This window comes from Apium graveolens, chromosome 3 (assembly GCF_009905375.1).
Source record: "Apium graveolens cultivar Ventura chromosome 3, ASM990537v1, whole genome shotgun sequence".
Classification (NCBI taxonomy): Eukaryota; Viridiplantae; Streptophyta; class Magnoliopsida; order Apiales; family Apiaceae; genus Apium; species Apium graveolens.
Genome location: NC_133649.1, coordinates 184901180 through 184973268, shown reverse-complemented (window position 1 = coordinate 184973268; position 72089 = coordinate 184901180). Strand labels below are relative to the sequence as shown.

The following is a 72089-nucleotide window of genomic DNA, read 5'->3' as shown; positions in this document are numbered from 1 at the left end:
CCAATAGAAAGAGGACAAGGAAGGGAGGATGACATCATGAGGATGACATAAGCATGACATGGGAAGGAAGGAGGTGTGGTGGCTTTGTAACCACACAAATCCAAGGGCAAGAAGGTAATTGACTAAAGCAAGCACAAAAACCAATCAACCAAGCCAAGTAAAATCATTTTCATCAAAAATCAAAAGCAACCAAGGCTTGTTCTTCATTGCCCACGGCTTTTCACTATTCAAAAGGCAAGAGAAATTCAAAATCCAAGATCCAAGCTTCCTAAATTGGTAAGATAATTCCCTAATCATCTTCATGCTTAGTTAGGACTATATCATGAGTTTAAGCCATTAATTCCTTCTCAATCTTCTTCATTTAATCAAAGAAGAAGACAATGAATAGTGTTTTCAAGTTTTTAACTTGAACTTTTCTTGGTTTTCTTGAAGATCCAAGCATTCTTAAAACTTCTCCAAGCTTCTTAAGGCTTCCTAGCTCCACCCACCACTTCAAGGAAGGTATACCATTTCCAAACCCTAGGTTCATATATATTATAAAGTGATTTTGATGAGTAGGATGTTATTGTAGCTTGTTGTTATGATTTAGAGTTTGAGATTTGGTATGGTAGTGAAATGGAATGGTAATTATTGTGGTTTTGATTTAAAAGAACTTAAGAATGATTAAAGTAAAGTTTAAGCATAAGTATGAATGGTTAAATTGAATTGGTTGGGGTTGTTATGATGTGATAAGGATGGAGGATGGTTGTATGTTGGATTTGAGGTTGATTTGGGTTGTTTGTGAATGGGTTAAAATTTGGAAATCACGTAAACATAGCCGTCGTAACGTCCGATTTTCTTTGGACTGTTTTTGTGCATAGCATTAGGACCCGAGAACCCCCTGCTAGATTGTGACCACTGCCATGTTTAGATAGCTCATGTTACGAGCTTCGTTTTGATATGTAGTTCGTTCGATTCCGATGCACGGTTTAGGAGAAACGACCGTTTCAAGTAACGGCGTTTCGCGAACGAAACTTTTCCCTCGCCTTACTTTGAAATGTAGGTTAAAGACCAAAAAGGGTTAATTAATGTATGAAACATTTATGGTAAGTGTGTTAGGCAGTTGGTAAGACATTCGCGAAGGAATCGCTTTAAAACTCGTAAAGGTTAAATTATTAAAAATGGTGGAGCCGAGGGTACCCGAGTGACTTAAGCGAATCAGTGAGCGCAAAACGAGCGTTAGAGTCTAAGTTAGTTAAAGTATAGATTTACAAGTGACTTTGGTTTAATTCCAACTTACTTGTTGCTTATAGGTTACCAGACTCGTCCCGAGCCATTCGTAACCCCCAGTCGCTCAGGCAAGTATTCTATCCGTTATACTGTTGTTGTGATGTATACACTTGTATATGCATTATCTTGCGATAGATGCATGTTGGTTATTTAGCAAATTCTTGCGATATATTGTAGCATGTGATATGGTATATATGCATGCCTGTTTCATATTCTTGAAATATATATCTGTTAGTTCAGTTGATAATACCTATGCTAGAGGATAGCGGTATCTTGCATATACCCTTAGTATAGGGACCCAAAGGTGAAAATATTTTCTAAAACCGGGAGTCGAGGATCCCGAGTAATCTTGTATATATGGATATGGATATATATATATATATATATATATATATATATATATATTTATATATATATATATGGTTATAGTTTTCCAAACTATTAATCGAATAAGGTTTATTCGATAACTTTAAACTTTATTTTATTATTGAATATTATTTGAATATTATTCGAGGACTTATGACTCCTTTTATATTATTTATTGAATATTATTTGAATATTCATTCGAGGGCTTATGACTCTTTTATATTATTTATTGAATATTATTTGAATAATCATTTAAGGATGTATGACTCCTTTATTTTATTTAATGAATATTATTTATAATATTCATTCGAGGGCTTATGACTCAGCTTTATTTATTTATTTGAATATTGTTTGAATATTCATTCGAGGACTTATGACTCCTTTTATATTATTTATTGAATATTATTTGAATATTCATTCGAGGACTTATGACTCCTTTTATATTATTTAATGAATATTATTTATAATATTCATTCGAGGTATTATGACTCAGCGTATTTTATTTATTGAATATTATTTGAATATTCATTTGAGGATCTATGACTCCGATTATTTGCTGAGGTATATTCTTTATTTTATTAAAGAATAAGGTGTAAATAATCAAACTTATTTTCGATTATTCAATTAAAGATAATACTTTCATATAAGTATATCTTTGGTTATTTAATACTCGTTTCAAGTATAAGTTTTAATACTTCTACTTCTATTATTTTTATAAAGATTATTCTTTATGGGAATATTATTTAATTAATAATATTCAGATATTTTCTAATATTCTGGGGACTGATTTACTTCATTAAATCAGCCTTACTCCAAACACTCTTTAAAGTGTTTTCGAGTCTTCAAAATGATTTTTAAAAGTCAGAGTGGATCCCAAAACTCATTTTTATATTTAAGATCTTCCTTTTTAAGGGGATTTAAATACTCGCTCAAAACCTGGGGAATCCGGCTCTGTGGTGTATTTTATATTCGCAACAAGGTTGCAGATTTGGTAAATGAATTGATTACTTGCCCAACGTTCGGGAAGTAAGCCCCTCTCATTGAGTCGGCATAAGCGACAGGCCGAGGTACGGTCTATTATTGTGTAAGTGGCTCAGTGGGAGTCCATCAAATGCATAAGTGGCTGAGTGGCAGTCCAGCATAGGTCTTAATTATGACCAGGGTGATGACCAGTGGGGAATTCGTCCATCTACTAGTAGAAAAGGTTACTTATTGGTATCTTTGCCTGATCAGCGAGATATCGGGTTTATGCCAAAATTCTTTTCCTTTCCAAAATTCATTGGATGTTTCAAACTCTGTTCATACTTTACATAACAGAGGTTCCAGGAAATGTTTAAGAGATATATATATGTGGATATATATATATCGGGACTAAATAAAGTATCTCGTAACTTTATTTCATTCAATAATATTTCAAAGATTGAATCTATTCAAATCTTGTCTTGTAGTCTCATCTATGTGATGAACTTTTGAAACTGATTATAACTTGAACGGTGGTAGTTCAAGTAGTATTGGGAAAGATATAAGTATATTGGGGTATTTGGTAACCTCATCTTTTAAACTTATATCTAATTAATAATTGTCTTATGAATGACAAAGATTTTCAGAAAAACGTTGAGACAAGGTTAGATATATGAGATCACCTTGCAACGATATTTTTTTTATATATACAGTTATACACTGGGACTTTGTGTATATTATGCATGGAAGAGGACTTCCAATATTTTGAAAAGTATATATGTATATATACTGAATATTTTGCGACTTCATCGCATTAAGATATCAAACTTGGTTCATTTCTTTTGACCAAGACTTTCATGAGTATTATGAGTAGGCTCATATATTGTAAATCATTATACATATTATTTTGGTGGGCTTGCTGCTCACCCTTGCTTTATTTCTTCATCACACAACAACAGTTAGGAAATATGGCCAGACTCCAGCAGACCCAGCGCAAGCGCGTGGGAAGCGTCCCGCGTCTTCCCGTTGATGTTGTAGCTGCTATAGCTGCAGAGGTAGATCTATTGTAGATCAGACCATCTACTTTTGAGAATCAATTATGTATAATTATAACTTGTGGCAGATAATGGCAATTAACTGTAAATTTATCAAGTAATCATTTTGGGTTGTAATAACTTTTAAATTGTGGATTCAAAGACTTGTACTTATTTAAATTTCATCTCTGAGACTATAACGGGTTGTGGTGTGTGTTAGTGTGGGGTCACAGCATAAGGTTATTATTATTAATTAAGTGAAGTGATATTGTGGAAAGAAAGACCGTGACAACCCGGATCCCCGACCCCGGATCTGGGGGTGTTACAGTATTTCACCAATTGAAGATTAGACCTATAGGATATATCAAAGATAATTTTCAAAACTAAGTATTGTTCTCGTATTGTCATTTGGATTAACCAATATACCAGTAATCTTTGAATTTGATAGACAGAATCTGTAAGGAATATCTGGATAAGCTGTGGTTGTATTACTTAAAATCAATGGAGAACCATGCAAAGCATTTAACGATAGCCGGGAAGTCGAAGAAGAAAGATGTTGCATGAAAAGTTTACAAGGTGAAAGTTTTGACGGTAGGAAGCATGAATAGTCAGGGAGGAGGAGACAAAAGGGGATCCAGCAGAAATTAAAGTTACTATAAATAAAGAAAGATCAAAAGCACCAGCAAAGGTAAGAAGTTTTACCATGGACCAGTTATTATTGAAAATTTGTGCAAGATTTCTTGAAAGTTACAATACCTTTAACGAAGCTAACCCGAAAAGAAAAAAAACAAGAGGTTTAGATGAAATGGAGAAGGGTGAAGAAAGTTTTGCGAAGTAAAATGAAAGAATGGTTATGTCACCTGCTTTATCACTTTCAAAGTATCAAGGAGATTTTGTAGTTTATAGTGATGCTTCTCATAAGGGAATAGGATGTGTGTTGACGCAGCACAATAAAGTTAATGTATATGGATCCAGACAACCGAAACCTTATGAGCAGAAGTATCTTACTCATAATTGGGACTAACAGTAACAATATTTATTTTAAAAGATTGGGAAATATGATATGTATGGAGAAAGGTGTAAGATCTATACGGACTATAAAAGTTTGAAGTATGAATTCACGAGGAAAAGCAAATGTAGTGGCAAGAGATAAGTAAAAAGGAGAGAGGACGAACATAGAGACTGCACCAGAAGAATTATCTATGGAATTTTAGAAATTGGAATTGGAAGTTAAAGTTCATAATCCAAAAGGAGCAAGAATGGATAGTATGACCTTTCAGTCGAAGTTGTGAAGGGAAAGATAAGATGTCAATAGAAGATAATGGATTACGATGTTAGTAGTTAGTAAAAGGAAATTTATGTGCCCAGGAAAACTATCACGATATTCCTAGGTTTTCTTCCAGCACCTGGATGTTATAAGTAAAAGGATTAAGAATGAGATCCCACAGGGAATTCACAATATAAAGTATTTAATTTATTGAAGAAATGCCAAGATATACGGAAATTTAAAGAAAAATAGTGATAACCAGGTATAAGAAGGAAATTTCAAGATGGATTAGGAAGTGTGGACATGTCGAAGGATTAAGGCGAAATATTGAAGGCCTAGTAGATAAGACAGACCCAGAAAGTGGTTTAGAAGCGAATCGTGAAGTGTACCAGTGATGTTAAGGGAGAAAAAGGAATGAAAGTATAAAAGTATGTATTGATTGTCGGGAGTTTAACAAAACAACGAATAAGAAGAAGCGAGACCCTCTAAAGAATTGACTATTTACTAGACCTAATTCAAAAAGTATGTTATATCTTGAGGATTAACTTAAGATCTGACCTGAGAACATATCAGAGATTATGATTAAAGTGAGTTAAGAGCATTGCAAGCTCGGATGATATTATGTGAAATAACAAGTGTATTAGGTGATTATAAGGAATTAAAGATCATGGTGTATAAGGAGTACTTAGATAAGCAAACTGTGTTTATTGATAACATCCTCAACTACTCAAAGAATAAGAAAGCCTGCATGGAATGCCCAAAGATTTTTCTCCAAAGATCAGAAGGAAAGCAACTATACGTTGAGTCTTCAAGAATGAAATTTTGACCAAGGTTAATAAAAGATTCTGAATTAATCCATTTACAACTACCTAAGCAAAGCCGTATGGTAACAGATGCCTTATGCCGACAGAAAGGTTTAGATGTAATTAAGACCACCGAGGAGTTGATAAATGAATTGGACAGAGTGGAATCTGAAGTTTAAATACTTAAAGGTAATAATACGTGAATATATGAGATTACTTTTCAGCCTTAACTGATGAAAAAAGATTAAGAGATGTTTAAATGTTTGGAAACCAAGTTGAAAACGAGCACCGCCTATCATCCTTAAACAAAGGGTCAGAATGATAAAGCGATTCAGGAACTATAAAGTATGTTGAGAGGTTGAATTTTAAGACAACACTGGAATGATCATTTATCAACGATGTCAGCTTTGGAATGCCACTTTACCAAGCTTCATGTGAACGCAAGTGTAGGTCCTCATTTCTATTAAAATAAAGTGGGAGAAAGAAAGTTGTCAAATTCTAAGTTAAATTGGCACATCAAGAGCATAGTAATATTGATTGAAGCAGCTCGGAGTAGACAAAGAAAGAAGGCGAAATTGTATTGAGAGAAAGTATGAGTATAGAAATAGGACCAGTAGTGTTAGTACAAGTTTCATCTTGAAAGAGACGGGATAAGTCTAAGTAGAAGGGACAGGTTAAGTCCTAAAATTAGTAAACCATTCGAGGTATTGATAAATAGAGATAAAGTTGTTTATGAGTTGATGTTACCGTCACAACAGTGTGTACATATAATGTGTTTGGCCTGTTAATGTTAAAGTGATAAGTATCTGATTTGAATTAAGTGATTGATTGGGAGCCAATGGGATCTTGTCCAAGTTTGTTCTGCACATAGTGATCAATCCAAATTCTTGATCGTTAAAGGATAATTCTTGAAAATGAGAATATATCCATAGTAAGTATGTTTGAAATCCTCGAATAGAAGAGTCTACCTGGGAACTAAAGTCGGATATGCTTGACAAATATCTTCACCTATTTAGTTAGATCAGATTTTGAGGACATAATCTTTTTAAGGGGGAAGGATATAACGACTCGTGTATGTTTGAATTATTTAAATATTTGATTATGGAAATTATTAAGTAAAATATGTGTATTGGTTTTGACCTCTATGTGTTGTTTGATTATTATCTAGGTGTAATTTATGGAGTACCGGGTTGTCCGCGGGATTAATGATGGAGTCATATTGAATGATTTCTAATTTCAAAAGTGGATTTAGTGCAAATTTATTTGCATAAATATTTGGAATGTCTTTAAAATTGTTTTTATGGTTTTATAATTATAATAATTATTTTTGGGATTTTACAAATATTAGAAATCAATATTTCATCAATTATTTAGCCCAATATAATTTTCTGATTACATTTAATTGTAAAATCTATATTTAATTCCAAAATTCTTCAAAAATTATGAAACTCGTATTTATTTAAGTTTGGAATATTCCGAGAATTTTAAAATTATTTTGGAAATTTTTTTAGGATTAATTTCATCGCGCGAAGATTCGTTTAATTGTTAAAAGCGATTATAAATTATGTTTTAAAAATTATTTTAAAATTACGAAAGTCATGTTTTTTATAAACTTCGGGATATTTGTAACATTTTACAACTATTTTCATGATTTCTGAAATTATTTTAAGTACGGCTTGGTTTGTCAACTGTAAATTGCGGGATGAAAATAGGTTGCCCTAGGCAAGAAGAGGGACACGTGTCTAACCCTTAACATTTTATTATGTGCGTGTCTACTGCTGATTGGAAGGAAATAAACAGATAAGTAAAACACAAACACAATCACAGCCTCTCGGGTCTCAATCTTTGGGTTCTCTCTCTCAAAATCTCTGTGATCTCTCTTGCTCCACCCTCCCTCCTCCCCGTTCTCTTCTGGTTATAGGTGGACTTCGGCTACCTTATTTCCGGCCATCTCTGTTTTGACCTTGTTGTCGCCGCCTTTCTTTTTTCCGGTTGGTCGGGTAGCTCGGTTCTAATTGTCCTGATTGTGTACGTATATATACATACATATGTATGTATGTGTATTTCAGTTGGGTTAGTTGTGTTATGTTCCTGAAATCCAGCTGGTGGTCGTTTTCCACCCTTCCTCCCTGGGCGTGTTCATACGCGTATGTTGTGTAATTTTGTTACGGTTATTCCCTGTTGCCTTGAGTCTGTGTTGCTGTTGTTCTATTCTTTCCGAATTGGGTGCCTTGACTGGATTATTTTTTTGCTTTCTGCAGAAATTAAATTAAATAGTTTCATGAAATAAAAAGTTATTGTGCAGGAATTATTAAATTAATCGGTGAAATTCACGCTGGAAACCCGAAGTAAATGGGTACCCGTGAATTTTCGCCGCCGTCGGCGATGAGCCTCGGCGAGCCGACGGTGGACTGTGATGACACGATTCTGAGTCCTAATATTTTTTTAATAAATAAAAGTCGTATTGTGTTTTTATTCTGGATCGAAATAGTTAATTTAAGCAAATATTGAATCGTAATGGTTAAGTTGATTGTGATTACTAAATTGTATCGGTAAGTGAAATTTGCGAGTTGTGATTGGTTGTCGTGTTTTAAATTGGATTGTTGTTGTTGAATTGACGTCGATTAATGTTTCGACGGCTAGTCCGATAAACAAAGGAGACGCTGCCCGATTTTCGGAAACTGAATTACGTAAATACGGGAGCGTATCCGAGGATTATCGGAACGTCGAGCGAGTATAAGTAAATACATATATGTATGTTTTATACAGAACCTGATTGTATGTTGTGTTGTATGTTTTGACCAAAACACAATAACCCTAATTACGTAAAATGACGAGTATACGTATTTTCTGAAAACGAACACTGGATCGATTTCGAGAATGTGAACCCTAATTGTTGTCTGTGTTATTCTAATATGAATAATTACGAGTCGGGTTTGAATATCGTTGGGTAAGAATTAGTATCGAGGATATATCAAGCATACCTAGACGTCTAACGTAGGGTATTTCGACCCTGTAGGTTATAATCGGGAACCTGAAAGTGGACGATGGACTAAAGATAACCTAGTGGTCAGTCGACGAGCTCAGTAGAGTTTTAACAGAAAGACCTGAGTGTCGAAGTCGAATCCAATGGGATCTAGTGGTTGGACGTTAGAGCCTCAGCAGCAGAGTCGGCTCAGAGTTGATCAGTAATAGTTGTAAAGCCTTGTAAGGCAAGTATTTCTAAACCTTTCTCGAGATATAATGAAAATATTTCTAAATTCTCTTCTGACATACTGTTAATACCCAAAATAGCTCTGTTTTATACTGTAAATACTTTGAATCCTTCATCCTTGAACCTGAGCCACATCATTTGATCTTTGAGCCGTAAGCCTTATTCTTTGTAAACCATTTCTTGTTAATTTACCAAATACTAAACCACACAAATACGATACTACTCCACAAATATATATCCATCATATACCAAACACTGGAACAGAATTGTTTACACATACAGAAACTTTTATACTCAACCATACCTTGTGATATCAAAGTACTAAAACCTTGTAAAAACACGATTTATCTAATACCCGATTATCCTACCGGCTGGAGGCCACTTCTTTTATATACTTTGACATACCCTTTCGGTAACCATGAATTTTTACCAAGCTCTTATACAAATGTTTTATTGTTATTGATTATGATCTGGTTTTATTGAATTCTATTGTTTATCATATTGAACTGCTTTAGAATTGGATAGTTTGCTTTGTGTGGACCAGATTCGTGGTAGAACCATATCAATGGTCAAGTTAGGCCAATGTGTGCCTTGGATCCAGTAGTTAGAGCAGTGTTGTGTGCTTTGCTCGGGGTTAGTGCGTGACTGATCAGCAGCCTAACCTTGGTTTTAAAAACTTAAAAATGAATATCCAATTCTATTAGTTGTTTAACAAGAAATTTGATTCCTTTGAATCATCTCGTTTGATCATTGTTTAACCTCAGTTATTGCTATTATGACTTGCTGAGCTAGTTAGCTCACTCTTGCGAATCTTTTTATATATTTTATAGTTAAGAAGGATATGAACGATAGTGAAGTTCTTCAGTTCAAAATGCGAGCTAGGATTCCAGTTCGAGTTGGATCGAGCTAGCAGAAGCTTCATATGGTAGTTAGATAATAAGATTGTAAGAATAATTTCATTATCAGTTGTAAGTTAAATTAGTTGGGATTTGGTACGTTGTAATAAAAGTTAAGGTTGTGGCTTGTTTTCATACTTTAACCTGTTGCGATCCGTGGTTATGTAAAGCAGGGTCATTGCAAATAATATTTCATATACAGGTTTATATTTTGCGTATGAGTTGTGGACCCCAAACTTCTGACCCGAGTTTGGAGGGCGCCGCATGTACTAGGTGATAAGGCTCAAGAATTGATGATTCAGTCTTGCTCTTGAATGAGGATTTTCTTTGTTTAGCCTTCTAACATGAATCACAAATACTGATTTTGGCAGTCCTCTCACAAGATCTTTCTTGACTAGTTCATTTATATTGTTGAAATTTAAATGAGAGAGTTTCTTGTGCCAATTCCAGCTTTCTTCAATTGATGCTCTACTTATCAGACAGATTGTGGAACCATCAGTACTTGTTGAAAGCTTGGCTTTATAAATGTTACCATGCTTGTATCCTTTCAGAACAACTTTGCCTGTAGATTTGCTTACAACTTCACAGTGTTCTTCAAAGAAATCCACATGATAACCTCTGTCACAGATTTGACTAACACTCAGCAGATTGTGTTTAAGTCCTGAGACCAGAGCTAGTTTTTCAATGATAACATTCCCCAGATTAATATTGCCATATCCCAAGGTTTTTCCAATGTTGCCATCTCCATAAGAAACACTTGGGCCAGCTTTCTCCACAAAGTCTGATAGCAGGGCTTTATTTCCAGTCATATGTCCTGAACATCCACTGTCCAGAACTAGGATGTTTTTCCTGTTGCCCTGCAATCACAAAGACCATTAATAATTAGTTTTAAGGACCCAGACTTGCTTGGATCCTTTGGCCTTATTAAGTTTGTTGACATTTGCAGCGGATTTAGCATCAGAGTTTATGTTAACATTTTTCTTATCAGCATTTACACTATCAGACTTTGTATCAGAACTTACACTAGAAGGAACAATGCTAACTTTCTTTAAAGAAGGTTTTATTTGATAATAATCATAGTACAAACTATGAAATTCCTTACAAGTATAAATGGAATTCCATAAACTACCACAATGAAAACAAGGATTTTGTGGCCTATATCTAACAGACTGACTCTTAACTCCTGACTTTGAAGGTAAGGAGTTTATGTTCTTATTCTTCGTGCAAAAAGAAGCCAGATGGTTAGAACTTCCACAATTATGACATGTTTTTCTAGAAGCATTAGGAACAGGCTTAAAATCATTGCTTTTATTCACACCTTCCTTTCCATTCCTATTTTTCCTAGGTGACTTTACCTTGTTTACATTCTTAACATCTTTCAGCTTATGCTTAAGCTGCTTCTTTGTCATTAAGCCTACGTTAACTTCAGTTGGCTTTTCCTGTTTTAGTTTGTCAGAAGTTAATTCCTCTTTAACTTCTGATTTATTAGTATCAGACTTTACAGCTACAAACTTAACAGGTTTCAACTTTGGCTTTTTTTAACAACTATAGGCTCAATTTCTACAGTTCCTTTATCATTCTTATCATCTCCATAACCTAAGCCCTCTTTCCAGTTTCCACTACTTAACAAATTATGAGTTGTTCTGCCACGGTTAGTCCAAGTTCTAATAATCTCTCTTTCCTTTTCTAACTCAGTTTTTAGAGATTCATTCATTTTAAGTACTTCATCCCTAATATAAAAAGCATCATCTCTATCTTTCTGAGTTTGATGGAACATGACTAACTCTTTTTCTAAATAATCTTTCCTCTTTTTACAAGCAAGATTTTCAGAAGTTAATCTTTCACATGTTAAAGTTTGATCTCTATAACTAATGAACATGGTTTTAAGATATCTTCTCAACTCATTAATATCATCAGTATGAAAGGCATAAGTACTTTGAGGTACCTTTAACTCAGCAACATCAGAACTGCTATCAGCATTTGCCATCAAGGCATAGTTCTCCTCACTTTCAGAATCTAAAGTGTCTGTCCAACTTTTCTTCTTTGTGACAAGAGCCTTTCCTTTGTCACTCTTCACTTTCTTGCAATCAGGATATATGTGGCATTTCTCACCATAGTTATAGCATTTGACATTTGTGTAATCTCCTCTGTCAGACTTCCCTCCTTTGCCTTCAGATTTTCTGAAACTCTTCTTATCAGAACTTGCACCTTTCCTGGAAAATTTCTTTCCCTTCCTGAATTTTCTGTATGCAATTCTTGTGATTCCTTTCACCATAAGAGCACACAGCTTCATCATCTCTTCATCAGCATCCATCTCAGGCAAGCTTTCAGTTTCTGAGTCATCATCACTATCAGAACTTGATGACTCAGTATCAGACTTTGTGATTAGAGCTTTTCCCTTTCCTTTCCTTGAGGTAGCTGCTTTGGGAGATTCCTCATCAGCCTTAAGAGCAATTGTCCTTGACTTTCCTCCTTTCCTCTTCCTTCTTTGTTCCATCTCAAGTTCATGAGTCTTGAGCATCCCATATATTTCATCAAGAGTTGTTTCTTCAAGATTATAGTTGTCTCTTATAGTGGTGGCCTTCAAATCCCATCTTTCAGGAAGTGCTAACAGCAATTTAATATTTGAATCCTCAAGTTCATATTCCTTGTCAACTAGTGACAAATTATTCAAGAGTTTGACAAATCTGTCATATAAACCAGTTAATGACTCATCAGGCTTTGAGTCAAAATGTTCATACTCTTGAGTAAGTATAGTCTTCCTGTTCTTTTTAATTGATTCATTTCCCTGGCATCTTATTTCCAAAGCATCTCATATCTCCTTTGCAGTCTTGCAGTTGATTACCCTGTTTAACATTACATTATCAATAGCAATATGCAGCAAGTGTCATACCTTAGCATCCTTAGCAATTGAAGAGATATCTTCAGCAGTGTAATCACTCTTCTCCTTTGGTACAGACTTTGATGGTTGACCTGCAACTATAACAGCGAGTTTGGTTGGCTTGTGTGGTCCTTCATTGATTCTGTCAAGGTATTCTGGATTAGTAGCTTCCAGAAATATAGACATCCTCACCTTCCATATGGAATATTCAGATGGTTCCAGAATGGGAACTCTAACAGTCTCATATCGACTATGGATTTGAGTCTTTAGAGGTTCTTCAGTTTTGGTGGGCTTGGTTGGAGTTTCTACTTCAGACATGATTGTTTTTTGATCTTAAACTGTTTGTGTGTTAACAGATCTGCTCTGATACCACTTGTTAAGTCACACACACTGTAGAAGGGGGTTGAATACAGTGTTTATCACAATCAAATCGAATTAAAGAACTCAAATAACAGAAAATAGACTTTATTCAATATAATAAACTTTGTTACAATATGGAACTGTCCTCTCTCAGTGATGAACAAATATCACGAGATCTGCTAGGGTTACAATGAATATTATTCTCGATAGTGATAACACTTATAGTGTAAACCCTATGTCTGTGTTTATATACTACACAGTTACAAGATAATCTCTAATTGATATGGAATATAATTCTGCTTCCTAAAATATATCAATCAGATATCTTTTCTTCCAAGTATTCTATTCTTCATAGAATTCCTTCTTCATGCATATCTCTTCTTGTGTTTGTCTTGATCTTCTTTCCTTTCAATCAGCCATCTTCCTTATCTGAAAGTCTCCTTAAGTCCTGATATTATCTCCTGATAACTTAAGTTCTGACCACTTAAGTTCTGACTTCAGTATAAGTGCTGATTTCTAGTTAAGTACTGAATTGTCCTGTTCAAGTAAGATCTGAAAACTAAATATAAATCATATTAGACATGACATTATCAAATATATCTAACAGTTGTAAACACAAGGTGATTTCCTAGTGATCAAAAGAAGTGGTTTGGTTCATCACTATTCTTCATAAGGGGGAGAAGCTGTTTTTCAAAAGGGGAGTACCATTGGTTTTTATTTGCGGATCCTGTTGTACGGGAGAGGTGGTAGATGAAGGTGATCTCCTTTAAGCAGTTGATTCTCATAGGGGGAGAAGCAAAAGAGATATATGCTTCTCAACAGGAAATATGGTTGTACAAAAGAAGTTGTTGATGATTACTTCAAGACTGAGAAGTATTATCTAGCAGAGATTTGAACAACCAAGGAAATGAAGATGAAACTACTTGAAGATCAGTTCAGTGCTAGAGGAACAAGCATCTTTCATTTCAGTTACTGAAGAAATCTGGAAATGCAGTATTTGATCCAGAAAACCAGTAGAATTATTTAAAAGTCCTGGTACATTACTTATTTTTAGTTGTTAGTTGAGTTATCCTCTCTATTTAATTTATTTGTTAGGTTTAACAATCAAATAGAGGGAGATTGTTGGTGAGACTGCGTAGATGTATGAACAGTTACGAGATAACTCAACACTAGAACAGGACAGGTTTATAATACTACGTCTACACAAGAAATCAGAAGAAATGAAGACAAGGCAAATACAAAGAATCAAAAGATTTGAAGAAAGCTTGAAGTCTGTTTACAGGTCACTGAAAGTAGCTCATTAATATGTTCATGCCTCAGTAAAGAATAAAGGTTAAAGACTTTCAGGGTTTCAGAAATGATGAAGATTCAGTGTATAAGTGCTGCCAGAAGATTTCAGTGTATTGGCATTGATTGAAGATAAACAGTTTATGAAGCATGAGAATCTAAAGAATTGAAGATAAGGTAAGACAAAGGTTGAAGAAGACAGCTGTAATCTTGAAGTTATACTCAATGACAAGAGTTCATCTATATGTTTAATCATCGGTGAAGAACAGTGAATGAAGTATTCAAGATTGTAGTAGCAATGAAGACGTTGTCTAAAGTACCAAAAAGGATTCCAGTAAAAGCACAATTGGTTATTGACATACAGTGCTCGAATCAATAAAGTTGAGGCAAGCTTAACAATGTAATCAAGGCTATAATACGAAGACCTGAATCGGGGTTAGTCGTCTTTGAACCAGACCAGTTGCACTAGGCGTCAACAGCTTGTAAAAGGAATCTGGGCATTATTTTTAGAAGGATTGTTAAGTTGAGGAACGTACTTGGATTGAACGTTTATCTGTTAAAGTACGAGAAGTGGTGCGCAGGGTATACAGCTAAACAGCTTAGGGGATTGGCGTTGCTCAAAGTTTAATTGTTAACTTAAATAAATTTATTTAAAGGACTTTAATATAATTTATTTAATAAACTTAAAATGATTTATCTTATAAACTTAAAATAAGTTTATTTTATAAATCTAAATTAGTTTATTTATATAAGTTATATTTAAGTTAATTTTATAAATTAATTTAGTTACAATTTAAACTAAAAGAAAAAGAAAGAACAAAAAAATGAAAAGAGAAACAAATGAAAAAGAAAACAAAAAAAAGAAAACAAAAACAAAAGATAGAAAAAAAAGGAAAAAGAAAAATATAAAAGAAATGGAACAAACAAAAGAAAGCACAAGTTTGTTTAGTTTTGGTTTTGTTTTGTTTAAGTACATTTGTTGTACTAGAAAACTAGTTGTCGCCACAGGCAAATTACTCCCTCCCTCCCGTGGTCGCCACAGGGAAGTTAGCCAATTTTGGCTAAGGCAATATTACTACTATAGTCGCCATAGGGAGTTTGAGTAAAATAAAAACCAAGGAAAATAAATTCTATGTATTACCTTGGTCTCCACAGAGCACGGAAGCTGGTCGCCATAGAGTACTCATCAATTCTCAGCCACATATTTTATTTTACGTTCAGTTTATTTATGTGGTTAGAATTGAGCCACATATTTGAATTGAATAAAAAGACTACACTCAGCAGCAGATCAGATTCAAGCTATTAGAATTATTTTATGTTCATCTTTTCTCCCAAGAGTGGTGAAAAATAGCAGCAAAGATTTTCAGAGAAGTTCAAACTTTTTCAATATTCGTTTAACTTCTCACCAGAGTAACGTTATAATGCCCGATTTAATTCTTGTATATTCATAGGGGCATTATAATCGTTACCCGATAATTAAATCCTTAGACAAACAAATCTAGATCATTGTATAGGATTTGATTTGTAAATCTTTGTAGAAGCTAAGAACTTTATTGTTCTTAGATTATAGCCGGTTAATTCATTTACCGGAGTGTAGCAACATCCCTCGCGGATTTATATACGAATATATATTTCCCAAAATATCTTGTGTTCCTCATTTAATTCCCAAACACTATTTACCTCAAGAACATGGAACCACTAACCGAGCACTAAATCTATATCCGCTAAAGATTCGAAAAAAAATTTAATTTAGTGATTATCGTATTCAACCCCACCTTCTATGATAATTCGGGACCTAACACATATTACTCTACTTATCAAACACATGCCAATTATTCACATCACCATAATAATATTCACTTAAAATCAATCATAAGATTTATAGACTCACACTAATTTAAAAACCCGTGAAATTATAGTTAACCAACCTAGAAAGGGATGTATTTATACAGTACATAAACAGGCTTTTTAGCCCATAATCTGATTGGGCCTTTTATTTTTTTAAACTCTGAATTCTAATTTAAATAACTAATTAAGTCATACTTAATTAATATTTAAATATAATTTGAATTCTAATGAAATCAGATTTCTTGTTTTATTAATTAATTAAGTCCAACTTAATTTATATCATAAACAAATTTGAATTCATATTTTATTTAAATAAATTCTCCTTCAAGTGTTCTTTGTGTGTGACCCTATAGGTTATTATTACGTTGAAAATAATTTTATGATCCAATAATAAAATTATAAATAATGAGCGGCATCTAGTAATACATCATTGTTACCCAAGTAATAATAATAAATCGGTGATTCGATTAAACCTTTTGCGATAAATGTTCCATGTAATATAATCCTTTTAAACTTGATATTTCGGATTAAACTGAAGGCATGGTTCGTGTCATCCTCTTTATAATTTAATCTTTATTTTCTTGATCGATGAGTAGACTATATTAAACAAATCAATATTTGAGCACGACCATGCATTTCATAGTCTCACTCAAACAAGAGGCCAATAATATCACTCCTAAAATAGGAGGGTTAAATCTCATCTAGATCATTCATATTTCTCATACGATTCATAATATACTCAATGTCTACTTTTATTATTATCCGGTCAAGGATAACTTGTAATAGAATCAAAGTGTATTAATTCTCGTATAGAAATATAATGACTTCAGGTCTAAGGACCAATACATCATTATCACTGTGAGATTAACTTATGACACTATAAACATGCAGTATCTCACAACGGGTCAATCCAGCACCATGTATCTAATACATGTTCATGTGTTTTGATATTAGTATTACCATACCTATGATCAATGAGATATGATCATCAATCAACAAACACACTAGTCTCAATATATTATTATCATCCTTTAACAATAATACTTGACTAGGGACCTTTAGGAATATCAGTACTATTTTTATAATCTCATTTCTAGGTCACGTACTTAGAGATAGAGATTTACATATCATATTCTAAGGACATTTATTAATCTAACCTTTATCGCGGAAAATAAAGATTTTAAATTTTAAAAGAATAATCCATAAAATCATAATTAATAATCCAAATGTCTCATAGAATAAACATAATAGTGTTGTCTCTAGGGCACACACACTAACAATATTTATGGCCTTCTTATCCTTGTTTACTTCTTCTTGTTCTTTGAAAAAATAGTTTGCTGGATCTTTAGGAATGACTCTATCTGGACCAATATCCCCATCAGCAACAACTACTCATGTGGTGGTTTTCATAGGAACATGAGGACCATTGTCAATACAGTCCACATAGCTTTCATCTTGAGAAAGTAGATGAAATCTCATCTTCACGTTTCAGTGAGAGTAGAAATCATTGTCTAGAACTAAAATGTTCACAAATCCATCCTTCTAGTACATAATTGATTGTTTAGTTCATGATCTTTACACATTCTGCATGTTGAAGACATGCTTTGATACCAATTGTTATTTACTAACAATTCAACTAAGAGATTGTAGAGCGGGGGTTGAAAACAATCACCTAAATTTGAAAATCTTTTTTTTTTCCTTTTAAATTTAGGAATAACATATAAATAAACTGCTGAAATATAAAAAAACTGATATTTGAAATTTTAGGTGGTTTGTTTGTGTTCAACACTTGAGATATATATTGAAAAAATAATCTGTATAAATCATAATATAATTTAACACCTCCTTTTACAGTGTTTACTCTTAAGAACTCTCTCAAATATGCTCTCACAATACACTTATGTAAATTCTATTTCTTGAGTTCTAACACAGCTACGCTTGGTTTATATTTTACCAAGATATATTTTACTAGAAAACGAAATAATGCACTAATCTAGGTTCGGTAAAATAATTATTGAGTCTTTCACATATAACTTATTTAAACTGGATGGATTTTTCTTTGACATATTGCATTTTTAAATTCTCCAACTTGTTTGCACAGAAAAAGATGTTTCTTCTTCGACTTTCCCAAGCAAATAGAATTTTTGTTTCTTTCTGAGATTCCTTTCAACCCATGTGCCTTGACAGTTTGGAGTCAATGGTTAATGACAAGTCACTATCAATGGCTAATTCAAGTTTCTAGCCGTTGATAGTGTTTCAATCCTTATTCATTGAGTAAGTTTGGTTAGTCATTGAACATCTCTAGGCGTTGATAGAGTACTCTATTAGTTGTTGAGACTCACTTTATTTACAAAGAATTAAATGACATTTTGTATTTATAATTAACCATCTTATTCTATATATTCATTGAGTCAACATAAATTCTAATGAACGATACTATCAATGGCTATCATGAAATCTCATAAAAAGTGTTACAAATAACTTACTCGTTGAATGTTGATAAGGTACTATATCAACGACTACCCTTTAGGTTGACTAGCCATTGATGCTAAAAATGACTTAAACAAAATATAAGTTATGTGTTTTGAATATCATCAAAATTATACATAATTCCTAACAACAATATCCAAGATTTATTAATCCAAAAAACTGAAATCATGTCTAAAGTTTGGATAAAGCATTATATGAATTAGAATAAACTCTGAGGGCATGGTATGTAACTTTATCTCATTTTTTATTGGAAAGTGGATTCAGTAGGAATATCATTGATAAAACCTTATTTTACTTGAATTATGATAAATACTTGTTGTTAGTTCAAATCTACGTTGATGATATCATTTTTGGGTCTACTAGTGATAAATTCAGTCAGAAGTTTGCTAAGCTTATGCAGTCTATATATCAAATGACTATGATGTGAGAAATGATCAATTTCTCGGGATTACAAGTCAAACAAACCGATGAAGGTATTTTCATCCATCAAGCCAAATATATCATAAATTTACTAAAGAGATTCGGTATGCTTGATAGCTCAACCGTTACAACTATAATGACCATTGCAACCAAGATAAACTAAAATAGTGGTGCATTAGTATATATTACTAGCTATAGAGGTTTAACTAGCACACTCCTATATATAACTTCAAGTAGACCTGATATCATGTATACTAAATATATGTGTGCATAGTTCCAAGCGGATCCAAGCAAATAACTTCTAGTGGCTGTGAAGAGAATATCTAAGTATCTCAAATGATTAATGAACTTAGGTCTATAGTATCCTAAATGATCAGACTTTAAGCTAATTGGCTACTCGGGTCTTGATTTTACATAATGCAAAATAGACAGGAAAAGTACAAGTGGTAACTTCCAATTTCTTGGTGGCAAATTGGTTTTTTGGATGAAAAATTAATTATTGGATTATTGGTTAAAATATTCTAAAATTCTATCTATTGTGATAATCAAAATGTCATTGAAATAACTAGAAATTCAATATAACATTTCATGACAAAGCACATCACAGTATAAGGTATCATTTCATTATAGAACATGTGACCTAAGGTATAGTGATATTGTATTTTGTGCTTATAATTCAATAGTTGGCTGATATATTCACCAAATTACTCTGTGAAATAACATTTACTGGATGGGTTAATAAATTGGGACTGGTATCAAGATATTTTCCTAATACTGACGGTTAGGTAAGATGTGACAGGACAAATGTGAATCAGAATTTAGCATGCGATAATAAGTTGTTAAAATAACGATGCCAGGTATATATTGACACAAATCCCATAGAATATTTAATTCTGAGAATTTGATCTCTAGTATGAACAATAATTATAAATTTTGATAGTCATTTGATAAGTCAAAGTCTAGTCAATTGTCAAGTTCTGATGACTGATAATTTGTTAATTGACTTAATTCAGTAAATGAATTAAACAGATAGTTGTGAAACTAATCAGAAATATTTTTGTTACTAATTGATTGCTAGTGATTGTACCAATTTTTGGGGGAACCAATTTCTGGATCGTTTATATATCACAGAACCCTAAAGAGGGAAGGCGCATTAAAATACATATTCATATCGATTAATATTTGCATGTAGTAAGCAGTAGACAAAAACGAATTCATTATTTTAAATGAAATCATCCCTATAACCTCATACTAATTAAACATCATAATCTTAGAGAACATTATTTTATAATACTATCATACACAATCAGAATTTTTACCTCTTACAATAGCTTTCTGGTCACCGGAAGTCTCAACTCACCCTTGCCCTATTATCCTCAACGCTCTCCAAACTCCTTTGGATATTCTTGGCTGGATGCAGGAGTCCTCACACGGTCTCTTCCATATTGCTATTTCCCAAGGTATTATTTTCCTGAATTAATCCTGACTGTATATGATACATATAAAATAATCTTTTCTATTATTATGATGTATTCTTAGTAGAGTTTATAGAGAGTGAAGAAGTTTAGCCAGACATATTCAAAGAGAGAATTGAACTTCAGAAAAAAAAAATTTGATATCCTTTACATTTTATGTATGGACTTATTTATAGTAGTCCTTCTATATGGTTACAGATTACCGGGATAACCGGTTTCTTTTACATAATTACTAATAATTCTCTTTTGCAGGTTTTTTCCACGAATCTTTTATTTTCTTTGTCTGCCATTTCTTTGTCTGCCATTTCTTCTTTTGTCGTCTCTTCATATTTTCTTCATCTTTATCTTCTGTGTCTGCCATGATATCTTGCAGGATCTGTCATCTTTTCCAGGGAATCTGCTTTTCCTTTTCTTCTTTTTCCATTTTTGTCATTTTGCCTTGATATTTTGTTCACTCCGTCACAATTTATCTATCTTGTTTGACTTTTTGTGATCAAATTGACTCAATTTTGACCGTAAATTAAATATCAATCTTTCATTATTTTAAAAAACTGAAATATACATATTAAAGAAGATTGCATGTACTTTCTAGTGATATAATTTTTATAATTTTTTTCGATTATATACCATATGAAATATTTGGTCAAGATTGAGTCAATTTGATCATAAAAAGTCAAATATAAGAGATAAATTGGGACGCAGAGAGTATTCGTATAACCGTGAACATTTGAAACTCCACTGCTACTTTTATAGAAATTTTACAATTTCACAAACACTTCAATAGAAGTCAAATTCACATATATGAAATTCCATTACACTTCACCGAAGACGTTAAACTCAAACAACTTCATAAGAATTCTGTTTAAACAACCACCATCTACTGTACAACATTAATAGAGTTGATTGGAGTTTCGTTAAAATTTTAGTGAAATAATGATAAAAATAATATTTTTTTGGGATTAAGTGACAATAATACATATTTTCAATATCGTGGCCATTTTTACCAATCAAATACTCATTCTTAGATTGGGTATCTCAAAAGAAAAAAAATTATTTTTATTTTTGTAAAAAAACATTTTTCAAAAAAAAAATTAGTTGAAATACCCAATCTAAGAATGGGTATTCGGGCATATACCCAATCTGAAAAAGCGTATTTCATATACCCAATCTCAGAAAGCGTATTTCAACTTTAAAAAAAATGGTTTGAAATACCCAGTCTGAGAATGGGTAATCGGGCATATACCCAATCTGAAAATGGGTAATCGGGCATATACCCAATCTGAGAAAGCGTATTCCAAATACCCAATCTGAGAAAGGGTATTCCGTCGATATTTTTGGCCACATTTCTCAAATTTAGTATTTTGGTCACAAATTTCAAAAAAAATGTTATTTTTAGCCATTATCCAATTTTAGTAGAGTCTATTTTATATTTTCCAATATGCCACTTAAAGAAGATAACGGTGATCTAGAAATTAAATGGGGAAGCTCGAAGTCATTTGGCTTACACGGTAATTACTGAAATTTATTAGCCTATTAAGTTGATTGAAAACCTTGTAATAAGAACGATCCAGAACAATATCAAAATAGGATTGAGCTATGGCTAAAATTTACTGCCACATTCCCCATTAAAGCTGGACGCATTGCCCATTGAGAAGCCTAGCTAAATTTATCAGTCACTAGGCATCAAGCTAGTAAACAATGTCGTGATATCTAGGCATGCGTAAAAAATGTTAAGCAACCACAAGTACTAGGAACTTATATCTGGTATAAAAGCAAACCAATTATCATTAGCATTCTGCTAACTGATATGTGACAGGTAGATCATATGTACAAAAGGCACTGTAAAACAATACTTATGCACAACCTTTTCCCTATTTATGTACATCCCTAGTACTAGATTGTACAAGTAACACTATGAACAAAGCATCATGACTAAAGCCTATCTCCCGTTTTCTCTATCAGATATAAAAAACTGAAGAACAGCAAACCTGGAGATATATTCACACCAATATCTAGTTCCTTTAGTTTCTATTTCGCAGACTACCCACTTCAAGATTTATGAGTAGGACCTAATCATTTTGAGATTTTGGAAAGTACTTGCTTTAAAGAGGTTCCCAAAAAGAAAGCTTATCGTTTTCTCTTGGGGCGGAGTTGGTGAATTACTTGTGTTCTGTCTAACATGTAGTGCGGTTTGTCCAATCTGTCGCCGAATGGAATCAACTATTTTGGGCTCAACTGGATTTCCAGTGACATCAGTGACATAAAATGTATCTTTAGCTTTCCCATTTTTTGTAGAAATTTCTGCTCGTTTGATGCACAAACTATTCTCCCTGAATATCCTGGTAATATCTGACAAAAGACCGACTCGATCTTCTGTAAAAAGTTGTAGCTCCAGTGCCTGCAAAAGCTAGCAAATATTTAGAGCAGGATCAACCAGTAACATTAATGTATCCTTATTGAACAGGCACATATTCTATTTTATCATTTAGTAATAGTTGTCTATATACTTCAAATGTTCGTCTCTCAATAGCAGCTTCAAGGCATTGCATGACACGAACTCGTTCTGCCTCTGAGCTTATGGGTATACCATCGACATGTCGGATATAGTATTCCTACACCAAAAAATGAGATCTATTACATTCAGAAGATACTAGCGAGTAATCACATCCCATATAAGCTGTTTCATCTCTCAAAAGCAGGGGATCATACATTAGAACATGAAGCTATGAAGATTTCTTAAAGGTACCATTTAATATGTAAGAAAAAAAATGAGGAAAACAACCAAACTACTTTAGTCTTCAAAATCCTTTTGTATTCAATATCAGTTTACCTGGTAAGCTTCCAAACTCCCAGTGTGAACTACACCGTGGAAGACTACATACTGCATGTCAGTTAGAGTGCAGAGAGTGTCAAACAGAAGCTTAGGTCGGTCCTTAGACCTCATAGTTATCACACTGTAGTCCTTTTCAATGCAATTTGCAATATTTATGTGTGGTCTTGAACTCCTGTCGTCACTTTTGCCATCTCTAGAGCTTTCAGTTATTTCATAATCCCGGTCAGCAAACATAATTTGATGTAGTCTTCTCTCCCTGTGGGTAACACCAGCTGATGAAAGGGTCATCTTGGCAGTCTTCAAGTCACTACTTCCTTTGAGAACATTTCGAAGAAGCTCCTTAATTGTTGATAGACGTTTTGGGTCTTCAACGGCACATCCCGTGCTGTCATCAGTGACATAAACCACAGCTGCGGCTCTAGCATTGTGCGTCCATATCTCGGCATTCACCACATTACAGTGAAGGTCTGTAAGCACTGCACACACTTCAGAGAGTAGACCAGGTCTGTCCATTCCGGCTAATTCAATCGAAGTGTGATTTTCAGATGGCATCAGTCCAACAGACCCTCTCAAAGGAGACACGAAAAATGTGTCACTTTCAAGTGTCTGCACATATTAGACCGGAAAACTATTCAATAATTTGTAAGAGTACTCGTAAAGTACAGGATAAGCTCATAAGAAAAGGCAACAGATAGTTTTCAGCCCAAGTTACTAATGAACAGTCCCACTTTCCATGTTTGGCAATGTACGGTTATGTTTACTATCTTTCTAAAAGCCCAAGATGCTAAAAAAATTCAATATTCAGTTCCAGTAATGTGAATTCAGTTACCTTAACTCCCAAATTATTACTATTAGGTGTTCCCCTGATACTAGAAAGTGGTAAATACGAAATCCAATACACCCAACTATTTATTTAGCAATCAAGCCAAAAATTTCCTAATGCTTTATGTTCAAACAATAATAAAATAGCAATCAGTTGTCTTGAGAAATAGTACGAAGAGAAAGGAATACACAATTGACAAAAAGGCTGCTTACCTCTTGAATATATGTTAAAACTTCTTGGTCTCGAATCTTATATCCATCCCGATCAATCACATGAAACACTGCAAAATACATTAAAATTCGTGAGATTCAAAAGAATAACTCATTTCAATTTTATAAATTACAATTAATAAACAAATTTAAAAGTTAAAAAAATCGATACCATCCATAAACCATCCACCATCGGATGAGATGTATGCCTTGGTAATAACAAGGTCCAAGTCGGTAAGAACTTGGACCACTTCAAGCAAGATTCCATGCTTGTTAACACTGTCAACCTATGTACAAGTGACAAACCACTTAATAAAATCATGCTTACAATTTAAGCAATACAATAAAGCATACATAAACATGTTCTTAAAAGCTAAAAGGACACACAAATTATACCTGAATAATAGTTGCATCAACACAAGAATTGTTCTCAATTGTGACCCTGTTTCAAAAAAGTGACAAGTTGAAAAATCAACGCTCAAAATCGTATTTTAAATGGGGGTTTACTTTTCTTCAATAATAATTAAACCCCAAAAATTATTTTAGATCAAAACTAACTAGACAATAAAAAATATACAAATTAATAAAAATAAGCAAATTAAACATGATGATCTGAAGAAAAGGGAAAATTAACCCAAAAGTGCAGATATAGATACATGTATAACAGGGGGGATGAGATTAACCTGGGTGGGTTCATTCTCCTGATAAACTTGGCATACTCATCATCCATTTCCTCTGAAACCAATATGTAAGTGTGTGTGTGTGTTTTTTTATATAGCTACAAAGAAAAATCGGCACGAAACAAAAAGGTGGAACAAGAAATGTTTATACGTGTGTGCAGGTAGGTAGGTTTATATACAGAGAGAGAGAGAGGAGTGTATATAATTGTTTGCCTGCCTCCAATATGTGCGGAGGAGCTATTACAGAGAGAAAGAGAGAGACGAAAGACTAAAAATAAAAGTTAGGGAGATTGCTGAGCAGTCGGTAAAACGTAAGATAAATAAATTTACATAAAGTAAAATTTTATTGTTGTGCACTAATATGAAATTACAACAACAATCCTGTCTCGTTTTCTGTGCATCACATTAAAATCAATGTACTTAATATTATCATTACTATATTTTTACATGTATCTTCTTAAATCAAACTAGGTGGAGAAACCACGTTTCGCGGTTCGAATAATTTTTTATTTAAAAATGATGAGAAGAGATATATAGAATATATTTTTTATATAAAATACGGTATTATAAGTAATATTTTTTGAATTTTATTTTATATTTTCAAAATTAATAAAGTTTGATGTTAGATTAAAAATTCATGTATAAAATATATGATTTTGGTCGATGTGCCTGTCAGGAGTTTATAAACTTTTATTTTTAATTTCTAAATTTTTTGGATTAGTAAATGTTCATGTGTATTTGTAAAGAGAGATGCAAACAGAATAACATTTTGAAAGTTCAAAGACACATGTTGCCAAACTCAATTATTTTAGGCTCTTTTAAAAAGTATTTCTTTATTTTTATTGTTCATTTTTAAAAGACGTCGTTTTTTATCCATTGTATATTAAAAGATTTCTAGTAGGTATTGTATGAAATTTTTATTATAAATATTAAACCTGCACGGGTTAGCAATATTAAAAAAATGACAAGCCCACTTGGGCATTTCTTTTGTTGTAGCAATTTTAACTATCTCTGCTATATTAGATAATTGACAATAGATATATTTGCCATCCGACAATTAAATTATATTTTAAGATATTTAGCCTGGTAAACTTACTTTAAATAAAAATTTAGCAATTTACTTTCAACTTCAAGCGAGGTGAACGAATCAAAAATTTGATCGAGTTCGTCTTCCTTCAAAAAAATACAAATTATTTAGGTAAAAAGACAAAACAAAATTCTTATTCTTTATTTTTGTTCTCGCTCAAGTTTAAATAACAAAGTAAAAGCTATTCAAATGTTTAGGTTTGAACATTGCATGGAGCTCTTCGTATCATCATCACATGGATTCAAAAAATATCTTAAAACTCCAATAAAATCTTCAGCCCCCATTTTTCTACCACTGCATCTATAACTATCATCCCCTAATTTAATCTTGCAAGTAGAGATGCTTTCTGCCCTTTCATTTCTCGCGGACTACACAGGTTAATCAAAACTGACTCGTTTAAATAAATCAAGACACTTGAAAACAGGTGCAAAGAATGTCTTATATTAAATTTACAATGGCTTGTTCTATACAAGTTTTTAAATATAACATGAAAATGCCAGAAAAATTTCAAGAGGAAAAAAGCAACAATATTCATTAGGGCTGAGCAAAAAACCGGAAAAAACCGAACCGCTTAAATCCGAACCGAAACCGAAACCGGAAAATTAAAAACCGAAACCGATTTGCGGTTTCGGTTATACGTTGCAACCGAACCGAAAAAATCCGAAACCGATCCGAATTATTAAAATTGATAAATAAATAATATATTTATATAATATAAATTTCTAAAATTAATACATATATCTATATATATGATGTTGGTCTATACCTGAGCTGTGGTTTTTTATGTTCCAGAATCATTGCTGCATTCATGGTGTATAGGTGTATAGGTAGGATGTTTTTTACGTGCTTTCAACATGTGTATTAGTTAAATATATTATTTATTGACTTAAATTAGTAAGTACTGAGTAGTTTGCTTGTTGTTCTTACTTATAATAAGAGCACTTGGAAAGAAACATGAAATATACGAGAAACTCTATGTTGAAATCTATTTGCTATTTTATTCAAAACTTTGTAATTTATTACTTCATAACAGATGTACCTTGTAATTTTTTTACTTAAAAAATTTAGTTGTCATATTTGTATTGTTAATTTTGAGTAATGCGGTTTTAAAATCGAAGCCGATCCAATTAAAACCGAACCGATAGTTTCGGTTTTCAATTTTCAAAACCGAGGGCATGCGGTTTCGGTTTCGATTTTGGCCAAAAACCGCCCTGTAATAACCCCAATTTTTGAAATTTTTGAAACATGGATGAATAGTAACATTTGCTGATGATGCTGATTAAGGAAAATTATCAGACAACGCTATATAGGAGTACTGTTATGGAAATTCTAAGATCGTATTAGTATTCCATAAAATAAATAAGTGTATGTAAAGATCGTCAGAATCCAAATCCGAACACTTTGATTTTTCCCGAAAATCCACCAGATACCGAAAGAATTGAGTATAAGGTAACATGATTAAAAGGAATTAAATTCAGGGATTATAAGAGATGATCATAAAAGGAATATAATGTATTGAGAAAGGTTAAGGGAACCCAAGTAATAAGATCCCGGGTATGATCCCTCAAACGATAAACGAGAACGAAAGTTAAGCGAACCGTATAACTGATCAGCGGTCATTAGCCAAGTAATTAGGGGTTAATCAAAGAGGTTAGTGGGTTATGATGTCATCATACCAATAAGAAGAAAACAAGTGTAAAAGGATGACATAATCAAGATGACCTAAGCATGACCTAGTAGATATTTTGAATTGGTGGAATATTAGCCAAGTGTTTTTAACCATGGTAAATTCTAAATATGGTTAATTAAAATAAAAGAGAAGAAACCAAGTAATTCACCACACAAATACCTAGGCAACCAAGCAAGAAGCATTTTTCTGCCCATTTTCATCTTTGCTCTCGGCTTTCAAGGAAAACGCAAGGAAGAAAAATCCAAAGTCCAAGCTCCACTCAAGCATAAATTCCATGGTTTGTTTTTATGGATTCTACATTTCATAACTTAGCTTGGGTATGATTTTAAGCTCTTGATTCAAATGGATTCATAGCTAATTAATTCACCAAAGATTAGGGTGAATAGTGTTTTCAAATTTTAACTTTGTGTTTCTTGATTTTATTTGCAAGATCAAGGTTATATAAGGATAGATCAAGGTTCTTTGAGGCTCCCTAGTAACTTTCCACCCTCCAAGAAAGGTATAAATCTTCACACCCTTTAGTAATAAGTTTGAATGTTGAAGTTTGGAGATGGTTTGGATGGATGAGTAGTAATTTGAATGATAAGCATGATTCGAGCTTGATTGTTAAGTAGTTTAGTTGAATTTGGAGGTGTTATAATATATGATTGGATTGAGATCCTTGAGCTTATTATGACTGAAATCAGTAGCATTGATGTGTATCTTGAGTTTTTATTGATTGGTAGTTGGATTGATATTATTTCGAATGGTAAAAATTTGGGAAATCGCGTAAATATAGCCATCGTAATGTCCGATTTACTTTAGACTATTTTTGCTCTTAACATCAGGACCCGAGAACTCACTGTTAGGTTTTGACCATTGCCATGATTAGATAGTTCATGTTACGAGCTTCGTTTTGATATGTGGTACGTTTGAATCCGATGTACGGTTTAGGAGAAACGACCGTTTTAAGTAACGGCGTTTCGCGACCGAACCATTACCCCTCGCCTTACTTTGAAACCTTGGTTAAAGACCTTAAATGACTAATTGGGGTATGAAACATTTATGTAAAGTGGATTAGGCAATTGGTAAGGTACTCGCGAAAGAATCGCCTTAAAACCCTTAATGGCTAATTTATTAAAAATGGTGGAGCCAAAGGTACTCGAGCGACTTAAGTGAATCGTTAAGCGCGAAAGCGAACGTTAGGACTCTAAATGGTTAAAGTCTAGTTTCTTAAGCGACCGGGGTTTAATTCCGACTTATGTTATTGTTCATAGGTTATCGGACCCACTCTAAGCTTAAGTCTATCCGGGAGCACTCAGGCAAGTTTTCTACCCATTATACTGTTGTTGTGATGTATATATGTATATGCATTATCTTGTGATAAGTGCATGATTCTTATTAGCAAATCTTGCGATATATTGGAGCATGTTGATATGGTATATATGCATGCCTGTTTCATAATCTTGATATCTAATTGTTGATGCAATTGCTTATAAACTGCATAATACCTATGCTAGAGATAAGCAGTAGTTGCGTATACCCTTAGTATAGGGGACCCAAAGGTAAACATTTTCGAAACCGGGAGTCGATGTTCCCGAGTATAATATATATATATATATATATATATATTTATATATATATATGAATAGTTTTCAAAACTATTATTCGAATAAGGTTTATTCGATAACTTTATTTTACTTAATGAATATTATTTTGAATATTCATTCAAGGGCTTATGACTTTGTTTATTTTATTAATGAATATTATTTTGAATATTCAATGGAGGACTTATGACTCCGATTATTTACTAAATAATATTCTTTATTTTATTAAAGAATAATGTGTCGATAATCAAACTTACTTTTGATTATTCAAATAAAGATATTACTTTCGTATAAGTATATCTTTGGTTATTTAATATTCATTTCAAGTATAAGTTTTACAACTTCTACTTCAATTATTTTTATAAAGATTATTCTTATGGGAATTTTATTTAAATAATAATATTCAGATATTTTCTAATATATTGGGACTGATTTATTTTATTAAATCAGCATCACTCCAAACATTCTTAAAAATGTTTTCGAGTCTTCAAAATGATTTTAAAGGTTAGGGCGGATCTCAAAACTCATTTTTATATTTAAGATCCTCCTTTCGAAGGGGATTTAAATACTCGCTCAAAACCTGAGGGATCCGGCTCTGTGGTGTATTTTATATTTGCAACAAGGTTGCTACTCTGATAAAAGAATGTTTGATTACTTACCCAACACTCGGGAAGTAAAATTCTTGGAACAAGTTAATCCATTAACAGGCATCGCCTGGGAAATATCGGTGAGTTTTCCTTTCCAACTAGATACGACTTCTTGGTGGAGCCGTATCAACAAGTTTCTACTTGGGGAAAGTGGGGACGAGCTTTACGTTTCAGAGTCATGGATTTCATCTGAACTAGGAGTGGCGTAAGTGGTCGAGTGGCGCCGGCCCAGCCTAATTATATTGGCCCAAATGGCCTGGAAGTTCCGCTAAGACGGTCCATTCCTTAGGAGTCCAGTGTTCGGTTGACAAGTAAATCCGACAGGTTCTCCTCTACATGTAGAAAATGGTGGGGTTGTACTACTACGACTGATCATCGTAAGTGGTCTTCCTGGCGCGGCAAACTCCCGTAATGAGTTCATCATCCAATTGGATATTTCTGCAACACTACCCAGAGCACTTCGATAGAAAGGCTACGGTTGGGCGATTGTTGAGTGTTGGCAGGGTCGAGTTTTCAAAATGATGTTTGCATCAAATGTAGTATCTCGTAGCTTCATTTTATTTTGATGATATTTTAAAGATTGATTCTATACAAGTTTTGTCTTGTAGCTTAATCTATGGGATGAACTATTTATACATTGAACGGTGGTAGTTCAAGTAGTATTCGGAAAAGATATAAGTATATTGGAGTATCTTGTAACTTCATCTTTTAAACTTATATCTAGTAAATGATTATCTTGTGCATGTCAAAGATTTTCAGAAAAACGTTGAGACAAGGTTAGATATATGGGATCACCTTGCAACGATATTTTTATACAGTTATAAACTGGAACTCTGTGGATGTTATACATGTCAGAGGATTTCAAAGATTGTGAAAAGTATATATATATATACTAAATATTTTGCGACTTGGTCGCGTTAAGATATCAGCTTGGTTCATTTCTTTTGACCAAGACTTTCATGAGTACTATGAGAATGCTCATATATTGTTAATCAGTATACATATTATTTTGGTGGGCTTATTGCTCACCCTTGCTTTCTTCTTTCATCACACAACAACAGATTGAAAAGATGAACAGGACCAAGCTCCCGATTCGCAAGCGTTTAGGAAACGTTCCGCAGTTTCCTGTAGGCGTTGATGCCGTTATAGCCGAGGTAGGATCTACCAATAGGCTAGGCTTTCAACTTTTGATGTACCAAACTTATGTATATTTATGAATTGTAATAATGGCAAGGAATACGTAATTTATTCAGAAACCCTTTTTATGGTGAAATGGTTTATAATTGTGGAATAAGATGACTTGTGTTATTTTTGGATATTCATCTCTGAGACTATAACTTGTGGTGTGTGTGTGTATATTGTGGGGTCACAGTACGCAGTAGTTGGTTGACTGTTAAGATTAAGTATTGATAAGGGAAATGGAACTCGTGACAACCCGAATCCCCGACCCCGGATTTGGGGGTGTTACAGAAATGGTATCAGAGTCAAGCGTTATAAACCTCAGAGATGATATGACGTTAAAATAATAAGTTAACTAAGATAATAAGAACTCTTGCCAAGTTCATAGTCGGGCTACCTAACGTAGTACTGACAGTTAAAACCCTTATGGGAACCCTTATAAATATCGTGATAGAAGCGTAGTTCGTTATCGTAGATGGTAGCGGGACTCCGAACCCTGAGGTTGAGGAGCAACAACGCGATGATGTTTTATTAGTTATTGGAGATCAGATTGTGGATCCAATAGATCGTCCTAATGCAGGACCGGATGATGTTCATATTGAGGATGTAGTGGTTGAGGATGTTGTCCTAGATGGGATTGTTGTTGAGGAGGATCTCGTAGAGGATCCTAACAAGAATGAATAAAGGACCATTGAGGAATTGATGACCATGGTTAGGGAAATTACCAGAGGTAGGGTTGGCCGGTCACTACCGGAGGTTCGTTCAAGTTTGTAAAGATAGTAGCCCCTTTAACGTGGCTTACTCGTAAGACTGAGAAGTTTGAATAGACAGAGAAATACGAGAAAAGCTTTTAACAACTGAAGCAAAGGTTGGTGACGGCCCCTATGTTGGCATTGCCGGATGGAAAAAGGAGATTTTGTGATTTGTATTTACGCTTTGCATAAGGAGTTAGGGTGCTCTTATACAGCACAACAAGGTACTCGCGTACGCGTCAAGAAAATTAAGGGAATATAAATTCGATATCCCCACCCATGAGCTTGGGCTCGTGGCAATAGTTTTGCCCTAAAGATTGGAGGCACTACTTGTATAGAGAGAAGTGCGAGATTTACCTAAGCCATAAGTGCTCTAGTACATTTTCACGCAGAAAGAGCTCAACATGCGCCAAATGAGGTGGTTAGAGGTAATCAAGGATTACGATTATGAGATTCTTTATCATTCGGGGAAAGCCAATGTGGTGGCTGATGCCCTTAGTAAAAAGGAGAGACTCAAGATGATAATGTCTTTAAGAGAGTTTATAAGAGGTTTTGAGAAAATGGAAATAGAAGTGAAGGTAACCGGAGCCGGTACCGAAAAGCTGTTTGAGATTGCAATACAGCCCGAATTATTGGAAAAGAACAGATTGTGCCAGAAAAAGTGATGAATGAAGGCAGAGAGCCAAAAAATAGATAAGATATTAATATCGAGAAAGATGATAAGGGAATAATGAGGTATTCCTACAGAATTTGGGTTCCAAATGTTCAAGAACTTAAAGATGAGATCTTAGATGAAAGCTAGTTTGAGGAATAAGATTTAGAGCAAACCCTGAACGTGATAGTCAGGGAGGTCACCATCAAGATAGAAGGAACCCATAACATGATGAAGTGGAAAATGAGGATTTAAAATATGTAGGATGACCCCGATTATGGGGAGGAGGAGGGAATGTTCAGACTAAGGAAACAGAAGTCGAGTAAGGAAAGGAGACCCGAGACGGTACTCCTATACGAAAATTTATGGACCTTTCTAGACAGAACTTAGACTATTATCCCCAACCACGACCTTAAGGAAACAATGCGGTGAGAAATTCTTTCAGGACCTTTAAGTTGCTAAGCTCTCAGAGTTCCAAGGAACAAGCTGACCCAGTCGAGGCAAGAGCCTGGCTAAAGGAAATATAGGAATCATTTGAGATTCTAAATGATTGACGAATCACAAAAGACTATTTTTGTCACTTACCCTCCTAAGAGAGGCCACCCGCGGGTGAAAGTCCAAGGAAGGCACGGAGCCAGAGGTTACATAAACTGATTAAAGTTCAGTCAATTGTTTTCAGGAAAGTACTTCCCAAGGTTATGGAGATAGTGTAAAAGCTTTAGAGCCAGAAAAAAGGTGGACGAGTATGATGAATTATGAATCTAAGTTGTAAAAGTTGTCAAGATTCGTTCTGAGGACACAAATCCAGAATGACGGGATGTTTGAAATCAATGCTTATGTTGTGTTGGTTCATGAAATAATGATAAGAGAAAGGAAAATAAAAAGAAACTGAAGTGGAAAGGAATATAAAGGCAATAGAGTTTGAGGAATGATAAGGAAGTTGGGTATGAGGAAACCCTAAAGACTCGTAGCAATAGAAATAGAAAAGTATGTAATCGTTAGGATGAGGGTGATTCACCATGAGTTAAATTGATGGTTGAAGGCATAAGAGATACATATATTTTATCCCCTGTAAGTTGGGAGGATTTGAGGAAACCTTGAGATAGTTCGAAGGATAAATATTGAGACGCGGATAGACTGAGGAGACAAGGAAGTAAGAAATTAGGAAAATTGGATGAAGGAAGTGACCTTCAAGAATGTGAAGTGTAAGACCGGTGGCTTGATACCCAGGATGGGAGACGCCAGGTATGAGAGATATCCAACATTGAGATGACTGTTGAGATAAACAACAAAAGTAAATACGGAATTATTAAGAAGAAGTTCACGTTGAACACGACCAATATCTTCCAGAACATCCTTGTTATCGTTACCAAATCAAGCAAGAAAAGTAGATAACCGTAGTTATCTTTTGGAGGCCATATTGATTGACCTCATTTTGAATACAGATGTTATTGTGAAATTAGGCATATACTATCGAGGTGGGAATGATTGAATAAGACACCCTTATCAGGGATATATGACTTGATTTATCCATGGAAGGATGCATGTACCTTTTTAAAGGTGGCATTAAAGATAGAACATCGGTAACTTAAAATGAATCCTAGGGGAATGCATAAAGGTTGGCATTTCACCCTTAATAGGGATAGTATGAGTTTTGACAGTATGAATTGGAAAGGATTAAGGTAATAACAACCTTTAAGTATCAGTGGGGAAATTTTTCAGAAACATATAGACAATGGTTCTAGTATTAGTAAAGGGTATTTCGATATGCCCTGTATCTAGGGAATACAGGATGAACGATTCAAGGATAACCTTAGAGGTTTTACAAGGAGAAAGGTAATATTCAAAATTCTCAAGAGTAAAAATGTTGATAAAGGAAATATGACGTAATTATAATGATGCCAAGTGGGGCACGTGTTAAACCACGAGAAGTATGGATCGAACCAGTAAAGGTCAAAATTGTTCAGGGCAATTAGGGCCTAAGATAAAAGATGTTCTAAGTATGATTGAGAGTCAGTCGTGACAGTGATTAACCTCTAAAGACTGAGGCAATAACTTATGGAAAAAAGGTGATATTTTTTTTTACTCATCTGATTTTAAGGAAAACATCTTCACTCAAGCAGTGATTGGAAATGAGGTAGAAAATTTAGTGAAGGTGGTTAAAATGACATTGATTGTAAGGAAATATTACTATCAGGAAGGGCCAAAGAGGTGGCCGACACTTTAAGTGTAAGAAGATAATTATAGGCGCTTGTGCCAAAAGAATACAGTGATGATGGTTAAAGCTGTGAAGGTTGTATTATGGTTTGGAAGATTGACATTCCTTCTGATGAATGTGCAATACCCAACTGTAATAGTAGTTTGGTAAAGGTTTAATTCGTGTAATCGCCATGAGCGGGCTATCTATCCTAGAAGGTCCTATATTGAGAATAAGCCAGGACCATGTTTCAAAAAGGACTAAACAAACCTTTGAGTTAAGTCTTCTATTGAAGGCATATGATTAAGAATGGTATTAACCTGCTATCGTTGCTTTGATTGAAATTCTTCTGCAATTTTATCTGCTTAATGTCATGTATGTACGTCAGGATCTGGAATGTTCTTCATGAATCATGAATGGTGATTATGTTACCTTCTTAGAAGAATTCTATACGACATGTATGGACTCCGTATGGTTAGCTATTAAGATTTCATGGAAAACGAATGGCGACAGTAGGTCAGCGGTGGACCATAGTAATGCAGCAATGATTCTGCGAGTAAAGAGTCGATTACAACTGTGAGAGTTGTATTGGAATGGATGTTGAGATTAAGTACCACTAATCGGGTTGTGGTGATGTATAAGTTATCATTGATAAACTAATTAAGTAGATTATTTACCTATTAAATACTTATTCCTTCTTATCAATAGAGAGTCGTATTACTATACGAGGAAGGTTGCGGTACAAGCATAGAATTCTAGTAACGATGATGTATAAAATGAGATTCCGGATTCGATTTTCGATGTCGAGGGAGTTTCAAAGGTGATTGAGTATAAGCTCGAGGAAGAGCATGGGTCCATAGAATGATGGACGGAATAGCAAAAATATTTAAGCATGCAAAATGCGATGCGATAATACTTGATGTTGATATATATACACATATGTTTTGTTCTCCTATGACAAACCTCTATAGTTCAGAGGTAGGTTCCAAGCCAGATATTTTGTGGCAGTATATTTTTTTTTCATATATACAATTCTCTTCAATTCGTTCTTTTCTCTTCTTTTTATTTCATATAAACTGAGAAGAACAACCCTTCCAGAAGGGGAGGTATTGCCGAATGACTATCTATCTGTGTGATAGAAGCCTAGTAGGATACCATCTATTGTTTAATTGCTTGTCAAGTACTAAAGGCTGGCCACCTTCTATACTAACTATGCAATGTAACAAGTGTTCATGATCATAGTGATCTCTCAATAAATTCTTTTACTTCTATATGAAGGACCAAGCTTTCGAAGATGGAGGCAGCTAGAGAGGAAGTGGTACCAAGTATGGTGGTATTCCGATTCTAACGCATTCATGATACTAAGGTTGACGTGGTTATTAAGAGGTTATAGAACGCTAACGAGCAAAAGTATAACCAGTATAATATTAGGAACGGAAGGTAGTAGCGATTACGAACTGGAAAAGAATGGGTATTGAGAAGCAAAAGCTCTAATGCTAAAAACTATAATGAGAGTCTGTGCAATAGACTTGAAAGAAGTTGGAATGATCACTTAACGTGGATTGAGTTTTCTCACGATAATAGATCGTATGTCAGGTATCGAGATGTCGTCTTATGAGATCTTTGAGGGAAGAGAATGTCGATCTTCCTTATGTTAGGATGAAGTTGTAGAGCGCAAGATGCTCGGACCAGCAGTGGTCCAAAGGACCAAGAATATAATAGATCTAATCAGAGGACGGTTGGGAGTAGCCCAAGATGGACATAAGAAGTATGCTGATTTGACAATGAAAGGACAAAGAGTATGAAGGAGGGAACCTTGTATTGTTAAAAGTATTCCCTTAAAAAGAATGGATGAGGGTTGGAAAGAAAGGAAAGTTTAAGTCCACGAATTGTTGGACCCTTGGATATATTAAGACGTATTGGGAAGTTAGCATATGAGCTAGCCCTACCCCGAACATGTAGCAAGTCATAACGTGTTTCACGTATCAATGTTAAGGAAGTGTAATTCGGATGCTAGATAAATAGGGGCATATGAGCGCATAGACATGCAACCAGACGTAACCTGTATGGAGCAACCAGGAAGGATTATAGATTGAAAAGGAACAAGTGCTTAGGAAAAAGGTTATCGTGCTAGTCAGGGTGTTGTGGCAGAACCACAATGTGGGAAAAATTACGTAAGAGTTAGAAAGTGCAATGCTAAGAAAGTATCCCTACTCAATTTCTATCTGATTCCGGGACGGAATCCTTTTAAGGAGGGGAGACTGTAATAACCCCAATTTTTGGAATTTTTGAAACATGGATGAATAGTAACATTTGCTGATGATGCTGATTAAGGAAAATTATCAGACCACGTTATATAGGAGTACTGTTATGGAAATTCTAAGATCGTATTAGTATTCCAAAAAATAAATAAGTGTATGTAAAGATCGTCATAATCCAAATCCGAACACTTTGATTTTTCCCGAAAATCCACCAGATACCGAAAGAATTGAGTATAAGGTAACATGATTAAAAGGATTTAAATTCAAGGATTATAAGAGAGGATTATAAAAGGAATATAATGTATTGAGAAAGGTTAAGGGAACCCAAGTAATAAGATCCCGGGTATGATCCCTCAAACGATAAACGAGAACGAAAGTTAAGCGAACCGTATAACAGATCAGCGGTCAGTAGCCAAATAATTAGGGGTTAATCAAAGAGGTTAGTGGGTTATGATGTCATCATACCAATAAGAAGAAAACAAGTGTAAAAGGATGACATAATCAAGATGACCTAAGCATGACCTAGTAGATATTTTGAATTGGTGGAATATTAGCCAAGTGTTTTTAACCATGGTAAATTCTAAATATGGTTAATTAAAATAAAAGAGAAGAAACCAAGTAATTCACCACACAAATACCTAGGCAACCAAGCAAGAAGCATTTTTCTCCCCATTTTCATCTTTGCTCTCGGCTTTCAAGGAAAAAGCAAGGAAGAAAAATCCAAAGTCCAAGCTCCAGCATAAATTCCATGGTTTGTTTTTATGGATTCTACATTTCATAACTTAGCTTGGGTATGATTTTAAGCTCTTGATTCAAATGTATTCATAGCTAATTAATTCACCAAAGATTAGGGTGAATAGTGTTTTCAAATTTTAACTTTGTGTTTCTTGATTTCATTTGCAAAATCAAGGTTATATAAGGATAGATCAAGGTTCTTTGAGGCTCCCTAGTAACTTTCCACCCTCCAAAAAAGGTATAAATCTTCACACCCTTTAGTAATAAGTTTGAATGTTGAAGTTTGGAGATGGTTTGGATGGATGAGTAGTAATTTGAATGATAAGCATGATTCGAGCTTAATTGTTAAGTAGTTTAGTTGAATTTGGAGGTGTTATAATATATGATTGGATTGAGATCTTCGAGCTTATTATGACTGAAATAAGTAGCATTGATGTGTATCTTGAGTTTTTATTGATTGGTAGTTGGATTGATATTATTTGGAATGGTAAAAATTTGGGAAATCGCGTAAACATAGCCGTCGTAATGTCCGATTTACTTTAGACTGTTTTTGCTCTTAACATCAGGACCCGAGAACTCACTGTTAGGTTTTGACCATTGCCATTATTAGATAGTTCATGTTACGAGCTTCGTTTTGATATGTGGTACGTTTGAATCCGATGTACGGGTTAGGAGAAACGATCGTTTTAAGTAACGGCATTTCGCGACCGAACCATTACCCCTCGCCTTACTTTTAAACCTTGGTTAAGGACCTTAAATGACTAATTGGGGTATGAAACATTTATGTAAAGTGGATTAGGCAGTTGGTAAGGTACTCGCGAAAGAATCGCCTTAAAACCCTTAATGGCTAATTTATTAAAAATGGTGGAGCCGAGGGTACTCGAGCGACTTAAGTGAATCGTTAAGCGCGAAAGCGAACGTTAGGACTCTAAATGGTTAAAGTCTAGTTTCTTAAGCGACCGGGGTTTAATTCTGACTTATGTTGTTGTTCATAGGTTATCGGACCCACTCTAAGCTTAAGTCTATCCGGGAGCACTCAGGCAAGTTTTCTACCCGTTATACTGTTGTTGTGATGTATATATGTATATGCATTATCTTGTGATAAGTGCATGATTGTTATTAGCAAATCTTGCGATATATTGGAGCATGTTGATATGGTATATATGCATGCCTGTTTCATAATCTTGATATCTAATTGTTGATGCAATTGCTTATAAATTGCATAATACCTATGCTAGAGATAAGCAGTAGTTGCGTATACCATTAGTATAGGGGACTCAAAGGTAACCATTTCCGAAACCGGGAGTCGATGTTCCCGAGTATAATATATATATTTATATATATATATATGAATAGTTTTCAAAACTATTATTCGAATAAGGTTTATTCGATAACTTTATTTTACTTAATGAATATTATTTTGAATATTCATTCAAGGGCTTATGACTTTGTTTATTTTATTAATGAATATTATTTTGAATATTCAATGGAGGACTTATGATTCTGATTATTTACTAAATAATATTCTTTATTTTATTAAAGAATAATGTGTCGATAATCAAACTTACTTTTGATTATTTAAATAAAGATATTACTTTCGTATAAGTATATCTTTGGTTATTTAATATTCATTTCAAGTATAAGTTTTACAACTTCTACTTCAATTATTTTTATAAAGATTATTCTTTATGGGAATTTTATTTAAATAATAATATTCAGATATTTTCTAATATATTGGGACTGATTTATTTTATTAAATCAGCATCACTCCAAACATTCTTAAAAATGTTTTCGAGTCTTCAAAATGATTTTAAAGGTTAGGGCGGATCCCAAAACTCATTTTTATATTTAAGATCCTCCTTTCGAAGGGGATTTAAATACTCGCTCAAAACCTGAGGGATCCGGCTCTGTGGTGTATTTTATATTTGCAACAAGGTTGCTACTCTGATAAAAGAATGTTTGATTACTTACCCAACACTCGGGAAGTAAAATTCTTGGAACAAGTTAATCCATTAACAGGCATCGCCTGGGAAATATCGGTGAGTTTTCCTTTCCAACTAGATACGACTTCTTGGTGGAGCCGTATCAACAAGTTTCTACTTGGGGAAAGTGGGGACGAGCTTTACATTTCAGAGTCATGAATTTCATCTGAACTAGGAGTGGCGTAAGTGGTCGAGTGGCGCCGGCCCAGCCTAATTATATTGGCCCAAATGGCCTGGAAGTTCCGCTAAGACGGTCCATTCCTTAGGAGTCCAGTGTTCGGTTGACAAGTAAATCCGACAGGTTCTCCTCTATATGTAGAAAATGGTGGGGTTGTACTACTACGACTGATCATCATAAGTGGTCTTCCTAGCGCGGCAAACTCCCGTAATGAGTTCATCATCCAATTGGATATTTCTGCAACACTACCCAGAGCACTTCGATAGAAAGGCTACGGTTGGGCGATTGTTGAGTGTTGGCAGGGTCGAGTTTTCAAAATGATATTTGCATCAAATGTAGTATCTCGTAGCTTCATTTTATTTTGATGATATTTTAAAGATTGATTCTATACAAGTTTTGTCTTGTAGTTTAATCTATGGGATGAACTATTTATACATTGAACGGTGGTAGTTCAAGTAGTATTCGGAAAAGATATAAGTATATTGGAGTATCTTGTAACTTCATCTTTTAAACTTATATCTAGTAAATGATTATCTTGTGCATGTCAAAGATTTTCAGAAAAACGTTGAGACAAGGTTAGATATATGAGATCACCTTGCAACGATATTTTTATACAGTTATAAACTGGAACTCTGTGGATGTTATACATGTCAGAGGATTTCAAAGATTGTGAAAAGTATATATATATACTAAATATTTTGCGACTTGGTCGCGTTAAGATATCAACTTGGTTCATTTCTTTTGACCAAGACTTTCATGAGTACTATGAGAATGCTCATATATTGTTAATCAGTATACATATTATTTTGGTGGGCTTATTGCTCACCCTTGCTTTCTTCTTTCATCACACAACAACAGATTGAAAAGATGAACAAGACCAAGCTCCCGATTCGCAAGCGTTTAGGAAACGTTCCGCAGTTTCCTGTAGGCGTTGATGCCGTTATAGCCGAGGTAGGATCTACCAATAGGCTAGGCTTTCAACTTTTGATGTACCAAACTTATGTATATTTATGAATTGTAATAATGGCAAGGAATACGTAATTTATTCAGAAACCCTTTTTATGGTGAAATGGTTTATAATTGTGGAATAAGATGACTTGTGTTATTTTTGGATATTCATCTCTGAGACTACAACTTGTGGTGTGTGTGTGTATATTGTGGGGTCACAGTACGCAGTAGTTGGTTGACTGTTAAGATTAAGTATTGATAAGGGAAATGGAACTCGTGACAACCCGAATCCCCGACCCCGGATTTGGGGGTGTTACACGCCCCAAACCGAACCGCGCTCCACCCTATTATTTATACATACTTAACAGACCCAAAACATGCAGCTTAGTTATTGTAGCAACAATCAAGTATTTCAAATCAAAAGGTTAAAATTTTAATGAGGCCCACACAAATTATCAGTATCTAACTTCTCAATGTACTTCACTTAAAATCAAAATGCTAACAATGGTTCATGTTCCATAAGTCTGCGGTTCACTTATCTAGTGATTGAAATACCAGTAAAAGTAATCAATCCTGAAGCAGGCTATTACTATTAACACTAACAATGTAGGTTGGTATTCCAAATAAAAATTCCTTTAAATGTAAAAACAGCTCCTGTTATGTTTTATTGGATAGGTATCTTGCATATTGAGCTATTTATAAATCAAATTATGTAACAATTAAAAAAGCGCAACATCGATTTCACTTCTATATTATTACGTACATAATTACTTCATAAAAAGATAATACAAATTAATAAAGTCTTACTGGGGCCAAACATAATTCATACCGATAGTCTGGTAGGCCAGGTCTTTTTTGGAGATGGAGTTGCCGCAGTGATAGTTGGCTCGGACACAGTTGCTGCAGTCGAGAAACCTTTGTTCGAGATTATCTCTGCAACTCAAATCATCATTCTGGGTAGTAGGGGTGCTATGATCGCTCAGCTTCAAAAGATATGGCTTACTTTTCACATTCATGAAGAAGTCCCAGCACTGATTGCAAAAAATATCAGAAAAAATTTAGTTGAGGCATTCCAACCCTGGTGTAACTGACTGGAACTCGATGTTTGGATTGCACATTCTGGTGGTCGAGCTATACCTGATCAAATTGAAAAGAGGTAGCTTGAAACCTGAGAAACTGAGCTATGCACAAAAGGTTGTAAGGGACTACGAAAACTTATCAAAGGCTATTGTGTTGCTCACATTTGATTAAATGAGAATTACTTTAACTAAGGATGGTAAGACAACTACTGTAGAAGGAGTTAATTGGGGTGTTCAAGATCGGTTTCACTATCGATTTTATTGTGCTTCACAGTGTGCCAATCTAATAATTAACAACTCCTGACATAAATGATTATGAGACATTTGAAAGAGTCATTCAAATTTAATTTTAATATTAGTTATATCATTAAATCAACTATAATTTGTATTAGTAAATCATATAAATGAATGTAGTAATACATAAGACCTTGGGAAATAGATGAGCCAGCCTTGGTAAGAACCGAGAATGAAGAACACATAATCTGTAATTTTGGTTAAAATCTACACTTTTGAGTTTTACAGTAAGCAAAGGTCTTCAAGATTTCTCTACAAAGAAAACTCTTGATTCCACTCCCACCTTCGAAAATGGAAAAAGCAGAAGTCGCATGTTGTTCAACTTTGTGGCCGTTTTATAACTGAACTACTGATTCAACAAAAATCTCTAAAAGACACTAACTTTACTTAGTAGGCGCAAACCCAAAAGATCCATCCCCTGCCACATAAATTCATGTCAACAACTAAAATTGAATTCCACTAATAAGTAAATATAGTATGAACCTAATTATTGGATAAATATGAGATCTAGGTGACAACCTTGATAAATCTAACACATCCTAATTAGAAAAAGATGGAAGTACATGACAACCATTATAAAATTTAAAATTGATAAATCCTACATCTTTGCAAAAATTAATAATCTGATCAACCAAGTTAAATGCTAGTGATGTATTATAAACATGTAACCAAATCATTAAGGTTTATCATGCTTTCAAACAACCCAAAATGTGACTCATATTCTACACAGAAACACCTTGTAGAAGGGACTTAATTAACAAATCGTGATATTGTATTTTTCTAAACAAAATATACTGGGAAAAATCCATGGATTGTGCAAGCTAACAGATTTTTAATTAATCTAAGTAGTGAGCAGAGTAAGAATACTTTAAGGACAATGTGGAACCTTTACTAATAAGGTGATATTTACATTAAATACACCGAACAGAACACAGAATTGATATTGCAAGCACTAATAATTAGAATTTTTTCCTTCAATTGATCTACAATCAAGATGGTTTTGATAAGAGTATGGTTGGTCCTTCACCTCTTTGTCAATATTGACCATGAGCAGATCTTCTATTCCGGTATCTCTTGACAGGGTCACATACACCTATCCATGTGCTAAAACCAGATTCAAGCCAACACGTATGACATGTGAATACATATGACATGCATACAATAGTTGAAGTGAAGATATCTATCTTACATGCCAAATAGCAAAAAACGTAATCTAATTATAAAGATGAAGAATCGCACGATATACATAAGCTAAAAAGCTTAGACGATGATAAGATATTCATCCATTTCTATGTTCATATATTGTTAGGGCCATATTCCTTATTTCATACATTATATGCTGATCAAGATCATACCATATAAAAATTACATTACAATGAGATGACAACATTATATGCTGAGATGGAAATTATGGATAGTATAACTAACAAACAAAAATAACAACATAGAGGACAGGAGAGTATTAGCCTCACATAATGAGAATCACCGAAGAGCGAGATTTTGCGATGAGAACATTAGTCCTACTTATGTGTGTAACCTGTAAAAAAATAGAGAGCGATAAAACATGAGTCAGAATATAGAAACCTAATTTTCCCGTTATTTAAGATAAAACATGAGTCAGAATATAGAAGTCTAATTTTGTAGTTATACAAGTAAGATCATAAACGGGGATACTGAGCAAAATGACTTCCAGTTAAGTTGTTTATTTTTGCCTCTTGAGAATTAAGAAAAGGCATGTTCTAGAAATAAGCTACCATCAATGAGAAGTTTAACGATAAACAGGGATGTTAAGGAAACAAAAATCACATATCAAAACTAAAAATAGAAAATAACCAGATGCATACATGTTTCTATGCTGTCAGAGTGAAATTTATGGTTTCCTAATTATGATAACCACATACAACTCAAATATAGTGTAAAAGAGGCACTCATAATTGTGACACTTTCAGATGCCAGAATCACTGCAAGGCAATATAGAAGAAAGATTTGAATCTGAATATAATATAGAGAAGAAGCTAAATCTAGTAAAAGTACCTTTTCCTGCAACATAAGTTTAATTTGTTAACTGTTAAAGCACCTAAATACCAACAACAATATAATTTCTCGGGGAATTTACAATAGGGAAGCTTCCTTAGAATGGTAGAACTATGATAATCAGGCCTATTTTGGTAGCCTCGAGATAATCATACAATATACATCATACAATATATGCACACAATTTTATAAACAGCGAGCAAATTTAGGTAAACACAAACCTAATTCAATGGAAATCTTCTTAATAAGTGCGAGTCATCGTGAATTCTTTACCCTTTCGGTCCAGCTTGTACCTTGTAACAGCATAACTATACATAAATGAAATATAGATTTATGTATGCTCTGAGAAAATGGAAGGGCTTCCGTTGAGGAATCGGGATAGTTGATACAAGGAATACAGACGGTTGATTAATTAAAATTATTATGAAAAAGCTCAAGAAATTAAAATGAGGAGAAGTCAGGAATATGGAATTGAAGATCATGAGTATTGCCACATAAGTCGTTCGTGATCTTCCTTTATATAGATATATACCTTTCGGTCCAGCTTGTACCTTGTAACAGCATAACTATACATAAATGAAATATAGATTTATGTATGCTCTGAGAAAATGGAAGGGCTTCCGTTAAGGAATCGGGATAGTTGATACAAGGAATACAGACGGTTGATTAATTAAAATTATTATGAAAAAGCTCAAGAAATTAAAATGAGGAGAAGTCAGGAATATGGAATTGAAGATCATGAGTATTGCCACGTAAGTCGTTCGTGATCTTCCTTTATATAGATATATAGATTTATGTATGCTCTGAGAAAATGGAAGGGCTTCCGTTGAGGAATCGGGATAGTTGATACAAGGAATACAGACGGTTGATTAATTAAAATTATAATGAAAAAGCTCAAGAAATTAAAATGAGGAGAAGTCAGGAATATGGAATTGAAGATCATGAGTATTGCCACGTAAGTCGTTCGTGATCTTCCTTTATATAGATATATATAGATATATAGATAGATTGGAATGTTTAATAATTTATTATATTTTTTTCAGTTTATAGACAAATATGTCTGACTATTTTAAATATTTTCTAGAATTGTAGCAATGAAGTTACTATGTTAAGTAATGACGAGCATAACTATATTTGTAAAATATAGTTCACAGTTCTATTTTAACATCATTTAAAACTAAATTGAAGCAGAAGATTTTTAAATTATAGCATTTAACTTGTACTTTTCCGAGATATATTTTTTTACAGTTATTTTTATGTTTGACATGTATATTAATGTCTATTAAATGTATAATTTAATAATTTATTTCTAATTTTTCATTTTTTGAATGAAATATTAATATCAAATTTTTATTCAGAACTTTTTTTTTGAAATAATTAATGGAAGTCAAACGTTCTATCACAGATAATTCATATACAAATATAACTATATCCATATATTTATCTGAAATTTTTGGATTCAGATACGGATGACATTTACTTTATTTTGAAAACGACTAATATCCGTATTTATCGTATACGAATATTGATATTTCGGACGGATATCAAATATTTTATATTTTTTAGTAGTCGTACTCAAGTGTAAAAAACTGGGGCGACAAAGGAAGTAATAGTTTTTTAATATTGTATGAAATAAAAAGTTCCATCATAACATTAATTTGAGAACAAAATCATATTTATTGCATAATTTTAAATATGATTTACTTCAAAATTTCAATGTGACTATTCGTGTTATTTTAGTTCACACTAATTATTTAGCAAGACAATGATAACTGATTTTGTAAAAAGTTTTAATTTTTGTTTCAATTGTTTCTTATTTTTTAATTTTAATGATTTGTGTGACCAAGTATGAAGCTTTTTATTGTAGTATTTACGATTTTTGACTTCACATAATTGTTCATCACATTTTTAAGTCAATTTTAAACTAGTTTTAAATATATTATAAAATAAAATAAATGATTTCAAATTATAAACTTGTCTTCAAGGTTCTCTTCGAATATTATGAAAGTAAATTTGAATGTAAGGGAGGGAAACTACTAACTTCACTTACACTGCGTCATTATTTTTTATTCAAAGTCAGGATCAGATCATTTAATACTTAGTCTACGGTCATTTAATAAGTTATCAAGATATTTAATGAGCATGAGGGTATGCTAGTAATAACTCATTACTGCATGAAATAAATTTTACTGCATTTACCATCACCCTAAATTTATTATCTTATTACCAAATTCTATTTTCATAAATTCATGTGCGGATTAAATCTCTTATATATATAACACAACATAGGGTTTAATGAACAAATTTAATCATAAATACTTTAATTAGTATTCATAAAATATTCATTTCAACCATTAATATTTGATTATTATTACATACTTCATACCTATATTTATATATAACTCTTTATCATATAACAAAATTTAATCATTAATACTTTCATTAAAATATATTAGTTTTTTTTAACCATTAATATATATTCATTTACACCTTATATTAATACTTATATAATACATATTTTATACTTACCCAAAAATTATATTCTATTTATACGTTACATTAATATATATCTACTATTTTATCTTATCATTCATTTATTAAAATATATTCATTGTTTCATAATTATTATACATATTTATTTAAAACTCGTAATTTTGTACTAATTATAAATATACGTACATGCATTAATACATACATACATACATACATACATACATACATGCGTGCATATATAATAATATTTTGGTTAATGATTAACTTATTTTAATTTGGTATAAAAGAGAATTGTCTTGCCTTTAACCTAAATTTAAATTTTTAAAAAGAGAATTCATCATTAATATTGTAATATTCTGGATATATCGTGTAATTATTTTTGCTAATAAATAATTAATATATGTGTTCAGTATCTATTCTGTGAATTAATTGTTAAGTGTTAAATATATTTGGATGTTTAAAAATATTATTAATTGAGTGTTTTAATTTTTATATGTCCAAAATAAAATATAGATAATTGTCATATCTTCCTAATTATTTTTATGTAGATTTATGGATCTATAAGGATCATATGAAATTTATAAAATCTTTTTCCGAGTATTTAAAATCTATTTTATAAAAACGGGAACCAACTGACGTTATCCGTTGTTACGTTTTTGGAACCCGAAACTCTTCCGAGAACTCCTTCCTAAACTAATTGTAATATTCCGAGCATATTCCATGTTTCGACTTTTTCGATCCGGCGTACGGCTTGTCCTGCGCGGGTCCCGCCGCAACATTTTCGATACAATATTCGTTTCAGTAAATCAATAAAACTCGTATTTTCGATAAACGGGAGTTTTTTTATTAAACTATCCCAATTATCACCTCGTAGTACGTGTAACCAGGCGCTGAGACCAAGACCGCAGTACAAATTGTACTGATTTGGATAATTGTCCCGAAAACCGATACCGGTTGGATCAGTTTTTATAAATAAACGTACCATTTTATATCCGAAATGATCCAACGGGATACTAATTTTCCGTAATTATAAATAGCCTTTACCGTATTTTATTTCGTATCAAAATCAGTTACAGACAGTTAATTATATAATTTTCCAGAGAAAAACCTTATATTCATATAATCTTCCAAGAATCAAACAGCAAAACGAAGGTGTTATTGATATCTGTTTTCAAAGCTCGAGTACTCAATCCAAAGGTCTTGAGGTGTTCTATCAGATTCTGTGTTCCAAATCACTGCAGAAATCAAGGTTTATTTTCTGAAAATTTATTTATTTTCGAATTATTTTTATTAAAAATATGAATTTTTGTTCAGATGATTGTTTGTATGATTTGATGATTTCATGTTGTAGACCTTGTTTTCCTGATGATTTTCATATGTCATACGTCTGATTTGGAGTTCAATAACATGCTCAAAAGTGGGTTTAAATCTCGAATTTTAAATTAGGGTTTATAACCCGTATGAATGTTTTCAATTGAAATTTGGGGCTTTTTGATTTATGGGTTATTAGCTGTTGATTTATAGTAGATTATGTTCCTTATGAAATTTGCAATCGATTGGTACATACCTCATTAACAGAGCATGTCTGAATCGAAGGGAGTTGTGTTTTGAAGATTTGCAATGTTCGCCGGAAACCGGCGATGTTCTTGGCCAATTTCCGGTCAAGTCTGGGGTTATTTGAATGATTTGATTGTATGAATAAGTTCTTGCTTGTCTGTAGATGTGATCTGGAGCTTGTGGTGAGGTGAGGGTGCTGGAATCGTGTCCTCCGGCCACCCCTGTATTTTCCGGCGACGGGGGTTGTAAAATTGCAGTTTGGTACCTTATCTTTTGGGGAAGAAACAGTTAGGTCCCTGAGGTTTCCAGAACTTGCAAATTTTGGATTCCTGTTTTAAAAATATTTAAAAATCATATTTCCTATTTATTTTAATTATAAAAATTTGATTTTAATTTCTGAAAATTCCAAAAAAATTATTATTTTAATTCCAAAAAATATTTTTAATTCGTAAATAATCTGAATTAATTAGTTAATTAATTTCAGTTAATTTTTAATTGATTAATTTGTCAATTAATTCGGAAATTAATTGATTAATTGATTTAATTAATTATTAATTGATTTTAATTAATTATTTAATTAGATTTAATTATTTAAAAATGATTTAAAAATTCCGAAAAATAGTTTCGAGCTTTAAAATATTATTTTAAATTGTTTTTAAGGCTCGATAATTATTATGAAATTGTTTTAAAGCCAGAATTGGCCAACCGAACCCTATTTACTGCTTCAAAATTGATCCAACGACCCGTTTTAATTCCGAAAAATATTTTAAAAATCATTTTAAATACCAGAAAGCTTGTTTACGACCCGAGATTTATTTATAAATGATATATTATTGAATATGTGACGTGCTATGTGTTATATGTGATTTGTTGGTTGACTGCCGGTCTGTATATTCGATATTTACTTGTTTATTGCTTAACTTTCAATCCGTTAATCGGATCTGGGTGAAACGAAGGGTATATAGAAGTATGTCTCGAATAGAATCATAAGAGTTAAATATTGATAGATGCTTATGATATGTGAGCAGAAGAGGCAAGGCATTGGAAAGGGAAACAGATAGTCCAGGAGTAAGACAGTGGTGATTGAGAGCAAGTGCAGTGTAATAAGCTAGTACCAGGCAAGTGTTCTGAACTTTCTCGAGATATTGTATTGATTAATATTGTTGTTTTACATTGCAAGTGCTTTGAAGCACTGAACCCTAAACCTTGATTCCAGTTATTGATCTTGAGCCGTAAACCTGATTCTTTCTAGACCATTGATTGTTGTATACCCAAATACGAACCTCAAATATACGATACTACTCCACAAATACATACAAGCTAAATATTAAACACTGAACCAAATTGCTTACACATTCAAACCATTGTTTCTTATGCTTTGAAAGACCAAATTCTTGGAACCCTGAAATGTTAATTCCTTTGTTATCCAACTCTTTCGTTACCTAACAGCCAAGCTTTGAAAATGCCATATGGATCTTTATACAGATTGAAACCATTTTCATTATTGAACGTCCAATGTTGTTAATGATCTTGTTTATTGTTTATTACTGTTTATTCTGTTATTATGGTAGAATTGGATTGTTTTTATAAAATTGTGGACCAGATTCGTGGTCAGACCATATAATGGTCAAGTTAGGCCAATGTATGCCTTGGATCCAGTAGTTAGAGCAGTGATGTGTGCTTTGCTCGGGGTTAGTGCGTGACTGATCAGCAGCCTAACCTTGGTTTTTAAAATGAAAATATAATATCCAATTCTAAATCATAATCCATTGTTCACTTGATATCATAACCATATTTCCCTGATGATCATTATTCTCAGTTTTGTCATTGTGACTTGCTGAGCTAGTTAGCTCATTTGTGCGATGTTGTTTATGTTCTTTCCAGTTAAAAAGGAACCGGTTGGTACCGATGATCCCCAGTCCAGCGCGAGAGCTAGGGGTTCAGGTTGATCGAACTAAGCTAGTAGGCTTCTTTTGGGATAATTTGAGTTTGTAAAAGTTTGTAATAATGTTTAATACTCAGTTCTGAGTTAGATAGTTGGGATTTGAACGGTTTATAATATAAGTAAGTGTGGTTGGCTTGTGTGCATACTTTAACCTGTTGCGATCCGTGGTAATTGATAAGTAGGGTCACTGCATATTATTATTATCTTTATCATTGTTATAAGCAGGTTATTAATAAGGTGTATGCGTGTGGGCCCCAAACTTCTGACCCGGGTTTGGAGGGCGCCACAGGTTTGGTATCAGAGCTACAGGTTATAAGTCACTGACACAAGCCTAGGTTGACGGGAATGGGTAGAGGGTTAGGATTAGAAGTAAAGAAATAGAAAGATAGAACGTTGAGAGGTTGAGTGCTTCGGTATAACCGGTATTAGTATGATTCGCATCGTAGTTCGAGATTCTAATATTACGATATGATTTCAGATAGCAACGATGGCCGACTCTTTTATCCCCGTATCAGCTGATCACTCAGAGCCTTCAGTCGGAGTACCGTCTTCGGATCCACGTCTTGTTGTTCCATCAGTATTGGCTATACTACCTCCACCTGTGTTGCAACCCGTACCATTGCAGGCCATTCCACCCCTAGGCATGAGGCCACCTATCAGAGGACCCCCGCCAGCTGATTCAGATTCCACTGGGCATTCAGTTGCGAGTGCCCCATTCCAATCTACATTGCCCCCAGTTCCTTACTACCGGTATGAGGCTCTTCTACTGGAGCGTGATTCCTTGTTGGCCCAGATTCGAGAGCTACAGCATATCATTAGGACTACAGATGTTGATCGTGGTGTGAGGGAGCTTCGAGAGGAGATTCATATGACACAGAGGGTTCTTGAGGCTAGGCTACATGGAGCTACATTACCTGGCAGAGGCCCTGATGCACTGATGGGCTGGGCTACTGAGGTGATGGAGGACTTTGAGAGGCTGGCAGGACCAGAGTTTCCTTGGAGTTGAGTCAGAGATCCAGAGACAGAGATACTGAGCCGTATTATGATGGTTATGTAGTATGTACAGTAGTGTGTAGTGTGTATCGGTAGACTTTTGAGTTGTATTTATAGACTAGCTATGCTGACTAGTGAGTAGGTTATTGTACCCTTTTGCTTTTACTTTCGAAGTATCTTTATGCTTGTACTACCCAAAACTTTTGATCTATATATATCGGCACATTTCCTTTCCAGTATTGTCATTCATTTTACTGCACCTGTTTTACTTTACCTTATTTATTGCATCAGTTATACCCCTGTGATACCATGTACCCTATTTTCCATAACTGTTTATATTCTGTAAAGAAGCATGCAATTTACTTAGTTATAACTGTTTTCAAAAAGGAGATATTTCTGTATTACAAAACTTTTCTTTTCTACAAAGAATTTGATTTAAAAGCTAAATAAGTTGTTTGATTCTTTACAGAAAATGCCTCCCAGAATAAATACCCGCACCAACACCCAGAATGAAGAAACCAACAACAACAATAATAATAACAACCAAGACGATACAAACCAGAATGCAAACCCAGGACCCATAGACCCAGCAATAGCCCAGATTCTTCAAATCTTGGCCCAACAAACAGTTCACCTGGCATAACAACAACAAAGACAGACCAATCCCCAGGTAACTTTTAAAACTTTTCAGGCAGTAAACCCACCAGAATTCAAGGGTTCCTTAGAGCCGATTGAAGCAAATGTTTGGTTAAAGGAGATAGAGAAGGCATTTGCCTTAGTAAAAGTAAAGGACGAACAGAAGGTTGAATTTGCAAGTTACTATTTGAAGAATGAGGCCACCTATTGGTGGGAGATGGTGAACACGTTGGAAGGTACATATATTATTACTTGAGAAAGGTTTAAGGAATTGTTTTTAGAAAAATATTTTCCTCAGTTTGCCAGGATCATATGGAGTTGAAGTTTTTAGAACTAAAGCAAGGAAACATGTCGGTGACAGATTATGAGAGTAAGTTTGAGGAATTGTCAAGGTATGTGCCGTCGTATGTGGATACTGACAAGAAGAAGGCTAAAAGATTCCAGCAAGGTTTGAAACCATGGATCAGAGGGAAGGTAGCCATTTTTGAATTAGATACTTACGCAGGAGTTGTACAGAAGGCTATGATCGTAGAGACAGAGAGTGAGGTGTCACAGAAGGAGAAAGAAAGCAAGAAAAGGAAATTTGAAGGGAATGAAGGTCAGTCACAACCAGGGAAGTTTCCAAATTTTAAGAAGGGCAAGTTTCAGCCAGGGAGGAATTTCAATTTCAGGAGACAAAATGCAAGCGACGGAAGCCAGGGCAACCATCCAGTTAATGCGAATCAGCCAAATCAGTTGAGATTAACTTTTCCAGATTGTCAAGTATGTGGGAAGAAGCATGAAGGAGTTTGTAATAAGTTGAATGTAGTTTGTTTCAAGTGCAATCAGAAAGGGCACTATTCAAGGGAGTGCCGAAATCAGCCAGCAAGAGAGCCAGCAAATAAGGATCAGCCTATCCGGAATCCAGCAGTGAAGGTTCTAGCCATTGGATTTACGTGTTTTAAATGTGGGAAACCAGGACATATAGCCAGGGATTGCAAGACACCAGCCCCAGTCAGTAATGCATTGAGGATTATGGGATCTACCCCAACAGTAAATGAGACTCCAAGAGCTAGAGTTTTTGACATGTCTGTGAAGGATGCTATCCAGGATACGGATGTCGTGGAAGGTACGCTTAATGTGAATTCTTATGTGCCAAAGGGTTAATAGATTCGGGAGCAACTCGATCGTTTGTTTCACAAGATTTTGTTAGTAAGTTAAATTGTCCAGTTGAGTATTTAAATGAAATAATGACTGTGGAATTGGCAAATGAAGAACGAATATCTGTTAATCAAGTTTATGGGAAATGTGAGATTGAGATTTCTGGTAGTAAGTTTTGTGTAGATTTGATACCATTTAAGTTAGGAGAATTTGACGTTATCTTAGGAATGGATTGGTTATCTAAGCACGATGCCCAGATAGATTGTCGAAATAAGAAGGTAATAGTGAAAATGCCAGACGAAAGAATAGTAACGTTCAAGGGTCAGAAATAAGTAAAGAAGTTCTTAACGATGATTCAATCCAAGAAGTTACTATGACAAGGATGCGAGCATTTCATGGCATATGTGATTGATAGGAGTCAGGAGCCAGCGAAACTTGAAGATATTCCAGTAGTGAATGAATTTCCAGACGTGTTTCCCGACGAGTTACCAGGACTTCCTCCAGATAGAGAAATTGAGTTTGCAATCGACTTAGCACCTAGAACAGAACCGGTATCCAAGGCCCCGTATAGAATGGCGCCCGTTGAGATGAAAGAGCTAGCGAAGCAGTTGTAGGAGTTGTTAGAGAAAGGAGTAATCAGACCCAGTGTGTCCCCGTGGGGTACACCAGTATTATTTGTCAAAAAGAAAGATGGAAGCATGAGACTGTGTATCGACTATAGGGAACTCAACAAGCTTACAATCATGAACAAGTATTTGTTACCCAGAATTGATGATTTATTTGATCAACTGAAGGGAGCCAAGTACTTCTCCAAGATTGATTTAAGTTCGGGATATCATCAACTGAAGATTAAGCCCGAAGATATACTGAAGACAGCTTTCAGAACAAGGTATGGACATTACGAATTTTTAGTGATGTCTTTTGGATTGACCAACGCCCCGGCAGCGTTTATGGACCTGATGAATAGAATTTTCAAGGAATACTTGGACAAGTTCGTTATTGTGTTTATAGATGATATTTTGATTTATTCAAAGGCGGAAGGGGATCATGCGGAACATCTGAGAATAGCTTTAGAGATTTTAAGGAAAAAGAAGTTATATGCTAAATTCTCGAAGTGTGAGTTTTAGCTACAGAAAGTTCAGTTATTAGGACACATAGTCAGTAATGAAGGGATCAAAGTGGACCCAGCAAAGATCGAGGCAATTACAAACTGGGAAAGACCGAGAACACCGACCGAGGTAAGAAGTTTCTTGGGATTAGCGGGATATTATCGTCGATTCGTTCAAAAAATTTCAAGGATTGCAATACCATTGACAAAGCTTACACGGAAGAATGAAAAGTTTATATGGAATGACAAGTGCGAAGAAAGTTTTCAGAAATTGAAGTAACGATTAATCACCGCACCTGTTTTGTCACTTCCAGACGATCAAGGGAATTTCGTAATTTATAGCGATGCTTCTTATAAAGGACTAGGATGCGTTCTTATGCAGCACGATAAGGTGATTGCGTATGCGTCAAGGCAATTGAAACCATACGAACAGAAATATCCTACTCATGATTTGGAGCTAGCAGCCATAGTTTGCGCTTTGAAAAATTGGAGACATTATTTGTATGGGGAAAAGTGCGAGATTTTCACGGATCACAAAAGTTTAAAGTACATATTCACACAAAAGGAACTTAATATGAGGCAAAGTAGATGGTTAGAACTGATCAAGGATTACGAATGCTCAATTAATTATCATCCCGGTAAAGCGAACGTTGTAGCAGACGCGTTAAGTCAGAAGGAAAAGTTAAATGTGTTATCAGTACCTGAAGAGATATATAAGGAATTTTAGAAACTGGAATTGGAGATTAAAGTTTGCAGGCCTAATGAAGCAAAAGTGTACAGTATGACTTTTCAGCCGGAGTTGCTAGAGAAAATAAAGAAGTGCCAGGAAGATGTAATGGATTAAGATATAAATCGTTTGGTAGGAGAGGAATTGTGCACGCAGAAGGACGATCAAGGTATTCTTAGGTTTTCTTCTAGAATTTGGATTCCACTGGTGACGGAGCTGAAGAATGAAATTTTACAGGAAGCACATAATTCAAGGTATTCAATCCATCCAGGAAGTACCAAGATATACAGAGATTTAAAAGAAAATTATTGGTGGCCAGACATGAAGAGGGAAATTATGGAATGGGTTAGCAAATGGTATACATGTCAAAGGGTTAAATTAGAGCATCAGAGACCAAGTGGATTACTACAGCCATTGGAGATTCCAGAGTGGAAGTGGGAACATATTGCCATGGATTTCATAGTTGAATTACCAAGGACAAGGGCTAATCATGATGCCATTTGGGTTATAGTGGATAGACTTACCAAGTCAGCTCATTTTCTACCTATAAATGAAAGATTTTCACTCGACAAGTTGGTCCATATGTACCTAAAGGAAATTGTAGTTCGTCATGAAGTTCCTGTGCCTATCGTATCTGATCGAGATCCAAGATTTAATTCAAGATTTTGGAAAAGTTTTCAAGAATGTTTGGGAACGAGATTGAATATGAGTACGGCTTATCACCCCCAGACGGACGGCCAAAGTGAAAGAACGATCCAGACGATTGAGGACATGTTACGTGTTTGTGCTATTGATTTTAAAGGAAGTTGGGACGAGCATTTACCTCTGGTAGAGTTTGCTTATAACAACAGTTATCATGCCAGTATTGGGATGCCACCCTATGAAGCCCTTTATGGATGCAAATGCAGATCTCCGGTGCATTGGGACGAAGTAGGAGAACGCAAAATACTTGGACCTGAACTAGTACAGCAGACAAAAGAAGTAATTGTAATTATCCAAAAGAAATTGATAGCCGCACAGGACCGTCAAAGGAAATATGCAGACCAGTCAAGGAAAGACATGGAATTTGAAGAAGGAAACTTGGTGTTACTGAAAGTATCACCGTGGAAAGGACTAACGAGGTTTGGAAAGAAAGGAAAGCTGAGTCCAAGATATGTCGGACCTTTTGAGATTCTAAAGCATGTTGGCAAAGTAGCTTATGAATTGGCGTTACCTCCGCACATGGAGCACATACACAATGTTTTTCACGTACCAATGCTTAAGAAATATAATCCAGACTCCATGCATGTAATAGAATATGAGCCAATAGAGCTTCAGGCAGATTTGTCATATGTAGAGAGTCCGATAGAAATTTTAGAGAAAAGAAAAAAGGTATTGAGAAATAAAGTGGTGAAGCTAGTAAGAGTGTTATGGAGAAACCCAAAGGTTGAAGAGTCAACCTGGGAGTTGGAAAGTGATATGAGAGAAAAGTACCCTCATTTGTTTTCTTAGGAGATTCTGAGGACAGAATCCTTTTAAGGGGGGAAGGATATAATATTCGGGATATATCGTGTAATTATTTTTGTTAATAAATAATTAATATATGTGTTCAGTATCTATTCTGTGAATTAATTGTTAAGTGTTAAATGTGTTTGGATGTTTAAAAATATTATTAATTGAGTGTTTTAATTTTTATATGTCCAAAATAAAATATAGATAATTGTCATATCTTCCTAATTATTTTTATGTAGATTTATGGATCTATAAGGATCATATGAAATTTATAAAATCTTTTTCCGAGTATTTAAAATCTATTTTATAAAAACGGGAACCAACCGACGTTATCCGTTGTTACATTTTTGGAACCCGAAACTCTTCCGAGAACTCCTTCCTAACCTAATTGTAATATTTCGAGCATATTCCATGTTTCGACTTTTTCGATCCGGCGTACGGTTTGTCCTGCGCGGGTCCCGGCGCAACATTTTCGATACAATATTCATTTTGGTAAATCAATAAAACTCGTATTTTCGATAAACGGGAGATTTTTTATTAAAATATCCCAATTATCACCTCGTAGTACGTGTAACCAGGCGCTGAGACCAAGTCCGCAGTACAAATTGTACTGATTTGGATAACTGTCCCGAAAACCGATACCGGTTGGATCAGTTTTTATAAATAAACGTATCGTTTTATATCCGGAATGATCCAACGGGATACTAATTTTCCGTAATTATAAATAGCCTTTACCGTATTTTATTTCGTATCAAAATCAGTTGCAGACAGTTAATTATATAATTTTCCTGAGAAAAACCTTATATTCATATAATCTTTCAAGAATCAAACAGCAAAACGAAGGTGTTATTGATCTCTGTTTTCAAAGCTCGAGTACTCAATCCAAAGGTCTTGAGGTGTTCTATCAGATTCTGTGTTCCAAATCACTGCAGAAATCAAGGTTTATTTTCTGAAAATTTATTTATTTTCAAATTATTTTTATTAAAAATATGAATTTTTGTTCGGATGATTGTTTGTATGATTTGATGATTTCATGTTGTAGAACTTGTTTTTCTGATGATTTTCATATGTCATACGTCTGATTTGGAGTTCAATAACATGCTCAAAAGTGGGTTTAAATCTCGAATTTTAAATTAGGGTTTATAACCCGTATGAATATTTTCAATTGAAATTTGGGGCTTTTTGATTTAGGGGTTATTAGCTGTTGATTTATAGTGGATTATGTTTCTTATGAAATTTGCAATCAATTGGTACATAGCTCGTTAACAGAGGATGTCTAAATCGAAGGGAGTTGTGTTTTGAAGATTTGCGATGTTCGCCGGAAACCGGCGATGTTCCTGGCCAATTTCCGGCCAAGTCTGGGGTTATTTGAATGATTTGATTGCATGAATAAGTTCCTGGTTGTCTGTAGATGTGATCTGGAGCTTGTGGTGAGGTGAGGGTGCCAGAATCGTGTTCTCCGGCCACCCCTGTATTTTCCGGCGAGGGGGGTTGTAAAATTGCAGTTTGGTACCTTATCTTTTGGGGAAAAAACAGTTAGGTCCCTGAGGTTTCCAGAACTTGCAAATTTTGGATTCCTGTTTTAAAAATATTTAAAAATCATATTTCCTATTTATTTTAATTATAAAAATTTGATTTTAATTTCTGAAAATTCCAAAAAAATATTATTTTAATTCCAAAAATTATTTTTAATTCGAAAATAAATCTGAATTAATTAGTTAATTAATTTCAGTTAATTTTTAATTGATTAATTAGTCAATTAATTTGAAAAATCATTGATTAATTGATTTAATTAATTATTAATTGATTTTAATTAATTATTTAATTAGATTTAATTATTTAAAAATGATTTAAAAATTCCGAAAAATAGTTTCGAGCTTTAAAATATTATTTTAAATTTTTTCAAGGCTCGATAATTATTATGAAATTGTTTTAAAGCCGGAATTGGCCAACCGAACCCTATTTACTGCTTCGAAATTGATCCAACGACCCGTTTTAATTCCGAAAAATGTTTTAAAAATCATTTTAAATACCAGAAAGCTTGTTTATGACCCGAGATTTATTTATAAATGATATATTATTGATTATGTGACGTGCTATGTGTTATATGTGACTTGTTGGTTGACTGTCGGTCTGTATATTCGATATTTACTTGTTTATTGCGTAACTTTCAACCCGTTAATCGGATCTGGGTGAAACGAATGGTAGATAGAAGTATGTGTCGAATAGAATCATATGAGTTAAATATTGATAGATGCATATGATATGTGAGCAGAAGAGGCAAGGACATAGGAAAGGGAAACAGATAGTCAAGGAGTAAGACAGTGGTGATTGAGAGCAAGTGCAGTGTAATAAGCTAGTACCAGGCAAGTGTTCTGAACTTTCTCGAGATATTATATTGATTGATATTGTTGTTTTACATTGCAAGTGCTTTGAAGCACTGAACCCTAAACCTATCTTGAGCCGTAAACCTGATTCTTTCTAGACCATTGATTGTTGTATACCCAAATACGAACCTCAAATATACGATACTACTCCACAAATACATACAAGCTAAATATTAAACACTGAACCAAATTGCTTACACATTCAAACCATTGTATCTTGTGCTTTGAAAGACCAAATTTTTGGAATCCTGAAATGTTAATTCCTTTGTTATCCAAATCTTTCGTTACCTAACAGCCAAGCTTTGAAAATGCCATATGGATCTTTATACAGATTGAAACCATTTTCATTATTGAACGTCCAATGTTGTTAATGATCCTGTTTATTGTTTATTACTGTTTATTCTGTTATTATGGTAGAATTAGATTGTTTTTATAAAATTGTGGACCAGATTCGTGGTCAGACCATATAATGGTCAAGTTAGGCCAATGTGTGCCTTGGATCTAGTAGTTAGAGCAGTGCTGTGTGCTTTGCTCGGGGTTAGTGCGTGACTAATCAGCAGCCTAACCTTGGTTTTTAAAATGAAAATATAATATCCAATTCTAAATCATAATCCATTGTTCACTTGATATCATAACCATATTTCCCTGATGATCATTATTCTCAATTTTGTCATTGTGTCTTGTTGAGCTAGTTAGCTCATTTGTGTGATGTTGTTTATGTTCTTTCCAGTTAAAAAGGAACCGGTTGGTACCGAGGATCCCCAGTCCAGCGCGAGAGCTAGGGGTTCAGGTTGATCGAGCTAAGCTAGTAGGCTTCTTTTGGGATAATTTGAGTTTGTAAAAGTTTGTAATAATGTTTAATACTCAGTTTTGAGTTGGATAGTTGGGATTTGAACGATTTGTAATATAAGTAAGTGTGGTTGGCTTGTGTGCATACTTTAACCTGTTGTGATCCGTGGTAGTTGATAAGTAGGGGCACTGCATATTATTATTATCTTTATCATTGTTATAAGTAGGTTATTAATAAGGTGTGTGCGTGTGGACCCCAAACTTCTGACCCGGGTTTGGAGGGCGCCACAAATATTATTATTATATACATGTAAATTATAAATGATAATTAAATTTAACTATATAAAATTTTAAATTTCAATGAAACATCAAGAAGATACTTAACTTTATTTACATATATGTTTAAATAGCATGTCTAATAATAATAATAATCATAATCATAATCATAATAGTCATAATAATGATAATTATAATAATAATAATAATAATACAATAATTATAATATAATAATTAAATATAATGATTAAATTTGAGAAAACTGATTGCAAAATCTTGTTATTTTATGAGTGATGTCACACTATATAATTAAAATATTAAAAGGAATGGCGGTCCAAATTGCTGAATCCTCGATGTAGGTTATCAAAATGAAGAGAAAACACGGCAAACCAAGAGGCGTATCAACTAGATATATTACACCAATTACAGATCAGTCCACAAACTATTTCTTACCTTGCATCTGGCATCATTTCAAAAAAATGATTAACTATGAAAATGCAAGTTGAAGCATACAAGAAACTACTGTAGAAAATGATCGATGTGCGGTATAATTTCGATACATTAGAATCGCGTACACGTGAAATGTAGATTGCTTACTTCACGAGGGGCTAACCATGTACATAGATATGAAAACGAAGCACGCATTTATTCCAACAAATTTGTGTATACTTAATACTTGAGTCTTCAAATTCTTTAACAAAGTTATGAATACAAGAAAAATGTAAAAAAGAATAACACCAGCACAAGACGATAGAGAATCAATGGTGCATAATTTCAATACATTAGATTTGTTGGCATACACTTGAAATGTTACTCCAAGAGGGGGGGGTAACTGTGTACATAAGATATGACATCGAAGTTAACATCCATTCCAATAAATTTATATATATTTATCATTTGAGTCTTCAAATTATACAACAAATCTATGAGTCAAAAGAAATGTTAAAAAAATTATAACCAACCCAAGACAATGGAGAATTGGTGGTTCGCATTAAGATTCAAATTGACTCGGTTTATTCAATTACTCGTATCGGCGAACTACCAAGTATAAGTGTAAATATGAAAAAGAATGATAAAAAATGAGAAACTAACTAGGTGAGGAGAGATATGAAGACATATATATGCGTTAATTAACGTAAAATGAATACGCTATTGTGCTTAACACATTAGGTGAGTATTTAGGGCCAATAAACCGACAACATTTTTATGGGATCAAACTACACCTCATTTATTATATAGTGAAAACTCACGGCCAAGGCACCATATCATAAAATCATGTCTTAAAATGTGTATCTATTAATATTGAATATTGAACGAGGGAGGGGGAGATTATTAAGGTCAAGTGATAAAAAATCAAGAAGACTTACATTCAAATAATAATTATAATATAAAAAATATGCATAAACAAACTACTATATTCAGTTGTAGTTCAAACAACCACAAACGTTTCTACAACAACCTCAATGGATCGGTCTCAATAATGAACAAGGAATACCACTAGATATGTTATTTCATCTTAATATAAATTATCGAAAAGCATGTCCTGCACAATTTGCATCATTTCCCAAAAACTACACTTCATATACAAAACAAATAAATCATCCGTTCACCGAGCGACGACATGAATATACGATTAATAACCGGGATTAAAACAAAATCAATTCGAACAATTCAAAGCATGTCTGCTAAAATGATATCAATTCGAATAATTTAGAGTATACCCGTGAATTGCACGGCCTACAGATTTAGTTAGATGCTAAAACTAAAATCAAATGATAATAGGAAATTTCGGTATTTTAAAACCAATGAAATGCTCGTTTTCATATCAGTCGGTTGAGTTTTTTTTGTTAGGATGGTCGGTTGAGTTTTTTTTGTTAGGATCGGTCAGTGATTTTGATTTAACGAGAATTCGAAAGAGTTGATATTTTTTTATATTTTTATCTACTTTTAAAAATATTTAATATACAAAGAGAATTTATCAAAATCACCTTTTAATCTTCAAAAAAGTTATCATATTTTATTATAATAGAGATTATAAAATTTATATTGGGATAATGGAAGATTGCTATCGATATATAAAGATTTAGTTGGATACACCAAAATTTTTATAAAATATAAAAATCCCTTTTTCATGAGAAGGTAAAAATCCCTTGTTAAAATTCATACCTTTTGATAAAAATAAGTTTAAAATTGAATATTTGAATTTCTAGAAATTTTATACCTAACAATTTTTGCCAAGTAAATGCAAGTTTGCAACTTCGAATAAAAATAACTCACCCTCATTGATTTTATAAAGAGTTCATATATAAATTTTATTTATTATTATCAGAAGTTCATTTTTAGAAATAATTTTGTAATTACTTTGTAGGAGAGAAAATTGCATCAAAATTAAGATTATAGTAATATATTATGAAAAATATTCAAAATACATTCTTTTTAAATTTCAACTGATCAAAATACTCATAGGTTGAATAAAAAGATCAAAATACGCACTACACCATAGATTGCTTCTTGTAACATCAAAAATATGTCTCTATAGATCCTGTTTGATGTTGCTATAGGCCAAAAAAAAATTATAGCAACACATTTGCTATGTTAAGTCCTGAGCGATAACTCTAGGTATTTATAACATCAAAATATGTCTAAGGTAACATAGTTTCAGATGTTACAGTAGATCCATATAAATGTTGTAATAACATACTCTATCACCATAAAATGCTATGTTGCAGTAGTTCTGATTTTTTTTTAAACTGAGCCCCATATATGTGGGACCCACCTAAATAGTTTTTAAAATTCATATTAAATAGTTTGTTTTTACTTGTTTTTCTTTAAATTTTTACAAATATAATAATAAAAATGACGAATATTCTAATCCAAAATATAAATGGAAATATTTCAAAATAATTAGACTAACTCCTCAAATAAAATTAACATATATAAAACTCATGGACTATTACAAATATATGAATCAAAGTTTGTAAAAACTACATTCTAACTTAAGAAATTCTGTAAATATAAATAATCAAATATTGACATTAAGACATCAAGTATTAGAATGGTCATCTCGAATGTGTTCTCCGAAAGAACTACTGTTACTGCACTTGAAGAACTTGGCACTACATAGGGCTTGCCACCTCTTTTTTCACAGGGGTTTGAGCATATCTCAATGTTCTACAACGTGTTATGCACTTCATGATAAACCTGCATAAGAGGTAGATGTATTAGCATCAGCGATCCAACGTAGTAATTAATGCCGAATCATACAAACAACTCGATTCCAAATAATTCAAGTAAAGTTCCTCGTCATCAATTTGAGAGTATGCATCTTACTCGATGCATCCAATTGAAAAAAAAACTTGTACAAACCTGTAAAAAAAATAAATAACCAAGAACTTCTTAAAAGATATTACCAACAATTATTTTTCCAGACCCCATCATTCCTGAAAGAAGATAGGAGATAATGAAAAGATGATTTTCGCATCTGTTATTCCTAGTAGTAAAAACAGTAAGGGGACTGACCAACAAGATAAATACAGTAAGGGGCAGTTTTATCTTCAAAAAAAATTTAAGACACGATAACAATAGTACTAGTTGCAAGAACACCATGGTGAAATATAAGTTCATAAAAAAGTATTACTGGCAGATGCATAATTTACAATCACACAGTCAAACAGTATACACATTTTCACAGTGAGGTTGTTTCCAAGGTTTCGAAGTTAGAACTGTGACAAAGCTGATGCACAACAGCAAATAAACATTCGACCGTAATTATAAAATATTTGTATAGCTAAAGTTGCAGAATTGTGAGCATCATACATTCTAGTCCATTTATTTTTGTAAAAAAATACACATTTCATGTCGACACCAGTACATAAGTTCGTTGTGAATATAGTTATGGATATGCAATGATTTTTTTTCTTCTAAAATGCACGAGAGATGGTGGAGTATGATGAGCCTAGTAAACTGTTGAACCAGAAGGGCTCACTATTTAGGAAGCTAATTGAGTAATACTGGTCTTATTCTGGTGGCAACAACCAATACTAAACTTTTTAAACTTGTTCGGTAGCAACTAGCAAATGTACGTACCAAATTGGCTGGGCAGAAGCTTCAATATATAGAAAATCATTGCTATCTCAGAAATAAAAATGGCCATGGTTTACCTGTTGTACTTATGTAATTGCAGTAACTCGACGATGGAACATATCTAACAATCTCAGATTACTAATGCAGTATTAACATAGCATTTTCACCAGAAACCTTGAAATGAGAAATGGTGCAAAGGAAACTGAAGTAAGGGTGAAATCAAATAGAAGAAAAAAACAGAGCATTAAGATGATGACAGACTAGGGATTAATCTGTAGTACCAGCAAAGAATTTACAACAAGTATATCTATTATAGAATGGGACGGTCATTTAATTTCGTATCTTATTGAACAAAAACGGTGATATTGTTCCTCTTTGACAAAAGACCAAATGGCAGGGAGGGTATAATTTACGCATTTCATACAACCAAATTACTATCCATACACCAATACATAGGATTGAGGTTATTCCCGATAACCGGGCTCATTAACCATAATAAAACGCCCCTTTAGTTCTATACCAATTTGTAAGAAGTGACTGGACTCTATTACTTAAAGTTAAAAAACTTTATAATTAATAGTAAACAAATGATTATTAATTCAACATCCATAAATAACAATCTAATGATCTGTCACAACTCTGTATATTAAAAAATCAAATATTAAAATTTAAACACCCTGAATAAAGAAAATGTAGGCCTCTTGTTAAATGTGCTACAGATTTATGCACATAAACTTGCGGAGGAGATATCTAATGAGAACACGAGGAAGGACTCTCAAAATAGATCACCAACATTGGGCTCTTATCTCGCCTAAAGTGCTCCATTATACAAAGTTTTACACAGGTTCATAGCTCATGAGCCTTGACAGCTGAGTAATCAACTATGAGCCTTGACAGCTGCATTTCTTTGTTAAAGGAAAACGAAAGCTTTATTTTTGTCAAAATAAGACAGTTTTACCTTGCTTCCGCTCATTGTTGAAAGAAAACTTTGCTAAATTATATGCTCAGTTGAGTACAAGATGATTATATCAAAGCTAAAAAATTCCTGGACTACTTCAATTTTGCACTGATTTCATCTCGCTACTTCAAACAGCTCCAACGATTCATTTTCACAACCTTTAAGTGTTTCCAAAAGGTCATAAACAAGGGGTGGAAAGCAGAATGAGCTTCATAAGGTCATATTTACATATAACGATATCACATTTAACATCTTAAAGAGTGTTATACAACACAAAATATATATCAGGTACATTCCCTAAATCAAACTGCAAATCCAGACAATGCAAATACACATTCCGTAACTAATAACTAACTTAGCAAAGAGGAAGAAGTTAAGACATGTCTTAAAATTATTTTAAGCATGTTAGACAAGAATTTATTGGAATTAGCTAAACGAAAGTATCTTAATATCTACTCGAACACTTATTTTAGGGAAAGAAGCAAAACGAAACAACATATACTTTAACTGAAGTTACAAAATATTACCATGAGCACTTCCATCAGCAAAAATAGTATACGAAGGCCCGGCGCAAGAAGTGGTAAGAGAAATAACCTCATCATCACCAAGATTATTAGACAAACTAAGTAAAATAGGGAGATAGAGTGAGAGGGGGGTGAGACACACACTTTAAATAGAAGACCTAAGAGAGGCTATACCTCGAAATCGAACTCAAGCTTGAAATTCGAAGAGAGTTTAAACCCTAATTGAACTGAAATTCTCTGCTCCAATCCTAATTGAACCTTAAATCGATAAATCCAACCAAATTCATTGCTCGATTGTGTTGCTTGAAGGGTGTTCCAACCCTAATAGAGTTTGACAGGAAGAGAGAAAAAGATCGAGTTAGGGAGCTTGAGTGGATCAGAGAAGGAGATAAGCTTGTAAATGATTTCCATGTTTCTTCTAGTCCAAAATTTTCATTTCCCGCTTGCCCCAAATTTATGTTAGTGCCCTACCCAAAATCTAGCTGCCCCATCCCATTTCAATAGCCCGACCCAATATTAATACTTACATTTTTTTCAATTTTATAAATATTATGATATTTAAATTACACAAAATTTTTTATTGAAATTATAATTAATATCTTAATCTAATTATTTTTGTAAAAATTGAAAACTGTTACATGATTTTATTTTCTATAAAGAAATGTAATATACTAAGAAACTATTTTAATGGTTATATAATGTAAATAATTCAATCATTTTACACTTTTCCTACCCAAGTCAAATGAATGAAATATTTTATCCAAATTAATTTTTTTAAAAGATAAACTTATTTTTTCGTTTGAATTTAATTTTTTTAATTTAGAGTCTATAGCAACACAGTCTCTTTTGTTGTTATGTGTAACACCTTAATGAGCTATGACAACATAGTTTTATAGCTTTATTGACTCCCCTAGTGTCGATGTTGCGATAGTGTAAAAATTTCTTACATGTAGTAACATTATCTAGGATAACACGCCTAGTGAAACGTAACAATAGGTCATATATGACGTAGTGACGTATTCAATGTTTTAAAATTTAACTTAATGTGTATTCAATGTTTTAAAAATTAATTAAGAATACGCATGTTGTATTCGATTTACTTTTTTAATAGAATGCACATTGTTTAGCACATTATTTGTATATCTGAAATCCAACAATAATCCTTATTTATATGCCCTATTATTATAATAATAATATATTTGAAATGTAATAATGGAGGAAAGAGAAATGAGTGGTACAAAATGATGTGGTGATAATCTTTTATTATTAAAAATAAAACAGGGCTTTAATAGAATAATTTTTTTAAAAAAATACATTTGAGATGTGTCCTATTATTTAAAGGCACATTTTGGATATTGTTGGAGCAATCTTTTTTATTCATTATCTTAAATTTGATTCTATGACACAATATAATGTATCTTTTTGGAAGATCCAAAAGTCCTAGCAAATGTCTTATCTATACTAAATTATAATAACCGAAATATAGTATAATTTGTTTTAAACTCTATTTTGGTTATCCCATCTTATAATCATTGGATCTTCTTAATAAAATTAGACCTGGCAATATTCCGTGTCGTGTACAAACGTTCCGTGTACTTCCGTATTTTCGTATACCAAACCTTAAACCCGAACCCCACCCAGATTTGAATTTGTGTACCAATTTGGTGACACTAACACGACACTAATATATTCGTGTTTACCTGCTTTGGTACACTAAAGTACACAGATTATATAAGAAAAAAATTAAATATTAAAAAATGCAATAGATAATTAAATGGTCTTAAATAGTGAACAACAAAGTTCTGAATACAAAAGCACAAAATTATTGAACATATTTTTGCGTACAACAAATTACAAATTGTTGGACATTCAAAAGAAATTAAAATCATGAAGTCAACTGTTTGATCTAAATTAAGTAATATGTATGGATCTAAATTAGAAAGAGAAGAGTTTGGAAGCGGGATATAAGTTTATACACGAGGGGCGGCCTGTTAAATTGGGGGGAAATGAAAATTGAAGGGACAAAAACTAAAACCCTAAATGCTCAGAGCTCAACTAGTCAAATGACCAATAAAGTGTATTTAAACTTCTAGTATTTACAAATTACAATTATATATATTATTTTGAATACGTAAAATTCATATTTTGTATGTAATATATATTATATTTTTTTAAATGTTTAATTATTTATTTATTCCGTGTACTTTCGTTCCATGTCGTGTACCTATATCAGAAACCCAGACCCGACACTAATTATATCCGTGTTTTTTCATGTTCGTGTACTTTCAGGGGCGGAACCAGGAATCTAACATGGGGGGACCAAAATAAATAAAAGTAGAAAACATACCGATTTATTTGAGATGTGCACGCCTTTCTTTGATCAAATAAAAAGAATCAATGATCTCCTCGGCAGATTATGATGAGACAAAATAGCACATATTTTAGTCTTTAAAGTTAAAGAAGTTGTATCTTTAACATGGACTAAATCCAAGAAACGCTCCCCACAAAGCCGCTTTTATCAACGAACCTAACCACAATAGCCATTTGCTCCCTTTTAGAAATATCCCTAGATTCATCCACAATCAAAAATATTTTACATCATCAATCTCATCACAAATTAAATCTTGCACTTTCCTAGAAAAAACATGTAAAAGTATTCGAGCCACACCTTCCTAATGGATTTTTAGCAAAAAGAAAACAATAAAAATAATATGCTGCATCTTTTTCTGGGGAGTACTCTAACCAAGGAAATATATCAAACCAACTCTTTTGAAATCGACGGGGATGATTTTCTGGACCAGAAAAGGGATAAATGTTAGGGCGAAAACACGCGCTAATAATACACGCAAGTATACGCGTTCACAAGTAATATAGAATACTTTCTAGTTCGTTCCCACAGAGACTCAGACTAATTATTGTTCAATTTACTCACTCACCAATGTATGATTACTTCTCAATGTTAAGACACTAACACGTAGAATTATTGACTAATTATTAACTACAATTAACTACTAAAATTAACCACTTAATTACCACTTTGAATTAACAATATTAAAACACTCATGAGATCACAACTTCATTACTACTTCCTTCAATAGTTATTGTTATTATCCTTAGCATGCAACAGTGATGATATTAATCGAATAACACGAAACTGATAAAATCCAACTTTCATTGTACTAATACCATTCTACCAAACATCCACAATTAAGATAGAAGTTGAATAGTCATCAATTATGTTGAGTCCCTATATATCTACAGAAATTGACAACATAACGATTTAAGCACAAGTTATTCCTTTTGATTATACAGGGCGAATAAAACGGTTAGAGTTACCCACTAATCATGCAACATCATACATGAACCTATGCTAGCATGGCAAGTTCTAAATCTCGAGATCCACCGTCGCTTCACAAGAGATTAACACCCTATCTTATATGTTCGCGACGCACATAAGACGAATACGCACAACCAATACTAGATATCATACAATCATCACACACTAAGGTATTAAACAACTAACTAAATAATTCCATAGTAAATCTGTTACGACCCCATGATCACGATTAGCCCATGATAGCACTTATCGTCATCATGGGTTCATATGAAAACATGATAAACAAACACAAGAGAATAATAACTAAACTAATTATATTAAACCAGAGTACGTCACAAGAGTAAATAGGTTCAAAGCAAAGAAAACTAGCATCCAACGTTACAACGAAATAAAGAATCATAAGAAAATATGCTTCCTCTTCGTTGCGGTGTGCTAAAACGGTCTTCTTCCTTGTCTCCTTCTCTCCTTGCTTAATACAACGATCCAACCTTGTGAAAACGTCTCTAAATCTACTTATATAATAGTCCCATAAAACTCAGATTACATAGAAGTTGGAAGCCAAACAGAAGTAGAAGTCTAAAATAATTTATTATTTTTTCCCGACCCTGCGCGGCCGCTCAGCATAGTTGAGCGGGCGCTCAGCTTTCTGCGCGGCCGCTCAGCATAGCTGAGCGGGCGCTCAGGACCCTACTGGAAAATTCCTGAGTTTGCTCTGTTTCTTCGCTGTAATCTGCCCCTTTCTTTCCTCTCGCAATGCTGAACACATGCCAAGGCTTATTCTTGATGATTACTCCTCCGAAATGCAACTAATACCCTGAAATGCACAAACACTAGAAAAACGCATTAAATATACAAAATACTTGATTTCAAGACACCAGTTTAAGCTATTTTAAGACGTTCTAAGTGGTATAAAATGCCACTTATCACACCCCCAAACTTAAATCGATGTTTGTCCTCAAGCATCACAGACTCAAAAACAGATCAAAACATGCATGAATGCAATCTATATAAAATGCAGCGATCCCCCTTACTACGAACAAACCAACCAACTTACAACATCTCAACAAATGCAATTAGGCGACTAAAGATCAATCAAATCATGCCAACTAACATTCAGCCAGAAACGTGGTGTGTGCAGATGCTTATCAGATATGCTTCGGAACTAAACCAATTATTATGACTCAACTATTAGCAAGGCAATCACATGATTATACAAAGAATAAAAATTCTAGGCACAAAGTGACTTATTACACTACAAGAATTCTGGAGCTTATCATGGCATCATGCTTTTTATTCATAACATAATGCTTATTTGATCGTGCAATGAGTGAGGTCCACAAAAGACTTATACAATGATATCCATGTAGCGAGCGTTAGGTTAGCGGATCCCAGACTCTAAAAGCCTTAAGTCACTAGGCACAAAGTCCCCTAAGAACTTAATAACTCGAATACCAAAAAGAGCCCACTCGTGATCAACTATGCATAAACACATACTCTTTTTTTTCTTTTTCTGTTTTTTTTTCTTTTTTTTCTTTTTTTTTCTTTTTCTTTCTCTTTTTTTTTCAAAATTTCTGAGCAAGTGCGTTTCGCTCCATCTTGCTCAACCCTAGACTACTCGCAGAAACTTACGAGCCGGCTACTAGCCATTTGACGCCTAGCCACAACTAGCAACAAATTCCATTTTTTAACTCTATTTTTTCTTTTTCATGCCTTTATCACTAAGAACCTATTATCAAATTCTAAGCATAATAATTAGATTAACCTCGAAAATAATCAGATCATAACAACAATCTAGTCCTTAAGCATACTCTAAGACTTAGTGAAAATACAAGTGTTTCTAGTATGCATATCAACCTACACGACTCAACATCACTTTAATGCCATCACTACACTCGCATCAACATCACAAATCAGTCGGTAAATCATCGCAAAAGGGATCATGGCATATGCATGAGCTACAAGACATGATAAACAAATAAAGCTATAAAATAAAATAAAATAAACTGTATGGCAAAAATTATACAACTATATGAACTAAACTATCATGAATATGCAGCTATATGACACACACACAAAATATTCCTTAACTACCACCCCCAAACTTAAAATCTTTACTGTCCCCGGTGAAGGTAGTAGAAAGGAACACAGGGTATACCTACTCGGAGTCATCATCATCATCACCCTCAGTGGGTGGAGTATCAGGCGGTGGGTATGCAGAGTCCTCACCAAAAACTGGCCACTGGGTGTCAGCTCCAAGGCCCCGAAAAGCAGTCCCTAACGCAAGGGTGAGCTCCTGAGCAAACCTGCTCTGCGTCTCGTACATGACATCCATCCGCCGTGACAGCCTCCTATACTGGGCATCAGCCATCCCAGCACCCTCCTGAGCTCTCGAAGAACCAGCCTCATCACGCCTAGGCCTAGCCATAGTAGCACCTCGTGCTGGACGCCCTCCTGGAAGACGATAACCCAGCCCATGCTCCTCGGGCTCACCACCGGTCCACTCTTGCATCCCATTCAGAGTCCCAGAATCAATCGGAGCGGCCGGCAACTGCAACTGCTCATGAGACGGCCAGTTCACTCCCACTGCTCGGTAAAGCTTCGTGACCGTGGATGCATAAGGGATGTTCATGTGCTTAGCTCCCCTCAAAAACTTCAGAATTCCTTGGTAGATAAACTCACCAAGGTCCACATAGTACTCCTCATTCAAAATTCCCCACAACAACTGTGCTCTCTCAACTGTGGCCTCATGTGCATGCGAAGAAGGCAGAATATTAGCACAAATAAACGCATTCCATGCACGGGCATACATGTTCATAGCGATCGCCGGAAAGTGACGATACTCATTAGTTCCTGTCTTGAAGGTCCAAACTGTGCCCGGCCTACAGAGAGTAGCACAAATCAAATCCAAGTCGAAATCCTCATCAGTCTTCTCATTCCAGTTCTCCTCATCGGGCTTCCTCTCTCGCTGCCCAATCACACGGCGAATCGCCGCTGGGTGATAATCAACCGTCATCCCTCGAACTACAGAAAACCCATTCTTCTCGGCCTTCGCGTTCACATAGAACTCGCGAACCACGCTCATCGGCACTGCTTCAGGCGACTCACAGAAAGCTATCCACCCCTTCTCTGCAATCATAGGTAGCAACTCACCATCCCTCCCCGATGGTAAAACCCCCTCTCCTTCAGAATCGGCTTCCCCAAAAGCCTAGTGTACTCCTCCTCCGCAGCT

General features: G+C 33.9%; 1 protein-coding gene, 2 long non-coding RNA genes and 1 pseudogene across 4 annotated transcripts; 1 reads left to right on the top strand and 3 right to left on the bottom strand.

The window, feature by feature from the left end:
* Positions 1-22315: 22315 nt before the first annotated feature.
* Positions 22316-25410, bottom strand: LOC141712970 (ACT domain-containing protein ACR6-like). Of its 2 annotated transcripts, none has more exons than XM_074516126.1 (7): positions 25119-25410; positions 24832-24877; positions 24608-24722; positions 24439-24506; positions 23401-24009; positions 23078-23182; positions 22316-22977 (listed from the first exon to the last, which is right to left on the bottom strand). In XM_074516126.1, exons 1-7 carry the CDS (start codon positions 25163-25165, stop codon positions 22627-22629), a joined length of 1341 nt encoding a protein of 446 aa, XP_074372227.1. In that variant the 5' UTR covers positions 25166-25410; the 3' UTR covers positions 22316-22626. The 2 variants fall into 2 exon arrangements, with proteins under 2 accessions (XP_074372227.1, XP_074372228.1); XM_074516127.1 differs by having other exon boundaries at positions 22316-22968; positions 25119-25408.
* Positions 25411-41513: 16103 nt separating this feature from the next.
* On the top strand, positions 41514-42375 carry LOC141714745 (chalcone synthase 1-like; annotated as a pseudogene).
* Positions 42376-42521: 146 nt separating this feature from the next.
* On the bottom strand, positions 42522-45294 carry LOC141710936 (uncharacterized). The gene is made up of 3 exons (XR_012571145.1): positions 44638-45294; positions 43410-43919; positions 42522-42800 (listed from the first exon to the last, which is right to left on the bottom strand). It is a non-coding gene; the product is annotated as an uncharacterized LOC141710936 (long non-coding RNA).
* Positions 45295-62875: 17581 nt separating this feature from the next.
* LOC141712969 (uncharacterized) lies at positions 62876-66000 on the bottom strand. The gene is made up of 2 exons (XR_012571735.1): positions 65527-66000; positions 62876-63159 (listed from the first exon to the last, which is right to left on the bottom strand). It is a non-coding gene; the product is annotated as an uncharacterized LOC141712969 (long non-coding RNA).
* Positions 66001-72089: the final 6089 nt, after the last annotated feature.

Excerpts from the sequence above, each read along its gene's own strand:
- LOC141712970 (XM_074516126.1), bottom strand. The coding sequence starts at position 25,165 with ATGGATGATGAGTATGCCAAGTTTATCAGGAGAATGAACCCACCCAG. Across the intron at positions 24,010-24,438 it reads TTTTAACATATATTCAAGAG|ACACTTGAAAGTGACACATT; the intron begins GTAAGCAGCCTT and ends TAATATGTGCAG. Across the intron at positions 22,978-23,077 it reads TTGAGAGACGAACATTTGAA|CTTTTGCAGGCACTGGAGCT; the intron begins GTATATAGACAA and ends AATATTTGCTAG.